Genomic DNA, 72089 nt, shown 5'->3' on the forward strand with positions numbered 1-72089 from the left:
GTCTTCCTCCCTTTGAAGCCCCAGGCCCCACCCCCTGTCCTCAGCTCCACATGGCCTTGCTGGACAGCCTTGGAGTCTCAGATTTTATGGGGCTCACACACATTCCAAATTAGTTTTTCTCCTGTTAATTTTTTTTTTGTTTGTTTTTGTTTAGTTTGTTTTTGTCAGTTTAGTGATGAGGCCAGCCAAAGAACCTAGAAGGGAAGAATGGAATGTTTTTCTATGCTATTCCAGGTGTGATAAGATCTATGCACAATCCCTTTGATGGTTGCTGGCACAGAACACTCCTCCAGACATGAAATGAATTCTAGCTTTCTCCAAGCCAGGTCAGCGTTAACAGTTACTACTGTGAAAATGGTGTTCCCCATCCTGTGTTAGGACAGTTGATTTTTATATCAGATGCACCCTTATTACCTGAAATTTGTTGCTTTCTGGTCTTTGACCCATTGATTCACTCATTAACTTGACACACATTTATTGATTACCTTTACTGAATGTGCTCAGATCTGAGGAGCCAGGCCATAGTAGTGAGCAAGAAAATCACCGTTCTTGCTCTGTAGCAATGCATTTTTATTGGGTGGGGATGGCTTTTAATAAATTTACATGATACATCATTCAACTCAAATTCAATTCAAATATCACTGCCACAGTGACATGGAGGATGGGGAAAGGACCTTTGACAAGGAGATCAGGAAGTTCTTCTAGGTCTTGAAGTGATATTGGAGAAAATGTATTCCAGCAGCAGTGAGAATTCCAATCAGAAGCCCTGAGGCCATAAACAGCACAGTGACTTTGAGTAATTGAAAGGAGGCTATTGTGACTTGTGTTTGAAAGCATGTGAAGCTGGCAGGCTCACAAACTCCTGTTGAGTTTTGTGACTGTAATTAGAGCAGAGGAAGACCTAGCCTAAAAGCAGTGGTGGGGTGAGGGTGGGGAGGGGCCTGAATGAGTTGAAGCTGAAGAGTAAAAAGATCTGATTTGCATTTTACACACACACCTCTGGCCTCTACCACAGGCTGACATGGGCCTATTGGTCCAGGCAGGCTCCCGCCCCTGGTGAAATTTCACACTGGTCCCATGCATGCTTGCTGTATTTCTGTGTTGGAAGAGGTTTTACCAGTCTCTGTTATGCTGTGATGAATTTGTGAGCCTAAACAGAAGCTCACAATTTTTAGTTCCATTCTATTTTGTCAATTTAAAGAGTTTATGGCATCTTGGGTTAGGGCTAAATTATTTTCCATGTTTTCATGGAAGCTAATGAAAAACTTCTGCATGTTTATTGTTTTGTCTTTCTGACTTATTAACTATTTCAGGTTATGGCCCATACAGTGAGGCAGATGTTTGGAAGTGCTAGCTCCTACTAGCCCGGATTTGTGTTTTGATGTCTTGAGTACTTCTGCCTCTTTCAAAAGAAGGACATACCGAGTCTAGCCCTCTGGTTCCAGGAAGAGGATGAGCAGAGCTGCGCCAGGAGAGACCACCAGGAGTAGAGACCCTATGTGACCAGCAGACAGATAAGTAGGCCCTTCAGAGATGAGCAGAGACACCAGCACCAACCTTCAAGTGCCTGAGAGTGAATGTTTATTATTTTCCTCTACTGGATTTTGTAACAGTTCATTTTTACAGCAATAGTTACCCGATACCTAGTGGGTGAGGACCCTGTATTCCAAATGATGAAGAATTACCCATCTATGCACCAGTAACACCCAAGAAAGATATTGCCTCCCACCTATGAAAGAGGGGTAAGGAAGAGGAAGTTTCCCTGATAATTAGTAGTTCAGACTGGAATTCCATAAGATATACAGTTTGCAGTTTGCATATATGATCTTTGCTTAGGAATTAGTTACTGAGATTTTTCCAAACAAAGGCACCTAATTCAAGTATCTAAAAGCTCAGGCCAAACTCCAAAGAGGAAAAAAAAAATCACACACATTTCACTGTTGTTTCCAGTTACTCACTTACTTGCCAATAATCATTTGGGCTTAAGAAGAGACATAGGTTTAGTGTTGTGCAACTGTAATGCCATAAAGAAATTGCTATGAGAGTGATCAGGGTGAAGTTCCTGGCAGCCAAGAGTTGCTATGGGTATTCTGTGCTCTCAGAAAAGTTAAGGACCCAGGAAGGGATTGTATTTTGCCCAACAGAAGGTCAGTGGTAGAGCCAGACTCATTGTAGAACTGGCCCCATCTTGCTTATTGTGTGTCTTTGGTCTTAAAGAGTCTTTTGAAGACAGTGTTAACTAAGACCTCTTAAGTGTTTTTAATATTAAGATATAATAAAAAGAATATGAGATCCTCACAATTGAAAAGAGAGGAGTGATATGCACATTATTATTCTTGCCACTTCAGAGGCATATCTTATAGGTTGCTTCTGCCTAACTGAGGGGAACCTGGTTTTTCAGCTCTGCGGGGTCGGCAATTTCATGTAGCATAGATTGATTTTGTTTCCTCAAGTGCCTTGTTATTCCATTCATACTAAACAGATTTATGCCAGAGGAGTAAATGGATTAAAAGACAATGGAGACATAGCTGCCAAGCCAACTGGAATTAATCACATCAATGGTCCATTCATTTTTGTCCAGTATGGAAATAATATGTGGGAAACCAAAGCAAGACAAAAAGATAGCTTGATTAATATAAAATAGAACTAATACAGTAAATGCTTACTAGTGCCATTCAGTGTTTTAATGCTCAATCTATATTTATCTAACCCAGTGATGGCGAACCTATGACACGCGTGTCAGCACTGACACGCGTAGCCATTTCTGATGACACGCGGCCGCTGAGGCGGCCACATGCCAAGGATGAAACATTTGCTGCTCCTGAGGATGAAACATTTGCGAAATAATGTTTTTTCCTCAAAGTGACACACTACCTGAGTTATGCTCAGTTTTTTGGAGAAGTTTGACACACCAAGCTCAAAAGGTTGCCCATCACTGATAACCAATCCCCATACCAAAGCTACGATAGAGAGATTGCTATTATCCCTAAAAATGAGGAAGTTAAGGTGCGGTCTGATTGAATACTTGTTTTTTGTCACAGAGCTAGCTGTGATGTGACGGTAACTGCTAGTTGCTTAGTCACTACCCATTCTGACATTAAGAAAACCGGGTTTCCTCTGGGGGTAACCATGTGCCTAGCTGCAACACTCTGTCCCCAGATTTCTTTGCAGCATGGTGGCCATGTGACACCTTTTGACCAATGAGAATTCAATCTATGTGCTGGGCAATTTTAAGAAAATTTTGATTTCCTTCTTAGCTTCCTTGCTTTGCTCTACTTCTTTTCCCACCTGAAATATAGAAGTAAAACTGCAGATGGAAAAGACATCTTAAGAAAACTAGGATAAAAGCCACATAGAATGACATAGATGGAGGACAGAGTGATCTGTGACATTAATGACAGGATAGGGCTGATGGAGTTGTCTTTTCCAATTTCTTCTTGACTGCCATGTAAAAAAAAGTAGGTAACACTCAGTTTAGTTATGTCTCTACAGACAGATAGTGTCGGCCCCCCTCACTTGACTGTGAGGAGTTCGAACTCTGCTTGTTTTATTATCTTTGTTCCCCCAGAGTCTAATACACAGCCAGGCAGATAGTAATTGCTCAGCAACATTTCCAATTTGTATTAAATGGAGACTGCCACAAAAAGAGAATACTCCCACTAATATGTGGTCACTGGGAAGGACACAGCTTCTGCAAATAGTTGGAGCTATTGCTAGGATCACATACTGTCACCTTGAAGGGCCACAGTCACTGAGAGAGCAACAAGGAATGCCTGTTAGCAATAGGAGGTGCCAAATGGAGGAGCTGCCCATGGGGGTTTAAGTGGGAGTACCATTTTTGTTTCAGGCTGGGCAGTGTTATTATTCAGGATTTTCCAGGTAACTTCACAATTTCAAAAGCAGTCACAATTTGTCATTTTGAGGGAGAGCGCAGATACTTAATCTTTCAAGATATTTCATACTGATGCAGAGTAAGGAGAACCACACTTGATTTTGTGACTAACTTGCTCTAGGCACTTTTCTTGCATCGTCTCATTTGATCCTCACAGGACGCATTGTATGCATCTCAGTTTATTGACTGGGAGCTTGAGGCTCCAGTGTCAAGGTCATACATACAGCCGGTAAAGAGTATCTCGAAGCTAAACTGAGGCTTTATGGGAAGCCCGCAGCCTGCACCAGTTGGCCTCAGCCCTCACAGTTTACCTCATGATAAACTGGAGGACCACACACCCCAGACATGGACGCATGACAACGTAAAGACCCACCTGCAAGATATCCATCAATGCTCTGCTTGATGTAGGGGCAAGGGACCCTGCACAGATGACTGTGTGTGCTCATCCCCTTGCACTTACCACAGGTGTGACCAGCTACTTTAGAGGTACCGCTGGATTAAAGGGAATCATGTTTTATTCAACAAAACATAGTCTTTTGTAATATAGAGACTCATTCAGAGTAGTTGTAATTTTTCCCCAGAGAAACTCTAGAATGATTTTCCAATATTTTTTCCATCTTTTAATTTGACTACAGGTATCATTTATTCTGATTTTGTTCCATAGTTTATAGATGTCTCCAACTTTACATTCATAATTGGAATATTTTTCTCAAGCTGTGCGTAGGTAGGCAGTTCTCCATCCTTTTCTGACCACATTTGGGACTTTTCTACTCACCTGAAGACTTAGACTGGCCCCAGACACTAGGTCAATCCTGACCTTAGGGAGAGAGAAAATGATGGACAGTATTGCTCAGAGGACTTCACCATAAAGTTCCTATGGCCATGAACTGTCAAAAATAGGGGACCCAAGTTCTTCATCTAGGAGACCCTCAGATTCTTCAGGTCTCTTCTAACTTTTGTTCTTCTGGTGATTGATTCTTGTCTAGTTTTGTTTATTTATATATTTGATTCATTATTGTGTGTGCACCTTGCAGGACTATGGATCTTTCCTGTCTATTTTCCATCCCCTGACAGGTGCCCAGGGCCCTGTTATGAGCTGACAGAGTACCCAGTCACACTGTTTGCTCACTGGCTTGTATCTCTCAGCCCACCTGCTCTGAGATTCTCCATTGCTCTGCTCTGTCTACCTGTCAAGTCCCCTCTTTCCTTGTATTAAACTTTTCAAGATAATTAAGCACCAAACCCAGAAATATGGCACAAATATTAAAGGTTGGGACATGAAACCAAAGCAGGGTTTAGTAGCAGCAGTGTCTCGAAGTCTTGCTCTAACAGGAATCTCTGCTTTTGTTTATTTCATACTCCCTGTTTCTACCTCACAAAAAGACAGAAGCATAAAGTAAATTGAAAACTCCATTAAGGGAACACAGCACCTGAGGGAAACCACAGCTTTGAAGAACAGAGGAGAGGCCATCGACGTCCATCTTGCTGACCCCTTTCGGATGATCGGTGCTGCACTTTATCTGAGGACTACCTTGAGGATACCGGAGAAACATTCACTTCGCACGCTGACCTGGGGAGTTGGGGGTAGGAAATCAGCGCTAAAACCTAACAACAGTTTTTCCCAAGGAGAGCATAAAGGTACACATAAAATGAGATATAATCCAACAGGGAGACCCGGGGAAGGAGCTTGGAAATAATTGAGGCTAAACTGAAAGGGGGGAAATAGTACCTCAAGAAGAAACATTATTGTTGATACAAATAAAAACCAATTAAAATTAAAAAATGAACAAATTACTAAATAGAATAGAATATGTTGGGGTTGTCAAATAGCAGGTTAAATATATGTTATTGGTGGGGGGATGGGTGAGGAGGGTACAGGCTCAGTTGAACTCTCCTAAAAAGGTCACTGCTAATTCAGCATTACATTCAATGCACAGAGAAGCACAGAATGCGAGAAAATGGAAAGTATTTCAAGATGATAAAAGTTTGGACATGGTTGCTAGAAAATCCCATTTTGTTTTTTTAATTTATATATATATATATTCCTCTTCTAATCTTTTTTTTAAATGAATATATATTGCTGGCTCAGTAGAAACCTAAGTTTCCTTAGAGATCACATTGAAATTCTATATATGAAAAACACATTTTTGTGAATAGCACACATCTCCTTTCACGATATTCATGCCAAAATTCATCACAACATGAAAAAAAATTGGCTGACTTCTGTGTATTTTACAACAGGCTGCATTTGCAAGCACATTTTCACGGCCTCATTCTTGGAAGAACGGCATTTCTCTTCAACAAATATGATCTGGCAGAAATGTTCTTAGAATCTTAATTTAAGAGGTGTAGAAAAGAGGCACAGGCAGTCCGGTTAAGTGACAATAAGAAAACAATTCTGGCTGGATAGGGAAATGAAATCTCAAATTCTTGGCTTCTTGCCCAGGTTCTGAAGGCTCATGCATTTTAGACAAAATTAAAGAAACATCATTTAAATAAGTGTTATACTAAAAACTATCCTTGGGCAGAGGATTAGGACTCTCTGGCTTCAACACTAACTAGGGGGTGTGCCCCTGGACAAGTTACCTGTCTTCCCTCCTCTGAGAGTTCAGCGGGGTTACCTCTGAACACCCCGTGGGTTGAAAATGGTTCCTTGCCTTTCATTCCCACTGGAACTGTCAACTGCAAGTCTCTATTGCTATTAATATTCTTATTTAATAGCTATTTCTTTGCAATTATTTTCCCTCTATCCTTATTCCAATTTAATTTCTCTCTATCCCAAATAGTGGTGTTATATTCAACTCTTCCAGTACTGTTATTATGGTATAAGTTCTTTATTAATTAAACATTTAATAATTTCCTAGTCCCAAGTGTTGAAATACAAAGGATATCAATGTTGCTTTTCAAAAACACTCCCCCACTGTTCTTATATTTCATCATTCCTACACATGAACAGTCTTAGTGACCAGTTCTCTTTACTCTTTGTTTCTTGAATATATAACCCATTTGTTAAAATTCTTGATGAGGCGTCTTCAATCTTCACCTCCTGTTGAGTTTTCCTTTTTAATTTGTCTATCCGAGTCTTCTTTGTCCTTTAGTACTTTGTTGGAAACTCTTCTAAGTGCCAATTTCCCATCACACAAATGCTTTTTCTGAGCTCTGTGAGCATTTTTTAATATATTTCATTCAAAGGTGTAATTATGTTTTACCTTGTGGCATATTATTATTTTATTGTTATCCAGATTCCTTTCCATTGAATAAAAGCTCTGCTTTTCAAAACTTTTGGGAAATAATGTATTACATTAAGCTAAACTTTCTGGCTAACTGGAGATTCCCCCCTTTTTGCCTTAACCTTTTCTTATTTTAACTATTGTGGACTGAAAATAGATAATATACAGGGTGTCCCAAAATATGTATACACACTTTGAATAATCATATAAAGACAATGCTTATTAAAATACATTTTATTTTCAAAATGTAATAGAATCAGCTGTTAAAGTATATATACATTTTTCTTATGTTTCCATGAATTCTAAAATAAAAAATGATTATTGATTAATTTTCTTGGTGGCTTCGTATAACAGCTATTGATAAAAGTTTTCTAGTATTATAAAGTTGCCTAAAATTATGATACTTACTGATAAATATTTGTCTGCCATGTAATTTTATTTGTTTCCATTGTAAATTTTTATTGGTAGTGTGCGTTTTTATAGCAATCTTTCTCATCACCACTAATTTGCTAAGAACTTGATAATCAGATATCCATACTTTTTGTTTGCCTAAGCACCATGACTATAGTGTATTCCTGTCACCAGAACTAGGACACATGGTAAGCAATGAATCTATATTTGTTGGGGTGGTGGGGAAGCAGACTGCAGAGAGAATAATGAGAATTGATTCTTAAAAATGAAATTCAAGGTGCATCATGGGTCTGATAAGTATGGAGTGTACATTGGAAAAACCATTTTGCTACTGAAAAAGAAAATGTACCATCCCCTTTGGCTTTGGTTGGCTAAACGTGTGACTTTCACTTATAACCCCTCTGAGTCAGAGGGTTATTCTAACACCATCTGCTCTGTCTGCTTAACTCATGGGGTGTTGTGATGAGCAGATAAAATAATTCACGTGAATGTCCTCTGGAAAAGAAAACATTATATAAATGTAAGATATTCAGGCAGGGAGACTGAATAGCTCATTGTATTATCATAGACTATGACATTTGATAACATAAATAGCACTTGTACTATCAAACATTGTCTATGAAAAGATCAGCAGTGCCATGCAAGATTTTTTCCCCCAAATTTGGAAACATTAGGTAACTTCACTGAACAAAATAGAAAAACTGACAAAATGCATATTTATTGTTCTGGTGATATATAATCCCGCTGTTGACAGAAAAGGACACACCGACTGGGAAGCTGACAGGACTCAGATATAAAGTATATGTTGCAATCACGTAAAACAGAAAGAGATTTATGCAAAAAAATCTCATTCTCCTGACACGACTGATAAGAAGGAAGGCAAACCTGAACAAATAGATAAGGACTCTGGTTTGGAATAACCCAGCTAAGTCACAGTGACAGTCGAAATGGGAAAAGCATCGCCCAAAAAGATGATTTCAGCTGAATGATGATGTATTTTGCAGAGATTTGGCATTAATAGGAGCAAATGCAACAGTCTGAGTCATTTTTTGAAGAAAACAGTATTAGTGTGAAAAGAGAATGCATGTCCTTTAAAATAAATCCAAATGCATGGAACAAAGCACGCCTGTGTCACTGACTACGTCTCAGCAACACTGAATACGTTCATGCTGAAAATGCAGGTTTCTGAGATGTCAATTTCAAGGTGCTGGATTAAAACTTAATGTGGTAGATTGAAAGTGCAAATGAGCTGGGCTCTGTTCCTGAGGTCACCTGGCTTCAGGTTGCCTTGTGTAATTGTCATGCAGATTCTTCTGCATGAGAAAACAATGAGAAAACTGAACTCTTATTACATGCATGATCTTGTAAGCAGTCAGAAGGTTAAGAAGTTAAGGGAGCCTGAGACCACTTTAATCTATAATGAGGATTAACATATTAGTTATGTGGATACATAACAGGCTAAGTGAGCTCCTGGAGCAGATGTAGGTTTTCAGCATCAGAGATAGGGGTGCTCTGGAAAGACTGCAGGGAGGTGAGGAGGGTGTTTGTGACAGCATGAACTCAAAATGATGGGTAGCTCTGGTCAATGTGGCTTAGTTGGTTGGGTGTTGTCCCATGCACAGAAAGGTTTCCAGTTCAATTTCCCATCTGGGCACATGCCTGGGTTGAGGACTTGATCCCTGGTTGCGGACAGGGGGGAGGCAGCCAATCAATCAATCAATGTTTTACTCTCACATGGTTGTTTCTCTTCCTCCCCATTCCCCTCTCTCTCTAAAATCAATAAAAACAAAACAAAAGGTAAATATCCCTGGAAACTTCAGGCAATGAGGGCAAAGAATGTGGGGAATAGTTTTCTACACATCTTGAAAGATGGGGTGACTTGGATAGTGTGTGTAGGTGAATGCATAGGGGAGCAGCTGTATTTTTTCACCTCACCAACATAACTAGGAGGAGTACTAGAATTTTCTGCTGTTTTTTTCTTGGTTGGTTGAGCCAATCTTTGCTAACTAGGCTCTCGGGAAAGAGTGTCGATAAAACCCAATGTGCAGAAAGAAAATACATAACAGACTTTCTCTACCTGTCCTAGTCATGGCAGCAGGTGTGCAATCGGTGCATAATCCAGCAGCAGCCTCTCTCTTTTGATGGCAACCAAGCAGACATTTGTGGAAACTGCAGCTGAAGCTGATGAAACAAACAAATAAACACTTTCTGAAGGCATGACAAAATAAAGCAAACTTAACTCAACAAGATTGAAATCTTTATTTGGGGTATTTAAAATCCATGCCACAGCCTAGGATGGATGCAGCAATAAGAGGACAGCATCCATTCATGAATTAAATAACAGAGAAGGAGTTTTTGTTTTGTTTTATTTTTATTATTTTTTACATGGAACTATTGGTTGGCCTCACCCAGGGGAGTTTTTCTCACATAAAACTTTCAGGGAGAAACATAGGAGTTACTTTCCAATGTATTATGACCTCCTCACTGTTAAACTTTTCCCCTACCATTCATAATTTTACTGAGAGAGAGAGGTTGAGAGACAGACAGACAGATTCAGAGAGATGCAGAGAGATTCAGAGAGAGGTACTCTCCATAAGAAACTCACCTGAGAGAAAATGTCATTGAAACAATGGCACAATTTGCATGCATTGTGAAGAAATATCTCAGCATAACACTAAGGATCTCAGAGAATGGCAGGCTGAAGGAGATTATGAGACTAGCAACAAACTCCTCTATAATCTCCAAGCCTAGAGTTCTTTTTATTGTAGAAGTCATTAATTTAGGGTGGGGGTGGGCATCAGCAAATGAATGCTTATAAATCTCTCCCAGAAACAAATATGTTTTATGTGTTTTGGGTATATATGAACTATGTCTATATCTCTATATTATTGTAGTTACACCTTTAGAGTAAACCCCGATTTTTCGGACCTCAATGTAATGCTCTTTGGATTTAACAGACAAAATTTGTGGTCCATATGTCATATTTGAAAATTAACACCTGTTGATTTTAAAATGCTTTTAACCGAGATTTGCTTATAATTAGATTAGCAGGTTATTTTGTTGTTGTTGTTGTTATTCACTGTTATTTTTCACAAATTTTAGTGAATAGGCCTTTAGAAAAAAAAATTGTAGTAATTTCACCCACATAAGTAAATATTACATATCTACAACTATAGTCTAAATTTAAATCCAAGAGTCAGCACTCATAAACAATGTTCAGCTAATGATTAGCAGTGCTCACAGATCATAGTGCACTGTGGGCTGTAATTGGCCTGGCATGGCTTTCTGCAGCTGTTTTAACACATGCTGGCCAATGTTGCATGTGCACTAAGCCACGCCCCAGCCATGTGCATTTGTTTACTTATGGTGCAGGCATTTACAGTTTATAATTACTGTAACACATATAGAAAACCTTTGTGAAATTAAACTTTTCATACAAGTTAATTTTAATTACAAAAACATGACTACGTAAGTAAAAATAGGTAAATTAAATTGGTAAAGCCGAAAGTCATCTATAATAACAAAAGCGTAATATACTAATTAGACCGGACCTCCTTTCCTGATGAAGCCGGGGCTGTGAGGGAAGCCAGGTCCTGTGTGCCAGAGGGAAGCCAGTGCTGTCAGCTGGGGGAAGGAAGGCCTACTCTTGCATGAATTTTGTGCATTGAGCCTCTAGTTATACAATAAAGTAGGTTTTCCAATTTTGCTATTACAAAGTACCATAGACAGGGTGGCTTATTAACAGCATAAATTTATTTCTCATGTTTCTGGAGGCTGCAGGTCCAAGATCCAAGGGGCTGGCAGATTCAGCATCTGGTGAGAGCCCCCTTCCTGGTTCTCTCTTCTCCAAACTTTGTTTGTATTACAAAACATATGTAATTGTACCATATGTATAGCATTTTCTTAGCTTGTCTATAATTTTGTTAGTTGATTAATAGAATATATGTAGTTTACATATAGATATGTCTATTAATGGACAGTATGATTCCATTTATCCTTTGGGTTTCTTTATTAAATCCCAAATGTAGACTCTTTGAGCTATGCTAAAGTGAATAAAGCAGGCAGCATCTGAAAATTGTCACAGATTTTCATACCTATAATGGGAATAGGAATACATATACAGCATGTTTTTGCTGGATTTTGTATTTTACTAGGTATGCTGCATTATTGCACAGGCCCAAAGAATCACTGTTTTGCCAGTTTGAACAGCTGAATGAAAAGTATCAACTCAGTCAATAGCCACAAGAGTCAAACCAATTGTGTGTTTTGTTTTTTTATTCAGAGTGGGTGTCATTCCAGAGAAATAGTTTTTAAGGCTAGATCATAAATTGTTTTTTTATTTGTTTACAAGAGATGCATTTATTTTTTAATATATTTTTTGTTGATTTCAGAGGAAGGGAGAGAGAGAGATATAGAAATATCAATGATGACAATCATTGATTGGCCCCCACTGGGTATCAAGCCCACAACCCAAGCTTGTATCCTTGACTTGAATCGAACCCAAGACCCTTCAGTCCGCAGGCCGACTCTCTACCCACTGAGACAGACCAGCTAGGGCCAGTTATTTATTTTTAATAAAGAAATGTATTGTTTTGTTGTTGAAAGTATTACAGATGTCCCCTTCTCCCCCAATCGGCCCCTTCCTCCCCACTCCTGCCCCTCCCCAGGCCTTCACCATACTATTGTCTGTGTCCAGGGGTTATGCATATATGCATATAAGTTCTTTGGTTAATCTCTTCCTGCCTCCCACCCCTACCTTCCCTCTGAGATTCCTCAGTCTGTTGCATGCTTCCAAGCCTCTGGATCTCTTTTATTAGTCAGTTTATTTTGTTCATTAGATTCCACATATAAGTGAGATCCTGTGATATATGTATTTCTCTTAAAACTAATCAACTAGTGATGTCCTATTCAGCCTTTACTAGACTATATAGTATAATATATAAGGTAATGTGTAGATTATGATCAAGCAAAATAACCCTAATAACCACTTCTGTTGTTTTCCTTAGGTTTGAGAATAAACCTTTAAAACTCGTTTATCTGTAGGATTCAGCTACTCTGGACAGAAATACATTCCTAACAGAACTTTTCCTTTACTGTGTCCCATTAAATTAGCAAAACACAAGAAAAATGCTAATTAACTTCAGACATGGAAAACAACATTATCTGTGTTTAAAAGGACAGTGCACTTGAACAAATGAAATAACTCCAAGTTTATTTTACTCTATTTATATTCTTTCCAGTCAATAAGCAAGATCATTTTGCAGAACATGTACTCCAGATAAAACCCAAATTCCTTGGGTATAATTAAAGATACATAGTAGGCTGACCCTCAGCATTCTGCGTGAATTCTCTGGGCAGCAAATCACCTCTGTGAAGCAAGGGGACAGTGAGCCAGACTGCAGTAAAGATTGTGGGGCTATGCCTGATGAAAACACAATGAAATAGGGGTGAAAGGAAAGTGTCAATACAATGGGAATCGAGAAATGATGAGTAGAATTAGTATAGTCATATACTCATAAGTCATCATTTTACCAAGGCTTGTGAAAGCCTGTTTTTGAGATGGCTTGTGAACCCTTTGTAAGAATCACTGATGGTGAACCAACTTATTAAAGTAAGAACCCATCTATTCTGGGTAAGTCAGACATTGACGTCTTCCTGGCTCTTATAAAGAATGTTGAATAGAGTTCTTTTCGCACCTCTATAGATTTAGACTATGAAAGCAAGCTGACTTAGACATTTAAAAGCCATTGGTGCATTCCTGGTGTGAAGGAAGAGCCAACTGTAGATTGAGGTTAAAGATTTAACACATTGGAACAAACCAAAGCTGAGCAAGAAGACAGAGACTAAAGATTGAAACAGATATTTACAAGTTATAACAAATAAACAAGTCAAAAAGCAAACAAGGTAGTAAACCGATCCTTAAATTCAGTCAAGGATGTATGAGTGTCTTGCTGACATGTGGATTCCATTAGGGTTCTATAATCCCATCACCAGAGATCATCATCCTCTATGTCCTCAAGTGACAATATTTTAAACCCAGTGTCTGACTCTGATCATAAAAGTGAACAAGTAAACTTAATACCTTCAGAATATGTATCCTGAGAGGGATATTTAACAAATATCTGAGAGTATGTTCAGCAATTATGTAATAAGTCCTAGTCAATACTTCTGATTATCTACAGGTGAAAATTTTACCCCACTTGTGAATAACTCACTGAGGAAATGTAAGAAATACTTCAGGAACATTATGACTTTACCACCTGGTCATATTATAACATTTTGGATTAGAAACATTTATTCCAGAAAAAGGAAATATTCATTTTTTTTTTAAAAAAACTAACTGTTGACTTTTCTACAAGTACCTTATTGACCTACAGTTGGAGTTAATGAAAATGTCTAACTAAGGTGCTTCCTAAAAGAGAATCAGCATGATTTATTCCAAAAAATTCTGGCAATTTGTTAATTGCTTTTGCGACTCAAAGATTGATTTCAAACCCAAGGATGTTGTACTAGTACTAAAATTGGCTATGGGTTATGGGAAGGGGACTCAATAAATGTGCTAAGATTTATTTCCATAATTATGTTGGTTGAATTTGACCCAAGATAGCTCATGAAATTGAGTGCCCTAATGGAGTGTAGAAGATTTTGTTCCCTTAAGGAAATTCTTTTGACCATTTCTAGGAATTAGTAAAACTGGGAATCTGGCCAAATTTGATTAGTTAGCCCAGTTATGATGTCAGTACATTGTAGCCAGTCAGTAAACCAATGAAAGACAGTGTGGCATGCTGGAAGGAACATGGGGACAGATGATCATTGCAAGTTACTCAACCTTTGTAAGCCTCAGTTTCCTACTGTGTGCAATGGAGGTAACACTGCTTGTACAGTGTGGTAGGCACAGGGCATGTAAAAACCCTCAATACATTGGGGACCCATTGGAGACCCATTGAAACAGCTGTGCTTTAGAGTCACTTGGGAGAGCTTTTTAAACACACCTTTGCCCAGGCTCTACCCCAGACCAATTATGACATAACTAGAAGCGTGGTGTACAAAATTTGTGCATGTGTGGGGTCCCTAGGCCTCGCTGGCAATCAGGGCCAATCAGGGCCAGGCCAATCCGGGCCCAAAGACTGATCAGGGCCCAAAGGCCCTGATGGGGTTGGGAGAGGAGGTGATGGTGGCCAGGCCGGGTGTGGAAGGAACAGATGCCAGATGCTGATGCTGCCCCCAGCGCCCCACCACTCTACAGTTCCCTGCCTCACCCCCCTCCTTCCCTCGGTGTTGCACCACCACCAGGGGCCTGCTGGCCATGGGAGGGATCAGGGGAGGGCCAGGGAAGGTTTCAATCCCCAGTTTGGAACGTACAGGAGGCAGCCAATCAATGATTCTCTATCATCATTGATGTTTCTATCTCTATTTCCCTCTCTGAAATCAATCAAATATAATGTATATTTTTAAAATGCAAGTTTTTTTAGAGGAAGAAAGGTAGGGCAAGGGAGCTATTGACAGGGGGGGGCATTTGAGATCTTGCTCTCGTTTCAGATAGGACAACATAAGATGATCCTCAGGGGGTGACAGGTGAGGAGTGGCAGTGGGTGGAGCAGGGCACTGCGGGCTGAGGAATGGGCTGTAATAACTGAGAATATCAGTGACAGTGACAGAGAGTGTGTTGGGGCCATCGCTGGGATCATTCATCCCCAAGAAGTTTTGATTCCAGATGGGAGAAGAAAGATGGAGATCAGCAGGCCTTTCTTAGCCTAGAAGGTGACGTGGGCAGCAGGAGCAGACTGCCCTGCTTCCCTACAAATGTAAACATGCAGTGTAACTGCCCATGGACGTCAGTCACATGGCCAAATCAGTGCCCAGCCAGCACTGGTAGCTGTGTCCTGCCACTCTCTGGCTGTGCTGTGGCGCTATTGGCTAGGGGGGAGAGGGGGGTGAATCCACACCCCCAAGCGCACATAGTATGTGAAGGGGTAGGCAGGAAGCCAGAAGCTGGAAGGCAGAGATGACGTGGCGCTATTGGCCAGGGAGGCTGAAGCCATGGCCCCAAGCGCACATAGTATAGGAAGGGGCGGGTAGGAAGCCAGAAGCTGGAAGTCAGAGCTGAGGCAGCCCAGCAGTGCTGCATCTGCCATGGATGGGGAGCAGCTGTTGGTGCGACTGGCTTTGGAATCAGAGGGGCTGACCTTCCTGCACGTCACCAGTGAGTCCCTGCGAGCCCACAGTGCACCAGCCAGGCCAGGCAGAGCCTGGGGAGGCCTTTCCCACCTGGAGCCATTCTTCCCAGGGTGGCAGCATCAGCCACTTTTTTTGTTTTTTCATGTGTGTTTTTTTCCCCCCCAATTATTTTTTTATTGGAAAGCAAGCTCTGGGCTTGTGGTTCCTGGGATCCCTGGGCCACAGCATGCGCCTCCAGGCTTCACTGAGCCCCCCTCCACCTCCCCCTGCATTGAGTGTCTGGCCCCTGGTAGTCAGTGTGCATCATAAGTGACTGATCTGCGGGTCATCCTGGTCATTACACCATTATGGTCGCTGGGCTTTTACTATATAGGATGCCTAGGAACCAGTGACTTTTCAGTACCTAGAACTTTCAAAAGTGTGCTGGGTAATTCTAACGAGCAGCCACCATCTACCTTAGGAAGGGATTTCACCTGTAACTTAAAGGAATCAAAGGGCTCATCACCCTAGTAGTTCTCCAATGCCAGTCTATACACTTTGGTATCAGAATCTCTTTGGAAGCACATTAAGTGTATACACTCTCTCAGCTCTCTTCAGTTACTAAATTAGAACCTTCATGGGGTTGCCTTTGAGCCTGTACTGTTTACAAGGTCCCCAAGTAATTCTGCTGAGTCATAGCTAAACACCACCCATGCAAAATGAGTTTCCCTGACTATTCTCATCTTACAAATGAGCAAAGGGAGATCCAGAGGGCAAAAATGATTTGTTCCAGGTCACCTAGCAATTAATAACAGAGTCATAACAACCCAATTCTCCAGGCCCTCAGTCCAGTTCTATTGCTAATACATTGTTATTTATACTGTTGTGTTGATTTAGATTAAAAAATAAGATTTGTAAAACCAACTCCTGAGTGCATTAATATGGTGCTTGCACGTGAGCACAATGGTTGGGGAAAAAAATTGAGTCCTCGATAGTCAACAAAGTTTAAATTGCTGAAAAAACAGCAAAACAAAACAAATAGTACTGCTTCAGAGTTGCAAATTAGCAAATTCTTCTGAATCAGCCTTCAACTTCACTGGGTTTCCAAGGAAAAATTTGAAAAGACCAAATCATATCACTTTTTCTTCCCCTTCTTTGCTGAACAATAATTCTCCGTAATATCTGGATTTGCCAGGTGCAGTGATAAGGTTACAATAAAGGCAGTTGAGATCTACTTTTAGTGATCAAAAAGACAAAGTCTTTTGTTTCTTTGAGATCAGCCCATCACACCCTGCAGCCAGCTCTGCTAGGAAGATTGACAGATTGCCTCATTCAGACAGGCTGTTCAAGAGATAGCCTAATAGCCAGTGTATATCAAATCATTTTCAGACAGCAAGAGAGAATGGAGTGTGATTGTTGGCACCTACTGCAATTTGCATTCATGTCACATCTGAAGGTGCATAGGAGTGAAGATCAGGACATTCAAGATCAGAAGTAATGGCTGGCTGAAGTGTTTGGGGAGGAGAGACCAGAAAATTTTATGTTTATATATCATTTTACCCTATATCCTCTGCTAGGTGAAGGATAATACATATAGTGTCACCAAAAATGTACACACATACTTTGAATAACTATAAAGGCAGTGTTTATTAAAATACATTTCATTTTCAAAATTGAGTTATCAGCTGTTAAAGTGTGTATACATTTTTTGGGACACCCTGTATTTAACTATCTTTAGGCTGCACCAGAGTTACTTGAACCAGTTTGTTCTCACAAAGAAATATGAGGAACACACTTCTAGTGTAAGAAGACAAACAAACAAAATCATCTCACCAGACAGAAGGAAAAATTAGAACTTCAGCCAAGTTTAATTCATTGCTTTGTCTAAATTACTGCTAGAGAGATGCCATTTGGAGATATAAAGCCTGGACTAGACAGCTCTAGATTTACAAAGATGAACTCAGGAACCTTTTTTAGTATACACCGGCTTTCTCACAAAAAGATTGCAGACTTGGACTATATAATTATTTCACCTCAAAATAATTGAGTATTTTTTGTTAATGACTGATTTATTTTTTACATCAATTATGAGATGCTCAATTTACTTCACTTAGAAATATCTCAATGCAATAGAGAGCTGTATTTAAATTTTATGATAGACTTATTGAAACATGAAAGCATAAAATGAGTCAATGTGTGACTTAAAGGCTTCATTCATAAAATAAATATAAAGAAACATATTTAGAAATATACATATATATGTATACATATATATTAATAGGCTGGGGGGAAAAGAAGATGACAAACTAAATATACAGTATATATACGTTATTCTTAAGTAATTAAGTTGGATTAATGAGGCAATTAATTAAAGAATAGAAAACTAAATTTAAAAACACACTTCTTTATTAAGCATGCCTAAAGGACTGCCATCTAAAAAGTGACAATATTTTTTCCTGGGAATTCTGTGTCACTATTACTAGATATGTTCCAGTGGTGGGAGAAGAGATAAATTCAATTCTATAAACATATAAGATCTGTATTACCCTTGTGCTGAATTTTTTTCCTTGAAGCAGTAACAGTTATGAATTTGTAATGAGTTGAGAAAAAGTTTTTTCTACTTTTGATGCCAATATATTTTAGAATTGGAATTCAGGTGCACAAAATAGAAGACAGAAGATTTCAATATTTTGATTCCCCCCCCCCAAAAAAAAAAGTTTATCAATTTGTTTTGCCCAAGAACTGCTAATCATAAAACCTGTAAAATTTCATGAGAAATGGGTGCTATATTTAGATCATATATCTGTTTTGACTGTTATTAAACTTTACTGTATTAACAAAAATAACAAAGATTCCTCTTCCGGGATGGGATGGGGCTGGCTAGTCCTACCTCGCCACCCACACATCACACCTTAGGTGAAGAAGAAGCTCACTTTAGGAAGATTGTTCCAACTCTGCTGCTCTTCTCACACCAAAGATCTGCATTCTTCCACTCTTTCCCTCTCTCCCTTAAAAGTCATTGCATACAAGGGATGTTTTAGATGGTAGGCATACCTATGTGAATTCAATAGGCTAGAAAACGGTGAGTTTAACAGAATTTCTGATTCTTCCCAGAGACTTTGAGGTTTGAGAGCAATGTTAAATCAAAGGGGCAATAAAGTTCTAAAGCACTTCAATTTTATTAGTGCATTGCATCAAAATTCTGTGTGAAAAATCAAAGTTTATCAGGCAAAAATGCCATTAATCTTAGTGAAGCAGCTCAGAGGAGGAAGATTATAACGTTTTCTTTAAATTAGCTTTTTTAATGACCATTATGAGCCTGTAAGTGCAGACTCTATATTATAATTGGTCAAAATCTGCTTAAAGAAACAAACAGACAAACAAAAACCAGATAAATTAGCTGAGACTTGAAAGTAATTCCATATGCATTTTGTTACTGAGGTCTGGTCAAAAATTTTTCCATTGCAGAAGGTAAAAGTCTGGAACTTTTGCAGTATCTCTCTAGATGTGAAATGCAGAAATCACCTTGGAAAAGCAATAGGGTAGTGAATATAATACCTACAAGGTACAAGGCCAATAAAACATTTTCATGTATAGCACGAGTACCCTATATAATAAAGAGGTAATATGCAAATTAACTGTCACACCATCACAAGATGGTTGCGCCCACAGTGTAGGCAGGCTTCCCATAACGAGCAATCAACAGGGACCTGAGGCTGTGTGGAGCCAGGCTGGAGCGGGGGACTGAGGCTGTGCCCCCTGCCCAGTGGAACTTGACTGGGGACCTCAGGCCATGCCTCCCACCTGGCGGGGATTGACAGGGGACCTCAAAGCATGACCCCTGCCCCAGTGCCGGGCTGGGGGACCTCAGGCCGTGCCCTGTGCCCTGGACTGGGGGACCTGAGGCCACACCCCTCACCCCGGCACTGGGCCAGGAGACCTCAGGCCGCGCCCCAACCCCAGTGCCAGGCCAGGGGACCTGAGGGTGCACCGGGAGACCTGAGGCTGTGTCCCCCACCTGGTGTGCACCAGGGTACCTGAGGCTGCACCCCCTGCCTGGCACCAGGCCAAGGGACCTGAGGCTGTGCCCCCTCGCCCAGTGGGGCTTAGCAGGGGTGGGGCCGTCCAGGTCTGGATCTCGCCCAATGGGGATGGGGCCAGCCGGGTCTGGGTCTTGCGCGATTTCGAGGTGCACGCAGGAACTTGACTCTGGGTCCTGTGGCGTGCCCCAGACTCTGACAGGAGGAAGATTTTCATATACATTTTACTAATTTTCTTTCATATCTGACACTTCTATTATAGAGAAGGACAAATAGCAATATTACAATATTTCCTCTAATTAATTCCCTTTTAATGTGCATGAATTTTGTGCACTGGGCCACTAGTTTTAAATATTTGTTTAACACACATTGTCTCACTCTTTATTTTGCATTGATTATTGTCTCACTTTACTTATAAAATGAAAACCATAATGTATGTTCTCAGATGTTCCTGTTAGGTGGTTCACATCCAATCCAATATCAAATGAACTCTTATCATCGCCTGTCCTTTCCCATATTGCCAATAAACAAAACAATATGCACCCAGACCTATATATTAGCATTTCAATGCATTAGATGCTGATATTCTTCTGAATTATCTCTTTCCAGAAATTAGACTAGAGGGTAATTCAACATTTATATACTAACTAGAAGCCCAGTGCATGAGATTCGTGCACTCGGGGGAGGGGAGTGTCCCTCAGTCTGGCCTGCACCCTCTCGCAGTCCTAGAGCCCTTGGGGGATGTCCCCTTAGCACTGCTGTGGAGGCAGGAGAGGCTCCCGCCACCGCTGCTGCACTCGCCAGCCATGAGCCCGGCTTCTGGCTGAGCGGCACTCCCCCTGTGGGAGTGCACTGACCACCAGGGGACAGCTCCTGCGTTGAGCATCAGTGCGTGTCATAGTGACTGGTCATTCTGCCGTTCGGTTGATTTGCATGTTAGCCTTTTATTATATAGGATCACAGACCCATGGTAAGGGAACCTGCATTGTTGAAGACACATGAGATTGAAATAAAAACAACCTTGCTTGGAATGCTAGTCCTGCCACTTACTGACTGGGACTTCTCACGCTCACTTTTTTTTGCCTTGAACTCTACTATTTTCAATGTTAATAGGAATTCTACCACTAATACACAAAAAAATGTTTAATGTGGCAGGACTATGTTCCAGACAGAAAACTAAACTCTGGGGGGCATCAATGTGCAGGAGAGTTAAACCCACCAGCTGCACACATTTACGATTAGAGGAAGACTCAGACAATCACAGAAGTTTTACAAGGGGAATTTATAAATATGGGAGTTTGGAGTAGGCCCAAGTGACATTGTTTTCTGAGGAAAGGAAATAGTTCCACAAGACTAAAAGTATATTAAAGCTGAGACTTGAAAGAATGAAAAAAGATAATTAGGAGATTAGAACTTTGAGTAGGAGATAATGTCTCCATCTGATGAATATAAGTGTGGCAAATTCGAGGTATAAGAAGGACTAAATATATCCAGTTTAGTTTGTGTACAGAATTTTTAAAAAGATGGGAATATATTGGAATGAAGAGAAATACGTTCCTTTTATAGTTCTTATGAGGATTAGGTATAATGTCTAAAAAATATCTACCATGTAATAAGACTCCATAAGTTAATTAAGATGGTCATTACACAATCTATTGCATGAAATTGGGATTTAAACTAGAATTTTAATATAATTTTGGAAAATCTATATAACTAAAGACCATTTAAACCCACTTTAATTTAGTACTGTGACTCTAAACCAATATAAATCTACTTAATATCCGTATTAACTAAAATAACAATGTAAACTCATTTCTAACTTGGACTCACATTCCTCTGGAAAAAAGGATTTTAAAAAAGGATGAATGAATTTAAAAGCTAATGTAATACTGCAGAATTCAAATAACTCATTTTACTAATATGTGACTAAAATAATTTAATTGTTTTCATGAATTTCTTGGAGCAAATGTCATTATAATTATCATTTATGTGAAAACGAGAGATTAGAGCTGTCAGTGGGTGCCATGTGAGGGAACAAGCAAATAAACAAATATGCAATTTCCAATGCAACTAAATTATATAATAGAGCTAATCTGAAATTTTTAAGTGCCCATTTTAAAAAAATCCAATATAAATGAACAAAACTACAAGCTTCTCCTGCAGACAATTGATTTGAGTTTCTAATCTGTCTCCATCTCTGTGGCATAGCACAGGGAGCACATCTGTAGATTGATTTGCTGAGTTTCACAAAGTACTAGCACTGACTGTCATTGGAAACAAATTTAACAATTCCCTTTTGCATTGTAACATCCCTTCTGTTTTTCTCTTTCCCAGCCCAACTATTAAAAAACACTCCACACGGTTCTTGTAACATTTTGAAGGTGTTTATAAAGCTATTAACAATCCTTTCAAATTTCTCCCTCTAAAGTGATTCACTTTTACGCTTCCTTTGGAAAACAATATTTCACATTCAATTTTATTGCCAACAAAACATCAACACTAGCTTAGGCTTTTATAATAATTAGAACCCAAATTACTTTGAATGTTATTAAATTGAAGAATTTTAGAAGAACTGGATTATTAAACCAGAATCTATTTTTAATTCCAAACCCAAAAGAACATCATTAAATCTAAGATGGCATTGAAGATAAAAATGACTGTCGATGGATGATTCAACATTTCATAAATTTTAGTTGTCTTATTTTTACATTAAAAGTAGTATAAGAAAAAGAAGTGAAATAATTGAATAGATTGTTTTCTTACTTGCATTGTAAAATATTAAAGTAAAAAAGATTGAAAAGATTAAAGACAGGCAAAATAATAGTATTTCAGAAAAACTGTATCATTTAAACATGAGGAAGTATGACTTTAAGAAATTAACCTACTTCTTGAAAAAATGGCGACGGAATAGAGTCGGGTTTGGAGTCTGTTCCTGGGGCGGAGAGTCGGAGCAGCAGAGGCTCGCAGAGGGAGTGTATGTGGGCAAGCCAAGGGACAGCTAAACTCCAGGAGAAGGCGGGGGAGTGCTGGGCAGTGTTCCTCTGACCGCGCAGCACCCACAGGGGCTGGGTCCCCTCCTGGAGCTGCGGGCTCGCCGGGCGCCTCGCCATCTTGCAAGGAAAGGAGGATTTTAGTGGAAACCTGACTTTCCGCGACAACTGCAAACACTGAACTGCTGGGAGCACCAGACCACCGGTCCCCTATCAGCGCAAACATTTGGATTCAAAGAAACTCTTCACTGCACCACGGAAAGGTCAGATTTTGTCTGAAATAAGCTGCGGTTTCTGATCCCCACGGTGGGTGAGGGAGGCGCTGGGTGAGGGAAGCGCGGCAGCCGCAGGACCGGCAGGAGCCGGGAGGTCTGTGCCTAGAAAAATCAGCGGCAGTTGGAACTGCCGTGATCCGTGAATGAGGAGGGGGGTCTTCTGAGCTGCTAACAGAAGTGACCTCTTGAAAGCAACTCATTTTAATCTGACGAGGAGGGTCAGACTAAGAATTTTCAAAGGAGTGCAGGCTCCTTAGTCTGGGGCACAGACCCACGGTCCGCACACCTGGGCTCTTTCCGACTCTGATTGCTAAGCCCAATACAGAGGTAAACCCAGGTGGAAACCCTGAAAGACTGCAGGGGGAAGGTGTTTTTTCGGAACCTGGGGCCAGAGCTGCGTGTGACCATCAGAGAGGCAGCTCTGAGGCGCACACCTCCACAAACCGGTAGTGAGTGCCATAGAAGGGGAAAAAAAAAAAGAAAAAAGAGCTAGAGAGGCCCGGAAGTCAATTCAGAAACACTGCCACCCAGGGGCTGAAACGCTAATTGTCTCTGGTGTAATCAAAAATAAATACGAGAAATTAAGACAGGGCTGGCTTAAAAAGCAGGACTGGCTTCCAACACTGAGGAGCCCTGGAATGAAGCTGAACTGAAATACCGCCCAGACTGGGAAAAAGGCGTACCAAACAGAATAATAGAGGAAGTGAATGACAGCCGCTACTGCACATTTTAGTCTTCCTATTTTTTAATTTTCAATTCTTTTTTCAATTTTTAAAATTTTTTATTCTCATATTTTTTTATTTTCATTTTTTGCATCTTTTACTTAAGAAACTAATATTTTTTTCTTTTTCCTCACTTGATTTTCACCTTTTTAATTATTACATTTTTATTTTCAATCAGCACTATTATTACTATTATTTTACTTTTTTTTTTTTTTTTTTAATGTCATTTGATTTTCTCTTTCTTTTATTTTTGGATTAGTGTCCTACATTCGATTTGCATCTTTCCCTTACAATCGCTTTACCCTATCTCAAAGCTAACATTATGCCATCACTCTCCTCCTAACCTTTCCCCTTTTGGTCCCCAGTTTATCTTAACCCTTTCTGGCTTTAGATTTTCCCTACTTTTTCAGTTTACTCCCTGCTAAAACTTCACCCTACTTATATATCTAATTCCCAACCCCCTGCTCCAAATCCATACAAACCTCTCTCTACGCTACCTTTAAAAAATTATTTTTCTCTCGGGCCTTTTGTTGTTGTTTGCTTGAATGTTGATTAGATTGAATTTTTATGCTTTTTTATGAGATTGTTTTGATTATTCTTTTTGTTGGTTTGGTTGGTTCTTTTGTTTGCTTTGTTTTTGTTTGTTTTTTACTTTTGTTTTCCCTTGCCTCACTTGATATTAGCTGCTGTTGCAGTTTGTATTAATCTCCAGGCTCGTGTTGCTGGAATTTGCTGGGAATAGTGGTTGTTCTAGTGGAGTTTACTCCCCATATATATAGTTTGTTCCCCTTTTCTCTCTTAGTATCATTCTTGTCTCTCTTACTTTTTTTTTCTTTTCTTTTTCTTTTCTGTTATTTCTTTTCTTTCTTTCTGCTCTTTTCCCAAGTTCAGATTCACACTCTTTGTTGTTGTTTTTTTTCTTCGTTGTTGTTCTTTCTTTTTACTCTCCCTCTTCCACTCCTATTCCCTAATTTGTCTTTCTCTGGTGGTTACCTTTATTGGAGGTTATTAATATCGTGAATACAATTCTGTTCAGTGCCTTGTCTGTTGTGCCTGGTTGTGTTGTATTTTATACCTTTAAATCAACGCCAGAGAGAGAAATCTATATAACCAGACATCCGGAGAAGAGAGACCATGGGGAGACAAAGAAACAGCCCCCACAGGAAAGAGAAGCAGGCATCACCAGAAAAGGAAGTAAACGATTTAGAGGCAAACAACCTATCAGAGAAAGAATTCAGAGAAATGGTCATAAAGTGGCTGAAAAGGATGGAAGACAAATTCGACAATATGAGTAAGAACCAAGAAGAAATGAAGAAGAACCAAGAAGAAATGAAAAATGACATCGCTGCTGTAAAGAACTCAATAGAAAGCATCAAGAGTAGACTAGATGAAGCAGAGGACCGCATAAGTGAGCTAGAAGACAAGATGGAAAAAAATACCCAATTACAACAGCTTCTAGAAACAAAAATTAGAAAGATTGAGGAGAGCGTAAGGGAACTTCGGGACAATACAAAACAAAACAACATCAGGATAATAGGGGTGCCAGAAGGAAAGGAAACTGAGCAAGGAATAGAAAACCTGTTTGAAGAAATAATAACAGAAAACTTCCCTGATATAGGGAAGAAAAAACCCACACAAATCCAAGAAGCTCACAGAGTTCCAAGCAAAATGAACCCCAAAAGACCGACACCAAGGCACATTATAGTTAAGTTGGCAAACACCAACGACAAAGTAAGAATCTTACAAGCAGCCAGAGAGAGACAGACAGTTACATACAAAGGAACCCCCATCAGACTAGCAACTGATTTCTCAACAGAAACTCATCAGGCCAGAAGGGAATGGAATGAAATATACCAAGTCATGCAAAGGAAGGGTCTAAATCCAAGAATACTGTACCCAGCAAGGCTATCAATCAAAATTGAAGGTGAAATCAGGAGCTTCAGAGACAAAAAAGGACTAAGGGAGTTTATCACCACCAAACCAGCAATGAAAGAAATGCTAAAGGGTCTGCTGTAAAAAAAAAAAAAAAAAAAGAAAGAAAGAAATAGGAAGCAAAGAAGGTACACAGGGGTATAGAATAAAAATGGCGTCAAATAAGTACCTATCAATAATAACTTTAAATGTAAATGGACTGAATGCCCCAATCAAAAGACACAGGGTAACAGACTGGATAAGAAAACAAAACCCAGATATCTGCTGTCTACAGGAAACCCACCTCAAAAAAAAGGATGCATACAGACTGAGAGTAAAGGGATGGAAAAAGGTTTTCCAGGCAAATGGAAATGAAAAAAAAGCTGGGGTTGCAATACTTATATCTGACAAATTAGATCTCAAAGTGAAGGACATAACAAGAGATAATGAAGGCCACTTCATAATACTAAAGGGAGAAATCCAACAAGAAGAAATAACTCTGGTAAACATATATGCACCCAATACAGGAGCACCAAGATACATTAAAAAACTCCTGGAAGATATCAAAGGAGAGATTGACAGTAATACAATCATAGTAGGAGACTTCAATACCCCACTATCACCATTGGACAAATCCTCTAAACAAAAAATCAGCAAAGAAACATCAATCCTAAATGACTCACTAGAACAGATGGAATTAATCGACATCTTCAGAACATTTCACCCCAAAGCCACAGAATATACATTCTTCTCAAGTGCACATGGGTCATTTTCAAAGATAGACCATATGTTAGGACATAGGCAAAGTCTCTCCAAATTCAAGAAGATAGAAATCATATCAAGTATCTTCTCAGATCACAATGGCATAAAACTGGAAATCAACTACAATAAAAACAACCCAAAGAAATCAAACACTTGGAGACTAAACAGCATGTTATTAAACCATGACTGGGTTACCAAAGACATCAAGGAAGAAATAAAAAACATCATGGCAACAAACGACAATGAAAACACAACAATCCAAAATCTATGGGACACAATGAAAGCAGTCCTGAGAGGGAAGTTCATAGCTCTACAAGCCTACTTCAAAAAACAAGAAACAATGGTAATAAATTACCTAACACAACAACTCAAAGAGTTAGAGAGAGAACAACAAGATAAGCCCAGTGTAAGCAGAAGGAAAGAAATAATAAAGATCAGAGCGGAGATGAACGACATAGAGACCAAAGAAACAATACAAAAGATCAACAAAACCAAGAGCTGGTTCTTTGAAAGGATAAACAAGATTGATGGACCTCTAGCCAGGCTCACCAAGAAGCAAAGAGAGAGGACCCAAATAAACAAAATCAGAAATGAAAGAGGTGAAATAACAACAGACCCCGACGAAATACAAAGGATTGTTACAAAATACTACGAACAACTCTATTCCAACAAACTGGACAACCTAGAGGAAATCGACATATTCCTAGAAAAATACAACCTTCCAAAACTCAATCAGGAAGATTCTAAACAGCTCAACATGCCAGTAACTATGGAAGAAATTGAAGCAGTCATCAAAAAGCTTCCGGCAAACAAAAGCCCGGGGCCAGATGGCTTCACAGGAGAGTTTTATCAAACTTTCAAGGAAGAACTAAAACCTATCCTCCTCAGACTATTCCAAAAAATTCAAGAGGAAGGAACACTTCCAGGCTCCTTCTATGAAGCCAGCATCACCCTAATACCAAAACCAGATAAAGACAACTCAATGAAAGAGAATTACAGGCCAATATCCCTCATGAACATTGATGCCAAAATCCTCAACAAAATTCTAGCAAATCGGCTCCAGCAGTACATCAGAAAGATCATACACCATGACCAAGTAGGATTTATTCCAGGAATGCAAGGATGGTACAATATCCGCAAATCAATAAACGTGATACATCACATAAACAAATTGAGAGATAAAAATCACATAGTCATATCAATAGATGCAGAAAAAGCATTTGACAAAATCCAACACCCTTTCTTGATAAAAACTCTCAACAAGGTGGGAATAGAAGGCTCATACCTCAACATAATAAAAGCTATTTATGATAAACCCACAGCAAACATCATACTCAATGGGCAAAAACTAAAACCATTTCCCCTAAGAACAGGAACAAGACAGGGATGCCCACTCTCACCACTCCTGTTTGACATAGTACTGGAAGTATTAGCTATCGCAATTAGGCAAGAAGAAGAAATAAGAGGCATCCAAATTGGAAAAGAAGAAGTGAAGCTGTCCTTATTTGCAGATGACATGATATTGTACATAAAAAACCCAAAAGATTCCATCAAAAAACTAATAGACTTAATAAATGAATTCGGCAATGTAGCGGGATACAAAATTAACGCCAAGAAATCTATGGCTTTTCTATACACCAATAATGAACTTACAGAAAGAGAGACTAAAAAAGCAATCCCATTTACCATCGCACCAAAAAAATTAAGATACCTAGGAATAAACTTAACTAAGGAGGTAAAAGACCTATACGCAGAAAACTACAGGACACTGAAAAAAGAGATAGAGGAAGACGTAAACAGATGGAAGAACATACCATGTTCCTGGATTGGTAGAATCAACATCATTAAAATGTCCATACTACCCAAAGCAATCTACAGATTCAATGCACTCCCCATCAAAATACCAACAGCATATTTCACAGACCTAGAAAGAACTCTCCAAAAATTCATCTGGAATAAAAAAAGACCCCGACTAGCCTCAGCAATCCTCAGAAAGAAGAATAAAGTAGGTGAGATCTCAATACCAGATTTCAAGCTGTATTACAAAGCCACTGTTCTCAAAACAGCCTGGTAATGGCACAAGAACAGACATATTGATCAATGGAACAGAATAGAGAACCCAGATATCGACCCAAACCACTATGCTCAATTAATATTTGACAAAGGAGGCATGAACATACAATGGAGTCAAGACAGTCTCTTCAATAAATGGTGTTGGGAAAACTGGACAGATACATGCAAAAAAATGAAACTAGATCACCAACTTACACCATACACAAAAATAAACTCAAAATGGATACAGGACTTAAACATAAGACGGGAAACCATAAAAATACTAGAGGAATCCACAGGCAACAAAATCTCAGACATATGCCACAAGAACTTCTTCACTGACACTGCCCCTAGGGCAATGGAAGCTAAAGAGAAAATTAACAAATGGGACTACATCAAAATAAAAAGCTTTTTTACAGCAAAAGAAACCATCAACAAAACAACAAGAAAGCCCACTGCATGGGAAAACATATTTGCAAATGCTATCACTGATAAAGGTTTAATCTCCAACATCTACAGGCAGCTTATGCAACTCAATAAGAGGAAGATAAATGATCCAATAAAAAAATGGGCAACAGACCTAAACAGAATATTTTCAAAAGAAGACAGAAGGAAGGCCAAGAGACACATGAAAACATGTTCAAAGTCACTTATTATCCGAGAGATGCAAATCAAAACAACAATGAGGTACCATCTCACACCTGTCAGAATGGCTATCATCAACAAATCAACAAACGACAAGTGTTGGCGAGGATGCGGAGAAAAAGGAACCCTCGTGCACTGCTGGTGGGAATGCAGACTGGTGCAGCCACTGTGGAGAACAGTATGGAGTTTCCTCAAGAAACTGAAAATGGAACTCCCATTTGACCCAGTAATCCCACTCCTGGGAATATAGCCAAAGAAACTAGAAACACCAATCAGAAAGGATATATGCACCACTATGTTCATAGCAGCACAATTTACAATAGCTAAGATTTGGAAACAGCCTAGGTGCCCATCAGCAGATGACTGGATCGGAAAACTGTGGTACATCTACACAATGGAATACTATGCTGCCATAAAAAAGAAGGAATTCTCATCATTTGCAGCAACCTGGATGGAATTGGAGAACATTATGCTAAGTGAAATAAGCCAGTCAATGAAAGAAAAATACCACATGATCTCACTCATTTAGGGATAGTAAAGAACATTATAAAGTGGTGAACAAAAAGATAGATACAGAGACAGTAAAGCATCAAACAGACTTTCAAAGTACAGGGGGAAAGTTTGGGAAAGGTGGGGGAGTTATGAAATCAAACGAAGGACTTGTATGCATGCATATAAGCATAATGGACGCAAAACTCTGGGGGGGAGGGCATGTGTGGGTGTGGGGTGGGGGGGGGTAATAGTAAGATATGTACACATATAATACCTCAATAAAAATATTTAAAAAAAAAAAAAAAAAAGAAATTAACCTACTGGGGGGAGGAACCAAGATAGCGGCATAGGTAAACACCTGAACTTGCTGCCACGCACAACCACATCAAAACTACAACTAAAAGACAAAACAGATATCATCCAGAACCACGGGAAGGCTGGCTGAGTGGAAGTTATACAAATAGAAGGAAAGAGAAAAGCACACTGAGACTGGGAGGAGGTGGGGAGGTGCAGAAGTGAAGTGCAGAGGTATGGAGGCGTGCGCGCGGAAAGGGCTGGCAACTGAGTACGCTGTTATCTTTTTCAATCTGGAGGGAGATATAAACTCACGACTGCTCTGAACTCCAGATCCGGGTGAGACTCTGGGGACCCAGACTCATATGGGGAGAAACTGGACTGTCTGGCATCAGGCCAGAACATGAGGGCGGCTTTCTATCAGAGGTACTTGTAGCAATCATTGTTCCTGCATGGTGCCACGGGACACAGAGATCCAGGGACTTCTTCGGGGCAGGGCTGATGGTCAGCCATTGCTGTTTGCTCCACCCTGGTGATTCCCTGAGACCCCACTCCACCCAATTTACAACTCCACCCAAGCTGTGAGCAGAGGCTTTTGCATATGAATGGCCTGGCCTTTTGCAATCTAAAACCTAACAACTGCAGCTGGGCCAGAGAGCCCCAGAGCCTCCAAAAGAAGGCCCAAGGCTGGACAGCAGTTTGCATTGCTTCACAGCTGGGCCTCAACTGGGCACCTCCAAACCCCAAACAAAGAGGAGGAATCTGCAGGTCTCTCTGTAGCTCCTGTTGGGTGGCCTCAGGCAGTGGCTGTCTTTGCACCTCCTTGGAGATCCAAGAGCCAGTGTACCCAATGGTCAGAGTGAGACCATCAGATTACAACTCTTCACATCCATAAGAGACACACTCAGAGGGCAGACTCAGTGAGTGCCAAAGCCCCACTGAAGCAAATCTTGCCCCATACGGGTGTCTCCAGCACAGAAGTTATCCCATTGTAGACACAACTGATCCTCACAGCCAATTGACCTGGAGGTCAATTCCTCCCAGTGATACCAACAGAATCAAGGTTAAACTACAACAAGACTGTGCACACAGCCCACAAAGGGGTGCACCTCAGGTAATTAGGGAGGCTGAGCCACTGGGCCCTATAGGACACCTAGCACACAAAACCACCCTATCAACACAGGGAAACAGCCAAAATGCGGAGACAAAGAAACAGGTCAGCAAACTACTGGATATAGAGTTCAAAACCACGGTTATAAGGTTACTCAAGAATCTTCTAGAAACCTCCGAGAAATTTAGTGAGACCCTCAAGGATATGAAGGACCAACTAGAAATTAAGCATACACTGATTGAAATAAAGAATAATATACAGAGATCCAACAGCAGACTAGAGGATCCCAAGAATCAAGTCAAAGATTTGAAATGTGAAGAAACAAAAACACCCACCCAGAAAAGCAAAAAGAAAAAAGAATCCAAAAATATGAAGATAGTGTAAGGAACCTCTGGGACAACTTCAAGCGTACCAACATCCAAATTATGAGGGTGCCAGAAGAAGAGAGAGAGCAAGATATTGAAAACCTATTTAAAGAAATAATGACAGAAAACTTCACCACCTGGTGAAAGAAATAGACTTACAAGTCCAGGAAGCACAGAGAACCCCAGACAAAAGGAATCCAAAGAGGACTACACCAAGACACATCATAATTAAAATGCCAAGAGCAAAAGAAAAAGAGAGAATCTTAAAAGCAGCAAGAGAAAAACAGTTAGTTACCTACAAGGGAATATCCATACGATCGTCAGCTGATTTTTCAACAGAAACTATGCAGCCCAGAAGGGAGTGGCAAGAAATATTCAAAGTGATGAATAGCAAGAACCTACAACCAAGATTACTCTACCCAGCAAAGCTATCATTTAGAATTGAAGGTCAGATAAAGAGCTTCACAGATAAGAAAAAGCTAAAGGAGTTCATCACCACCAAACCAGTATTATATAAAATGCTAAAGAGTATTCTTTAAGAAGAGGGAGAAGAAGAAAAAGGTAAAGATAAAAATTATGAACAACAAAGCGACAACAAATACATATCTATCAACAAGTGAATCTAAAAATCGAGTGAATAAAAAATCTGACTAACAGAATAAACTGGTGAATATAATAGAATCAGGGGCATAGAAAGGGAGTAGACTGACAATTCTCAGGGGGAACGGAGTGTGGGGGTGCGGGAAGAGACTGGACAAAAATCGTACACCTATGGATGAGGACAGTGGGTAAGGGCAAGGGGGGGTGGGTACCGGGTGGAGGGGAGATATGGGGAGAAAAAAGAGGAACAACTGTAATAATCTGAACAATAAAGATTTATTTTAAAAGAAGAAATTAACCTACTTCCAAAATTAACCTACTTCCTATTTCTATAAGACCAATAATGATTAAAATCTTAACTAAACCTGCTCAAAATATTGCCATCAGTAAACAGAGTGATCAATTTGATATCTAAGATGTTTTTAACCCCCAAAGTAAACCTAAGTCTATATACATATCTATAGACTCATATATTCAATAATTTTGAAATCAGATAATGAATAATTTGAGTCAACAGAAATGCTTTGGGGTTCAGAGTATATAAATTTTTTCTTTCCCATCTTTTGTGTGTGAGACCTTTAAAAAACATATTTCTTTGGAAATAATTTAAAACTTACTGAAAATTTACAAATAATAAATATAGCTAAGCACTGGAATTTGTGTGACTCAGAGGGAATAAGTAGATAGGAACTTCAAAGTAAGGAAAGGTAGACAAAAAAGTAGTGAGGAGGAGGAGAGAATGAGAATCCAGAGAGAATCATGCGGGCTATTTCTAAAAGTGTGAGGCCCATGTTTTGTTTCATTTTGTTGTTTTTGGTGTTTTTGTTTTGTTTGTTTTGTTTTTAGTAGAAAACTACCAAGTTAATGGAAATTTAACTTTTTAAATTTTTTATACTATACTTCACTTTTGAGATTTGGTTGCCTCTTCAGTAAAGATTTTTATCTTGCTTTGATTATACTTCGAATGAAGACAGTTGATCCCTCATTGGCTCTCCTATGAAGGCTCCAGCTGCAGGAGCACTGAGCCAATTTGTTAATTTCAAACCTACTCCTTCTACCTGAGACAGAAAGTTCCCACAACCTCCTACTCACACTTTCCTATGGACAACTGGCCTTGGCATCTCGTGGATTTTGCTGGAATGAAGTTATGCGACTCTTCCCTAGACAAAGGTCATATGGATCAACAAAGCTGACATACACAATTAGCAAAGCAACAGTAGATAATAGTCCCTCGAAGGGAATAATACTCAATTCTTTTCTAGTTCCTACATCTAATATGGCACCGCGTTGTGCTCCTGTGTTCAGTAATTCCCACTAGACAATGGATTTCCTGAGGACAGAGACTAGGCCCTATATGGGTTTGTGCCCTTTCGGTAGCAAGAGCTTTCCCTATAGCGCGTAGAACCTGGGGAAAGTTTATACTGTACGCTTTCTGCCTTCACCACTCCTGATATTTTGGTAAAGATTATAGTGAACTAAAACAGGTGTCACAGATGGATTTGAAGACAAACAAAGCAAGATAAAAACAACTGGGAAGGAGGAGATTGTGGAAAGGCCAATTGTTAAGTGCATGGCCCCTTGCCATTGTCATTTGAGAGGATGATATTTGTGGTGTAGAGCAGTCAAACTAAAAAGAAGCAAAATCCAGATGTAACTCTTTTCCTTTCTCAAATGCTTGCAACTCAACATCCCACAAAACTCAGAGGATAGAGCAATAGACCTGATTTATCATCTCCCAGTGTCTTTAATACCTGCTGCCTTGTAGTGAATTATTGTGGTGTGAAGCGCGTGCATGTGTGTGTGTGTGTGTGTGTTGTGTGTGTGTGTGTGTTTAGCACTTTGAGTTGTTTATTTCTATTTAACATAATTTCTCTTAAGACAAAAAATTAGACATAAAGAATTGACATAAATGTTCAGAATTGTGGATTTATGAAATAATTCTGAAATCTCCAAAGAGCAATTCAATATACTCATTTGTGCTAAAAGACAGGTAATTTTTCATTTGACATATTAGTTGGGATGCTGCATACTTGTACTCAGGGGGTACATTTATCATAAAAGATAGTGTGAATGGAAATCCCTGGGTTAGTACAACATGGTAGCCCTAGGGTTTTCAATAGAGCCAATAAATAGCACTTCTTTTTCCTGTCTGAATTATGAACTAATTGCTAAATAAGAAGCAAACAAACTAAATAGTCAATAGATAGCTAATGAAAATTATCACTCTTGTAACTTCTGAAAGCTAAGATATAGAATGTAACTCAGGGCAGAGTTGTTACTAAGAATATTTAACAATTCTAAGCCAAACGCTTGGGTCACCCAAATGGTAGTATCCAAGCATAGTAGCTGTACGGTCAAACTGGGCATGCCTGTTGAACATCCTCTCTATGTCAGAATGGCATTGCTCAGTCATACCCACCAGAAAAGTAAAGTAAGACAAGCCCCCTACTGTGGTCAATGTGGCTCAGTTTTTAGAGGGTTGGCCCATGCACCAAAGGGTCATGGATTCGATTCCCAGTCAAGGGCATATACCTGGGTTGCAGGTTTGATCCCCAGCCCCATCTGGGGTGCATGTGGGAGGCAACCGGTCAATGTGTCTCTCACATCTCCCTCTCTCTCTCCCTCCCTCCCTCTTCTTCCTTATTTCCTTCCTACCCTCTCACTACCTGTAAAAATCAATGGAAAAAGAATATCCTCAGGTGAGGATAAAAAGAAAAAAAAAAAAAAAAAAGACAAGCCCCCTGAAGAAAGTTTACAAAACAGACACATCTTACCCAGTTACATATTGGTCCTTGTGGAATCAGATGGAGAAACAGATCAAATAATTCCTTCCTCTATATCCAGCCCCTCCCAGGCTGCTCAGGACTCTGAAGAAATTAACTCCACCCAGCCAAGAAGGAGGACCACCGATTTTGATCAAACAATCATGATCAAGCCTTATCTATGAGAGGAATAAAGGCTGAGACATGAGCTTAGAAAGGCTTAAGAAACATCCTGTCTCTAGAAAGGAATGTCAGGAGAGGGTAGGAAAGTATTCCTTCCTAAAAATATCCAAATTCTCATCTTTAATGCTAGGACATATCTACAGCCTGGATGAAATAAACATGAAAGCTAGGGGAAAACTAATTCAAAGGAATGGAACATTGACCATAACTATACTTGGCATGTTCTATTGCTTGAACATTGATTTGAAATGAACACAAATATTCTTTTAAAAAGATTGAATTATAGCAATTTTATCAATTACTAGAGTCCCTAAAATGTTGCATAGATATCCTAATATATAAAAGGCCAGTGTTGTAACAACTGATCACCACCAAAGGCTGACCAACCTGGAAGTCCTTCAGTCAGTGCTGGGTTGCTGTGGCGACCCAGCACAGACTGCCCCACTGCAGCCTGGTGACCTAGCACTGACTGCCCAGGGGGCTAAGACCCAGAGAGAGAGACAGGGTCTGATCCACAGCCTCAGTGGCAACTGTTGATCAATACTTGCCTCTCTCTTTCTCTCCCTCTTTCTTTCTGAGCTTCACCAGCAGCCAGGTTTTTCCTTCTCTCCTGACCTCTGCCAGGGCTGCTGTTTAGCCCCACCTCTCTGATCAGGCCCAGAGATAGGCCTGGAGATACTGACTAGCATAGGAACTGACCAATCAGAACCAAATGTGGGTGCTGTGAAGAACCAATGGCTGTCTAGGAGGCAGAGCTTTTGACATGGATTGGCATAGAAACTGACCAATCAGAACCAAATCTGGGTGCTGTGAAGAACCAATGGCAGCCTAGGAGGTGGAGCTTTTGACATGGATTGGCATAGGAACTGACCAATCAGAACCAAATGTGGGTGCTGTGAAGAACCAATGGCAGCCTAGGAGGTGGAGCTTTTGACATGGATTGGCATAGGAACCGACCAATCAGAACCAAATGTGGGTGCTGTGAAGAACCAATGGCAGCCTAGGAGACAGAGCTTTTGACGCTGACTGGAATGGACACCGACCAATCAGAACCAAATGTGGGTGCTGTGGGGAGCCAATGGCTGCCTAGGAGGCAGAGCTTTTGATGCTGGCATAGAAACCAACCAATCAGAACCAAATTGGCCAGCAGAGGAGGGCAGTTGGGGGTGACCAGGCCTGCAGTGGAGAACAGTTGGGGGCGATCAGGCCAGCAGGGGAGGGCAGTTAGGGGCGACATGGCTGGCAGGGGAGGGCAGTTAGGGGAGACCAGGCTGGCAAGGGAGGGCAGTTAGTGGTGACCGGGCCAGCAAGGGAGGGCAGTTAAGGGCAATTGGGCCCACAGGGGAGCAGTTAGGCATCAATCAGGCTGGCAGAGGAGTGGTTAAGGGGTGATCAGGCTGGCAGGGAGAAGTGGTTAGGGGAAATCAGGCAGGCAGGCGAGCGGTTGGGAGCCAGCAATCCTGGATTGTGAGAGGGATGTCTGACTGCCCGTTTAGTCCCAATCCCACCGGCCTGATCCCTTGCAAGCCTGGTCCCTCCTTACTGCCCTCCCCTGGTGGCATTGTATTGAGTAATTTACATATATTTATCCTTTAATACTTGTAATTATTGTATAAGGTAGATATGGCTGTTGTTCCTTCTTATAGAGCATGAAGTACATTTTCATAGGTCCCTCAGTAATTTTAGGTGGAAAAGTTGTTACCCAGAGCATAGATAGCAATTCTTAAACCACTATACCTGTATTCTGAAATTAAACAATTACATAAAGGGATTAAGGATGATGAAAGCCAGACCTCTGTGCTGGAATGGGAGATAACAAATAATCTGGGGAGGAGGTTGGAATGATCCCATGGTTACGGATTAGAGTTGAATGAATAAGTATGAGCTCATGCTTAGCTTAATACACATTTAGATGGCTACATATAGACACATTTCAAGATAATAGTATACATATAGGTCAGTCTACAGACATATATCATCCAGTTTTTGGTTTGTCATACTATTTTCCCAGAGTAGGAATTAGGACTCTTTGACGATATGACTGACTCTACGACTGGTCAGGGAACATATGAGAAAACGTTGTAGTCCCAAAGAGTGAGAAACTTCTCCAAAGAAATAAAACCTTGTAATAATATCAACAGGGCACAAGACACAATGAAAGATTACCAATACTTAAAGCTGGAACCATTTGAACACACAATAAATAAACTATAATTGGATTTTAACTGAAAATGTATAATAAATATCCCAACATCAAGACTGATCCTACAAAGGAAGGTTTCAACTGTGGGATGACGGGGGTCCTACTTCCCTTGAGCATAACTAGAAAGAACACAAAAACAGAACAGAACTCCCTCGCTCTCTCCTGTCCATGTTCCCTCTCACCCTGTTGATTTTAGTGTCTCAAATCAGCTTCTTTACAAAGCAGAGCTTCAGCCTGCCAGGTGTTTTCACTTCTAATGATTGTTTTCCTTGTGAAGTAAAAGCCAAGATCGCCTACTGAGAGAGAGGTGATTTAGGAAATATAAATGAATTAACAGGACTAAAATTAAGAAGAACTGCTCTGGAGAAAATAATGGAGATGAGACTTTTGAACACTATTGAAGGTTGAGCGAGAGTAGAGGCAGTTATTTATAATGAGACTCATTTTCAGTATCATGTTTGTAATTATGTTTCTAAACTATTCAAAAGTAATCTCTAAAGTCTTTATTTAAAAAGTAAGATATGCCCTTTTGCTCCATTCTGACATGCTTCCAACTATAAAAGGCGCCATCATTTTAGCAACTGCTTTTCACCCATTCATTCACTAAATGTTCTGTGATCTCATGGAGCTTATGTTCTAGTGAAGTGGGGGAGTTGCTAATCCTACCTAATAAAAAGGTAATATGCAAATAACCATCACTCTGCTACTCCCACCATTGGGCGGTGGGAGGCTGGGGAGAGGGACTCGGGATGGCATATCCGGCCATTGAGAGGTGCAGGGGGCGGGACTTCCATCCCGCCCCCCCCCCCCCCCCTCGCGCCTCTCAATGGCCGGATTGGCAGCCGCTGAGGAGGGCTACCTCGGACACCCCGGACACCCGGCTCCCCTGCCATCGGAGGCGGGGAGCTGGTTGTCTGCGTCGGCTCCAGGCCAAAAGCCTCTGCCGGAGACTTTTGGCCTGGTGCACGCGTGTGCACCCGGATCCCCTGCCGTGCTCTCCTTTGTCAGCACCTCAAGCCCCAGCAGCAGCGGCAGCGGCTGGGGATGAGCTGGTGATCCCAACAGCCAGGCAGCTCAGTGGCAGCGGGGGAGGCAGCATTGGGCCTGGGGACTGGCGACGAGGCAGAAGATGGCCCTGATCACAGGAGGCTAGGCCTAAGGACCCTACCCGCATGATTTAATTGTGTGCTGGGCCTCTAGTAAAGTAAATAAGTAATTATGATATATTTCAGGGGATGATCGCTTCTATTGGCAAATATGACGCAGGAAGGAATACAGGCAGTGAGGAGGCTGTGTTTTCCCATTGTACATAGGTTGATAAATTAGATATTAAAATAGTAGCTTGGGGGCAAAACCTATAGAAGGTGAGACAGCAGGAATGCCCATTATCAGGGAGACAAATACCTGGGCATAAATGAGCAAAGAATCCTGTGTAGCTGAAGTGGAGTGCTCAAAGGAAGGGAACAGATGAGTCAGAGCGATTATAAGGGTTCAAATATGTAGGGCTTTAGGAGCCATCACAAAGACCCAACTTTTAGTCTTAATGAGTTGGAAAACCATGGGAGGGTTTTGAGCAGACAGACAACATAGTCTGACATGATTTTTAAAAGATCACTCCAGCTTCTGAATTAAAAATAGGCTGCAGGAAAGTAAAGAAGAAAGCAGGGATATTATCTAGAGCACTATTTAAAAAAAATAGACAAAAAATATTTGTAGCGCCCTGGCCAGTTTGGCTCAGTGGATGGACCGTCGGCCTGTGGACTGAAGGGTCCCAGGTTTGATTCTGATCAAGGACATGTACTTTGGTTGTGGGCACATCCCCAGTAGGGAGTGTGCAGGAGGCAGCTGATCAATGTTTCTCTCTCATCGATGTTTCTAACTCTCTATCCCTTTCCCTTCCTCTCTGTTAAAAATCAATAAAATATATTAAAAAAATAAATATTTGTAGCTTGGTCCAGGGTGGTAGCAGCAGAGGGGATTGTTAGAGTTGGTTGATAGAAGAATGTAATTACCTTTTGTTTTGGACTAAGCATCTGGTATAGAGATGCTATTATCTCGGGAGACATTGGATTGGGGTGATTAATTCAATTAAAACATTTTTTTGAGATGCTTATTATCAAGTGGAGACATTGAGTTCACTCTTGCATATTTGAGCCTAAAGTGAAAGAATGAAACCCAGGCACTAGATATAAATTTGGAAAATGTTGGAATATAAATTAAAGCAATGAGATGGAGAAAGATAACCAATAGAGTAAGTGTATATGGAAAGTAAGTAGACCTGGGGCATTCCAAAGGTAAGGATAAAGGAGTAACAGGTAAAGAAGACTTAGATAGATCAGTGGAGATATAGGGGCAAAATCACAAGCGTGGGGTATTTTTGAACATAAGAAAGAGTTTCTGAGAAGACTGAGAGCTCATGGCTTCAAACACTACCTATAGGTCAAATAACATGAGGAATCAATGGTTTAGCAAGGTGAAAGTCACAACATCTTTTTTGAGAAATTTTGGTTGAATGGCCAGATAAAATTTTGGTTTAAGTGGATTAAAGAGAAAGTGGGATGAGAGGAATTGAAGACAGTGAGTCTAAGTCAGCCTTCTTAGAAGTTTTGCAGCATTGGGAAAGTTTCTGAAGAGAGATGTGGGGATCCAAGGAGTTTTTTTTTTTATCGAGTAGAGATGTTATAACACATTTGCTGGTGAAGGTAATAATTCAGTTGACTGAAAATCTGATGATGCATGAAATAATGAGCCAAATTTCTGGAATTACATACTTGGAAACGTGGGAGGGAATGGTATGTAGTGCACAAGCTTAATTGTAGACAGTGGCAGAAAAGACACCTAGAAGCATAGGATTAACAGCGGAATTCGTGGCTGGAGAGCCTGCAGGTGGGAATTGTGCTGTGAGGAGCCTAGATATGTTCTCTTCTGATTGTTCTGTTTTCTCAGTGAAGCAGGAAACAGTCACAGGAGAATAAGCTTAGGGGAGGAGGTGTTAGGTATTTGAATAGAGAAGCAAAGCATCAGATCATCATCCAGGAGACTGGAGAATCAGTACTCTAGGAAAGGATAAAATAATGATGGAAACGTTATTAGCTTTTGGAAAAAAAAAAAAACAACAACTCTCCCATGCTAAGAATGTGTCAAACATGAAACTTTAGAATCACACAAAAAAAGGATGTAGACTCAAGTGAGTATGGCAATGCTTACTCTCAAATATTCTGTGCTCTGCATCCTTCTAGATTTACAGCCTCTGCACTCTATGCTTTAATCAGAAGCTGATGGCAGCCTGTAAATTAAGCTCTCAAAAGTTTCAGTTTTGAGTCTGGTGTGTATTGGAGGACCCTGACACATTCTTCTAGTGTGGTAGTATTGTTTTATTGATTAGTTCATATTTGTGATTTAAACATGCATTCACAAGCTTACAAAATCTCTGAGTTCCAAAGGGGTGAGTTGCTGTTGATTCCAGTTAGTGACAGCAGAGGTCTTAGATACCACATGTGAACAGGGACGTTCTAGTGAAGGTCCCAGGGAAGCTCAGTGAGCGTGGGACCATTTGGCAAATGGACAATGACCAGATTAACCGGAAGTGATGCAGGTTAATATTTGTGTTGCAAGCAAATTATTATAACTCCAAGAAAAATATATAAAAAAAGAAGAGTTAGACTTGATTCTTTTTGCATTCTTCCTTCTACTGCTAACATCTTAGAAGAATATTTTAGTGTCTACACATAACTGTGCTATTTATAAGTGATTGCAAACTGTTCTAAAAGGAATATGTTCTTGAAGTCACTTTAAAGTATCTTTTCAACAAGTTATGCAAATTTATTATAGAATTTGTCTTCCTAGACATTTTAGTATTATTTTAGCAATTTCATATATTGTCTGCTTGAATAGGGACACATTTCTATGTCTCAACTGTGTTTTCTGGTTGTGCAATGCAGTCATCAAAATTTACTTTTCACTTGTGTTAATAGTGTTGGGAATTAAATAAATTGCTCAACTTTTAACATTTAATTTTTAAATACATAATAATAAAATGTAAAAATAAAAAGCATATGGAATATATACGTCTTAGTCCATTGGGGTTGCTAAGAGAACAAATGCTGCAGACCAGATGGCTTCAATAGCAAGCATATATATCTCACCGTTCTGGAGATAAGGAAGTCCAAGATCAAGAGGCTGGCAAATCTGATATCTGGTGAGGTCCTGCTTCCTGGTTCTCATAGATGACCAAATTTCCCTTCACTTGTGAAAACGTCCTCTTAATTTGTTCCCGGGAACTAAATGACCTTGTTTATAAGAAACCGCTCCCAGATCATCTGTCAGCTCCAAACTTTATCAGCTTGTTGCAGGACTCTTGCTGGGAATAATTTGCCTTTCTGTCTTCCAGTGTTAATATTTGAGAGACAGAGTCCTTTCAGATTCTTTAAACTTTCAGTTAATCCTTTTTATTTTCTCTTCTGGGGAAGCTTGCAAAACCCTTTCATTGCTCACAGTCTTCTAAAACTGTACCACATGACATGGTTCACTGGGCTGAATCCTCAGAGGCTCTGCTAGTGGAGACATGCAGGACACCAGGCCCCGATTCCAACAGCCATGCAGTCATAGGCTTGCACATTCCAGTGGGAGAAGGAACATTTCATCACTGCTCATTGCGGACATGCATCCACCAAAGCTAGCCAGCATTTTTGAAAGTCATAACAACACAGCAATTATAAGTTGTAGTGGAGCAGTCAGAAAATCTCAGTATTTGTGTAGAACAGACCAGAGTGCTAAGGGAAATCAGAGACAGGAAGTTGTTCTGTTAAGGTTTGGAAGGCAGCCATGGACAGCCAACTCCAGAAGGATTACTTCCCAGACATACAGGGAAGTCCCAGGGTCCTTCTTTCCTGTAAGTGTCCTCAACTTGATTCATTCTGGGGGCCTGATTTACACAATTCTCCACAGGAGGTTGGAGAACATGAGAGAGAATAACCTGAGTGCATGTATTCAGAGCATTTCTTTCTTGCATAAGAATAACCAGAAAGCTTAATTAATAATAGTAAGTTATTGTTATTAGCAGAATGAGGTCTGAGACAAGAATGGTGGGTAGCTTTCATAGGTAATAAAATGTAGAAAAGTATACATTGTCTGTACTGTCGAAACAAGTCAAGATGAAGTGAGTACAGTGAGTCACCTGTCCATGTGAGAACTAGGTTGCCTTCAGGAAGTTTTCTCTGTAAGGCATGTCCTTCAGCTAGTGGGTTAGTGAGGATTCTTGTTGGCCAGTATCACAAGCCAGATCTCACTAAAGTGAGGGAAGAAATGGAATTTGTTGTCAGGATTGTGCCTGGCTCAAAAAATTGGGGAGAGTAGGAGACCTAAGCCTGGAGGGAACAGAGTGAGAAACCAAGTCCGATGTCATGGCTCTAAGCGAGTCTATTGATGCCGCTGGGACCAAATGACACACCAGGGCTGGCCCCGTGCACTTTGGCAGCTTGAGGAGCTTGGATAAAAAATGAATAATGGGAAGTTTAAATTGTGCTTTTCGTTATATAAGCAAGGAATTATTAGGGAAGGGAAGCAAAAAGAGGAGAGGGAAAGAGGGAGTGGTAGATTTTAAAATCCTCTACCTCTTGCAATTAGCTCGTTTGTCATCACACACCAACTTTATTGAGCCAGATCTGAGGTAGAGGCTGTTTGTGACCACAGGCCTGTGAGTAGGGTACTATCTTGGTCTTCAGTACACTTACACGCTAGTGTGAGATAATGGTCTATGAACATATGTACAGCTATGTGGCAAGTGCTATAACTGAGGCTTAAAAGTATCATATAAGGACTTAGAAAATATTCCTAAGGCTTTTGAGAATTTATGAAAGAGGTGTATGTGTGACGTATACATTTAGCATTTGCTCATGCAGTTGAAATTGGCAGTAAGTAAAGTGAGTATTCAACTCAAGGGGGAAAAAGAACGTATGAATGAAAAAGTCCCATGAATGACAAATAATATGAATACAACATGATTTTTTGTTTAGTCTTTTATTTCTTAAAAAATAACCAGCTTAAAATAATTAATGTATTTTTAGGGCATATTTTGGGGTGGCAAACTCTATTTTCCCTCACAACTTACAAAAGAAAAAGCATATCTCTCACATCATCATGTTAGTAGAGCATAAAAACCTCTGGGAATCAACAAACTTACAGTTTAATGATTGGTTAGGAGAGCCTTATTTAATAAAGACACTGCATCTGTTCAAGACCATCTTATGAATATTCCTATGAAAGGCAAGACACAGCTTTGAAAATTGAGCATTTTAGCCCACTGAAATAATCTGAGTTTAGTTTTACAGAATGGGGTGAAATGAGTGAAAAAGTTTATTTAGTTCCAACCTCTTTCATTGTCAAGGGTTGACATGGTTACTGGTGGCAAGTCCCAAGAGAACAACAAAGGATGGCCATGGCACAGGAAGGTGGCAATGCCTCAGTTTCCCTAAACTCACAGACAGGCTCTGCTTTCTATTTCAGAATGAGAATGTTGGATCGCAAAATGATGTTGAGAAATATCAGTCTGCCAAAAAGTTCCTTTCTTGCAGCTCAGTAATGAGAAATAGCTTGGAGAGTATGTTCATTCAACTCATGATTAATTCCATGTCGCAACTGCACATATTTTATGGCTTAGAGAAAAGATGAAACATTCCGCCTTATTTCCAATAGCCAGTGTTGCAGTTTTGAAAATTTAATATGTGTTAGTCATGTCATTGTTTTATACTTTCTAGAAGATTTATTCAGATGTGAGAAGAAACAAGTTCCACTAATTTTTTTTAAGTTATTGGGCAGTGATTAGTTTATTGTATAGTGACGAGTACATGTAGGGCAATTTGAAAAGGTGGCTTGCAGCTGGCCAGCCATGTGTATAGAAAGGAACAAAAAATGGATATACAGGTAAATAATCAAGAAACCTCTGCTACCTGGTCTTTGCCCAAATTTACCTTTTGGCTGAGTCCTTCCCTGTTCACCTTTATTTAAAGGTAACCTTCTCCTCTGCTCTCTATTTGTTTGTCTGCCTTCTCCTACAAGAATATGAGCTTTGTGAAGGCAGCAACTTTGAGGGCCCCAAAACAGTGGCTAAAGTGAACACAAATAGGTCATCAGAACAGATGAATCATTTTTAAATAAACAGGAAAAATACCAAAGTACTGTCTCAAAACAAGAGTTTAGCAGCCCCAATTTTTTTTTCTATTCGTAACATAATTTTTATCTAAATGGAAAATATTCTACAGTTTCAAAAAAATGGCAATCTAATAAAGTTACAAGAGTATGAATTACAAACATAACAAAAATAACAAAAATTATACTACAGGCTACTTAAGTAATGAGTAACGAAGACATAATAAGCACACTCCTAAAAGACTCAGAGAAAACTAATTATGAAACAGGAAGGAAGGCACCTTGGATCATTTACACATCTCCAGTAATGTGGGATGTGAGTCACCTCGGAGCGTAGGATGGCATCGGACTGATGAGTGATACGTGAACCATGGTAACTTTTAAAAAATATGGGGACTAAATGGATTTTCTGCCAGCATCACTCTGTATTTATAATTTTCTTGAATCCTGGATAATTGGTTCCTAGCATCTCCTCAGAGATAACAGAATCTGTTTCAATCTTACTTACCTTTGATCTTGCCTGAATATGTAGACAGTTCATCTTCTGAAAAGGTGAGTGGCTTATGAATTCATGCCAGAGGAATGTGATTAACTATGAACCAGCTCAAAGGCAGGTTTTCAGATAAAATTTTAACATATAATTCAGAGCACTTACCCATGTTGGAACTATGCCATTCATCTATGAGCATTTTCTGTTGTAGTTAGAATTAATTCGGCTATTAGCCTTCTCTTTAGTAATATAGGTAGTTTGGGTCTGAAACTTTAACATGCTTGCCTTACAGGGATAACCTTCGCCTTTTAACAGTGTCACTTATCAAGTTCAAAGAGTACCTATCAATAAATTAATTTTATGATCAAAATGACATGAATAAATTGCAAAGCTTGAGTGAGAAAATTTAAAATAGTATCTAGGTGGGGTTTTTTTTTTCACATAGGAATGATTTTTTACAACCCTAGTCTTAAATGATGTGGAACCTTCCCTAAGCCTTTCAGTTGTTTCTAAAGAATTAATGGTTTTCCAGCCATCCCATTATATTCTCAGTTTAGCAATGCTAATGGAATTATAAATACTGTGAGGTAGTAAAATAATGAATAAAACATTAACCGTCAAAGAATACTTATTGTAGCCAATTTGACGGTGACTCACAATTCTCATCTATTGGAGCTGGGCAATATTACTAGGAAGTATTTTAGAATATTCCAAAAGTCAGATGTTTAAGCTAAAAAGGAGAAAAATGTAGTCATAGAATCACCCTCCTCATCCTCCTCATTATTTCTCAAACTTTTGAAAATCATCATTGCTAAATCTGAGACACCCTGGGTTTGTGTGCATTCACAGATAGAAATCCACATGCAAAGGTGACTATACAAAAGTCTATTTTTCCTTGATGATTCTGAAATTTGGCTATGCATGCACACCATTTAGAGTTTTGTTTGCTGGTTGTATTATTATTGATTTCAGGCTCCATCTCCATATATTGGGAGTCAGGAAACTTAAAAGGAGCTGGGAAATAAATATCTATTAAAAACTGGTGAGCCCTAGCCAGGCTCAGCGGAGAGAGCTTCAGACTGTGAACCATAGGGTCCCAGGTTCGATTCCAGTCAAGGGCATGTACCTCGGTTTCAGGCTCCTCCCTGGCCTGGCCATGGTTGGGGCACATACAGGAGGCAACCAATCAATGTGTCTCTCTCACATTGATGTTTCTCTCTGTCTTTCCCTCTCTCTCCCTAAAAATCAATGGGAAAATATCCTCGGGTAAGGGTTAACAAAACAAAACAAAACAAACACACACACACACACACACACACACACACACACACACTCACAAACAAACAAACAAAAAACTTGTGAGAAGATTCTGACACAGTTTTGGGAACCACTAAGGTGACTAAGCAAACACAGCCTCTGCAACTCTCATCTGAGTTACTTCTGGGTGTGAATTACAGCATGATCATTTGCACGTGTGGATTTGAGACAAACAGCAAGGAATGAGAGTATGTGGGTTCACCTCAAAACGTTAAGGTCACTAACTATGCAAGAACTGCTTTCATTGACCAATAAGATACTAGATTCTTTGCTCATTTGGTTCAATGGTGTCTGATGACTGCCTCCGAAATGATCCAAATTACCCTGGATGCTGCAAATCTGCAGATTTTACTCTTTTCCTGATTGCTCGTCTTCTAAATTATATAGGGGGAAGCCAAGAGGGGTGAACATATGCCTTCTTTAGAATTTCAAATTACTGTTTAATATTTTCTCAATGGCTGCTGTAGCCATAATTCCAGATAATTGTTTTGCGTTTAAATTGATACTAAATGAGCTTTTTCATTTGTGCCAAATTTGTATCATAATGTACAATAGTGATGTTATGAAGACTGCATGTTTTCTCAGCAACTACAATGAAAATAGTTTCTCGTCTGTAGTCATTGTCTTCACTGCCCGTTGCCCCCCAAATTTCAATTTGGAAGTATGTATAACCTAAGAAAATAGAACAGCACAAATACCTGTACCTTGACAAAGGCAGGGCTCAGGTTGCATCCAGGCCAGCCAAACTTGCCAGGGTTCTCTTTACTCCAAGCAAAACGCACGGAGAAACCCACTCCCACTTTTACCTGCTCTTCCCGGAATACCTGGCTGTGCTTTCGGGCAGTTAGGATCTCCTCAATTGGGGATACTTGCTTTGACTATTGTTTTCTTGGTTCTCCAGTTCATGAATCCGTTTCTCAGTTCCCCATCTTTCCTTACATGGTGTGATTGGTGTGGTCTCGCTACTGCTAGTGGTTTGGCACTACCCACCTCTGCTCTCCAAGCACACACACCTCCCATTTGGAGTTTGTGAACAATGTCCTTTCGTGGAATTGATTGGCTGTGGGTTAGGTCCTATACTGTTGTTCTGGTTGCTTTATATACGTTTGTGGAAGGACTGGTTTGGAAAAATTCAAAAGGATGCTGCTGCTCCCACTGCCATCTTACCGGGTTTATGACCGGGGGCATTTCTCTCTGATGGTTACATGCTTGGTTCACATCTCAGGCGATCAAAGAATAAGATCAAATATTTGTTTCATCTTTCTTTAACTCTTAGCTGAGGTTCAGTTTTAAGATAAAAGCTGAATCTTACATATATGAGATCACACACCAGAAAAAGAATACACAGAGACAGTCAAACACCATAAAATACATTTTCTTCCTTATATCTAGACAATTTTAGTTCTAAGCTATTTCCGAAGCTTAAAAATTCAGGGCCACCTCATGGAAAATTAGCTTTGAATTTCATCAAATGGTATTTTTTTAAAATAATAGATTTTTTTTAAATAGCTCCCACTAATTTAACTAGTTGACAATAATGGAATATAGTACTATAGAGAAAACCTGTGCTTCAAAGGTGCTAATGCATTATCTTGAGTGTCTTGCATTTATTAGAAGATTTAAATGGTGGAAGGGGACCCTGAGTCAGCAGGCATATGTTACAGTCAATTGAAGCAATGCTTACATTTCAGATCTGTCTCCAGGAAATGCAGAAAATTACTTAAAGTTAGCTGAGAAGAATAAATGAATCCTTGATGAAAGGGGCATTTCTAAGGAAAGTGAAATCCCAGAACAAATTACAGTGCAGGGAGCATGGCGGGGTGTTTCTCATTTCTCATTTCACTTACTCTTTCTTCCACATTTTTTTTTTTTACCAAAGTAAAAGGATTTAGGGGGAAAAACGATAAAAACAACCTCAAAGAAAAATCTTAAAAATTACAACCCAAAGTGTAGATATCAAGAGGGTTCTATGGAAAATATTTTCCAAGCTGGCCCTAATTATGTCTTGGCTGATACCTGACCGCTCTTTCTTTCTTTTCTGTTTCAGACTGGAGTTCCCCTAATCACTCAGAATTATATCTAGATCTGTCTGCCTATGTGTAGGCCTTCCTTTCCCTTCCCAATTCAACAACACGCTATTGTCAGATTCACCCTTTCCATGTTGTCACCTTTCTAAGTTATAAATATTGAATTATTACTACATTCAAAAAATTTAACAATAGCCTGGTGATTTGAACATCCTGCAAAAAAGAGCTTTTAATCTTCAGAGAAAGAGAGAAAAAAAGTCATCTGGAAAGTATAACTGTGTGTCTCCGTGCCATATAGAGGGAGCAAATGAGACTGGTGAGCTAGTGAGAGCTTGTGAATAGAAGAATAAGAGAATAAAAAGATGTAAAAATATCATGGCTTTTTTTTTAATGATGGAAACTATTTCAGTGTCCATAAAATGTGGTGTATATAATGTGAATAAAATATTTCATTTTGCACCATGCATGTTTACCCAAAGAAAAACAAAATGCCCTTTACTTCAAGATATCTTTGTATCCAAAGTTCAAAACCTGCTGGGTGCAAACATTTTTCTTATTATTTTTGAAACTCAAGAAGTTGGGGGGCAGGGAAACACACAAAAAAACCCGATGCATTTTTCAAATAGCACTTCCAGGTTGTTTTCTTTCACCGGGGCTTTCCATCTCTTTCAACATAGACATGGAATAACATCTATATTTGGAAATGAGAAAAGAGGGGGGGAAAAAAACCAAGGCATTAATGTGGTTAAACTTTAACATCCTAAGCAAAAGCATAAATCTAGGGATAGTTCTAGAATTTTTGGGACTGAAGCTCATAAAAATCAGGGATCTCTTTACGAAAAGTAATACAACATATGGAGATAAAATTAGATACAAAATGAGTATATGTTTAAAATAGAGAAGACATTAAGAAAAAATGTATAAAAGCAGACAACCCAATTCTGAGTATATACATGTATAATTAGATATACCTTTATATAATCTTTTTCTTTTATTTTTTACTGCATATATTGGATTACCTCTTCTTATGAATCCCTTTGAAAGTATAATTTTCTATTAAAATAACCCAGTTTTTACTTTTAGCATAATGGATTAAACATGTTTTTTTAAAAATTGTTGTTGCTGAAATTAATTAAACTCGTGATCTCTTTGTAGATCTTTAATATTTTTCCCCTGGACACAATTTATTATAATTCCTAAACAGATTTTAATGTTTTTCTAGATAAATATCATGTATATCAATGACCCTTTTAAATATCTTTTATGAAGTTGCTAACTGATGACTCTCACACACTGCAGCCTCCACACCCCAATACCTCTTCATCACTCCTCATCCTCCCTATCAAGTCACCTGAGATCCCCGCACCCTGAAGACCACAGGAAGATCACAGAGAGGATCGTGGTAGGACTAGCAAGAGCTCTGCTACCTTAGGGTACAATGAAAAGCTTTCAAGAGTCCAGAACCAGGGCTTCTGTTGGTCACTGATATTGTTAAGAGTAGGTAGCTATATAGACATGAGCTGGGATGGATGGCTAAGATCAAAGGGAAGATGTGGGAGATTTGACAAACAAGAATTAACTAAAAGTTAGCAGACCCCAGAGTGAGGAAGGGGGAGACTAGAAAACTCCTCCAGGATGTGGTCTGACAGGCAGCTTAACATCTGGGTGGGGCCGCCTTAAAAACTAAGGAGTTTTTTTTGATGTTGTTGCTGTTTTCGTTTATTTGTTTTGTTTTTTGTTTTTTTGTTTTGTTTTGTTTTTTGCACAACCCAACTCCAGGGTATAAACTTTCCAATGCCCAAACCAGTGGGGCACTTGGTTCAGCTTTGGCCAACTAAGCTGCCCACGGGTACTATACCCGAGTGTATTTCCTTTTCTTTCAAATAGATTCTTGCATGCTTTGCTGCTATTTGGTACTGTCTCTTGTTTGAATTCCTTCCAATAAGAAAGACAAGAACCAGGGCACAGAGACACCTCTAACAACATGACCATGGAGAAGGAGTATACTTAAATCTATCCTCTGTCCCCAAAGAAGGTAGAAGTGGAGAGGCTGTAATCATTCTAGAAAGGGACTCCCAAAAGCAGAAGTTTTGCCCCTCCCCGCCTTGACTCCCACCCAGAGCATCTTAAGGAAGGGCAGTCACACTCAAAGCAGTTTATTGATCTCAGCTGAGTAGGGTCTTGCTGTCAGTGTTAACCGCTTCCCTAGATCCTATTCCAAGCTCGAGACTGCCCATCCTGGTGATAACCTGCACAGCAGCTGCTTTACTCTGTACAAACTTCAATAATTTAACAGAATTGAATTAAACTATCAGGTGTTTGTATGGAGATCTATACTATTTAGTAGTCTAAACAACTAATATATAGGTCTAAAAATCCACCAGCTCAAAGAAAATAGAAGGTTATTTCCTGCTGCAATTCTAGTCCAGGCTGGGTGCTGCTGGTTGAGGGAGGGTCTTCTCCACCTGATCATTCAGGGACCCAGGCCATGGTGTCCCTGCCATTTTCAACTGATTATTTCTAAGGCTTCTAGAGTCATTACAGTTCCAGCCTGCACAAAGCAGGTGAAGAGCATGGCCAAGGGTGTCTGAGGAGTTGCATGGGTTGTGTTGGAGAGTAATGGTGTTCCCACTCTTGAAAACATAGTTATACGGATGTCATTGTTTAATCGAAAGAAAACCTGGATGATGTGGTCTAGCCATGCATTCAAGAAGCAGAGAAAATGCTTTGGGTAGACAGCAGTCTCCAAAGATATTTCTGAGAAGTTATTTTTAGCCTCTATAATCATTTTTTCGTGTGTACTTGAAAGAGTAAACCTATTTAAATTATAACAAAGAAGATGCCAAATTACAATCAGTACAGTTTACCTTCAGTATATACTTTTGAGATGCCTCTCTTTAGAGATTTCCTGAATGAATACTGCATTTTTAATATCTATCTTTTTTGCTTATTTTACTCAGCCACAAAATAATGTAATCATGTTTCTTGAGTTTATGTTTTTTTCTTCTTAATTCAATTAGCCTTTTGAAGACATGAGCATTTTTTTCCTCTATGTCCCTAATGGCAAAGATTGAGGCAAACAATAATAATATCTAAGTGTAACTGAATTATTCAGAGCTGCTTATTTTTATTTTTCAAAAGAGAAAATCAGATCAGTGATTTAAGAGCTATCTATAATCCTTCCATGTGGTTATGAACTTAAGTGGCATAGACGTCTCTAATCATCATAGGGTGGGCTTGCATGATGAAAACACTAATTTTTGCTGATATGTTGTTAATCAAGGATTAAATCACAATGCAGCACAACTAATGTTGTCATTAAAAGAAACAGAAATAACTGCACCATAGAAAGGAGCCTAAGCCATTCAGCTGAACAATTTATCTTGTAGCTTTGTAATGGGTCCTGTGATCATGACTAGGGCAGCATAGCACACAGATAATGATAATATTTTGCAGGATCCTGGTGTCCGTGGCAAGGCCCTTTGTGTCCACTCTAAGTCTGGCCTAACTGCCAGGCAGTTTGAATAGCCAACATTTAAGAAGGCTAAATGGGAACTTGTAGTCTAGAGAACAGCTCTAAATCTCTCACAGTTGTAATGCTAAAGAGATACCATCACAAGGATGCTTGGTTTATATTTCATAATTTAAGAAAAGAGCACCTTATACTAAAGTACATTGTCTTGTTTTTGTTGAATGGGTGATCAAGATGAAGAAACATACTCAACGTTCTCTACCCATTGGTATATAGTACACAATAAAATGAAATAGTAAAATAAAATTCTAATATAAACTTGTTAGTTTATGTTAACTGTCATAGGATAACATGACAACCTTTGATAAATCATCTTCCTGACGTGGCATGAGTCACCTGATAGAGATGCAGGCATGATTATAAAAATTAGAAAAAGTTCTTTAAGTGAAATTGTTGTTAGCTCAGCAGAAATGGAGAGGAAGTTTGTCACTATAAACAGTATTGTTGATGTTAAGGCACTTTTTTCCCTTACTGAGAATATGAATCATTTAATGATGACACCTGTTGTTGGTTCAGTAGGTGGTTGATGGGCCGGCAGTGATACCAGCCTACAGAGGCAAGCCCCTGGTGGCTCTTGAGTCGACCATGGTTCAGGCACCACCCACGGTGTTAGTGGCTCAAGCTCTCCAAGACCAGACATGTGAAGAGAGTAAATTTTGGTATGTGTGTGGCTTGTGGGAGGCTTAGAGAGCAGGCCTCGCTGATCTTCTAATACAACAAAGTGCCTACTGCAGCATCCCTCTTGATGGTTAATGAGGAGGACGCCATTAAAAAATTGGGTGCAGTTCTTTATGTCAAATGAAGACTCAGACAGGTACATCTCATTTGAAATTCAAAATACTTCTTCCTAAAGTATTAAAACTACTGATCTTTGTTTATGCATCTAGTCTTTAACGACATTAAAATATCTAATTCATTATAATGTGTTTGTAGCAAAGTCTTTTCCAAATTAATAATCATAAGATGCAGCTAAATTTATTTAGCTAAATGTTTAATTTTCTTGCCTAATTGTGTTAACTAGAACCCGAAGGTAATATTGAAAATCTCTAGTGAGTTTTATTCTTGAGTTTCATGAAACTGGATTAACAATTTATCATGTGCTATCATTTGTTGAATTTTAGCTTTTAAGTGGTCGTCATACTGTCCCATTATTTGTCTCCTTCTGATGCTACTCATTTTTAAGTTAGGAGTATCTTGTGTGTGTTTTTTCACTTCTTTTGATGCAAATACATGAAGTAAGCATTAGTACAACATATATAGATAATGCTTTTCCCTGGGTTTAGAAGTCACATGGATAGTACATGCAAAGAATACTAACAAAAAAAAAAAAAGCATATAGATGAGCAAGAATTTGTATACAATTTAAACCAAAGTTGTTTGGATTTTATCTCAGGATGATAAATCTCAAACAATTTAAGTTCCATAAAGCTTTCTGACTTTGCGGATGGTTTATGAGTTGAAGTACAAAAGTACTGAGCTAGAGAGCTATTTAAAACATTAAAAACCACAATATGACTTAAAGTAAATAAAGTATATAATATCATCCCACAAAATAACTGTTAAGTTTTTAGTAATTTTAAGCATCGTTCTAGCTTCCATAACTAACAGAAGATTATTCATGATATTAAAATATTGGAGAATTTTGTTAAGATTTAAAAATTTTTATTCTAGATTTGCTTCCAATATCTGAGAACATATTTTTGTATCAAACCATCTTTAAAAAATTCAATATGTGCTGTCTTATTGTTTGTGACAAAATATTCTTCAACATTATATGTATATAATTTTAAAGAAAACTTTCATTACAAATACAACATTTTTTAAAACTTTTAAGCTCTTATTTTAATACTTAAATATCATAAAAGAATTTTCTCAGTGAAATAGATGTGTAGGAGATTTTCACCACTAAATACAGTAAAACCTTGATATAATGGACTAATTCAGCAAGAGGGTGTCATTAAAGCCAAAAGTCTGTTATATAATAAAGTAGGTTTTCAAACGCATATGTTAAAAAATTGACAAACTAGTTTACCTGTTTTTACTTATGTAGACACATTTGTGTAATTAAAATTATGTATGAAAATTTTAATTTCACAGAAAAGTTTTCTATATGTATTATAGTAATTTTGAATTGCTACTGAATAGGTCTAGTAAATATGTTCATTCACCAATCACTGAGAGTAAACAAATGCACATGGCTGGGGCATGGCTTAGCCCAGGTAGGAACATCTGCCAGCATGTGTTAAAACAGCTGCAGCCCGGCTGGTGTGGTTCAGTGGTTGAGTGTCAACCCATGAACCAAGAGGTCACTGTTTCAAGTCCCGGTCAGGGCACATGCCCAGGTTGTGGGCTCTGTCCTTAGTAGGGAACTTGCAGGAGGCAGTCAATCAATGTTTCTATCTCTCTATTCCTCTCCCTTCCTCTCTCTCTGAGATCAATAAAACATTAAAAAAATACAGCTGCAGAAAGTCACACCACATGACAACAGAACCAATTACCACTGGAAATGTGGTGTGATCATGTGCTAATCATTTCCAAACATTGCTTATGAGTGCTGAACCTCTTGGATTTAAATATGTACACTATAGTTGTAGATACATAATATTTATTTGTGTGGGTGAAATTACTACAGTGTTTTTTCCAACATATGGCCTATTTGCTAAAATTTGTTAAAAATAACTGAGTTAATAACAAAAAAATAACCTGTTAATTTAATTATAAGCAAATCTTCATTGAAAGCATTTTAAAATTAACAGGGTGTTATTTTTCACATATCACAGATGGGCCAGAAATTCTGTCTGTTAAGTCTGAAGTCTGTTAAATTGAGGTCTACAGAATTGAGGGTTTGCTGCAGTTATGATTTGACACTCGGTGTTCTGTCCTGTTTTAAGAATACTTTCTTAAGTTTTTATCACTATTTAAAAACTGAGGCATCCAAACATGACTGCATTTAAGTCATTCTTCTACACAGCAGACATATATTAAAATGTGAGCAATTTCTATGAAAAAAAAAAATGCTACACTCTTACAAACCATTTCAGTGACTCAATTGGATTGATTCTCAGAGAATTCAATTTTGTGAGGGATGTTGAATAGTTTTTGAATGAGTTATACATATTTATAAATGAATTGCTAGTGAGAACATTAAAACAAAATGAATGCATTGCCATTATCTAAATGCCATTTTCTCTATTAATTACAAATAGTCGGGGTACTGTAAATATTTATGTTTAACTTAATTCCCTGGATGAGCAAAATATGTGAGAATTGTTCTGAGATGTTTGAAACACTGTGACATCTTTATTTTTCCTTAAGTGTGAAGTGTACAATAAAATAGGTAATTTTAAGGAAAATAAATAAAGCAATTAAGCATTTAAGTGATCTTTTCCTAATTCACCTGTTTGGAAGTTGGAAGTCAAAATTGCAAAGCCATGTTAGTAGGTATTTAAGTTGGCAATCACCTAAAGAAAACAATTGTTTACCTTAAATCTTAACCCTTGGGGCCTGGTAGGTATAGTCAATGACTCCCAAGTCTTTCTCCTTGTTATTTGATCTTTGCACCTAAAAGTATTAAATCTGATTATTCTGCTTTAGAAATGCAATAGATGTAAACTTGGCTCAAAACAATGACCAAAACAAGTGAAAACAAGTGGAACAATTAAAATGTTGCACTAAATTAACTGAATAATATAAAGATAATGCATATCATTGCTACTTGCATTTGTTGTTCTAATTGTACTACATTTATGGGGCTCTGCCCTGGGGTATTTTAACAACAGTTGTAAACTGCTGTCATTTATCAGGCACCTTATTACAATTCAAAATGGAATTGGAAGTGAATGGAGTTGAAGTTGACAATAAACTCACAGTCCGATTGGATTTGCTTAATGAATTTGATGCAATAAAATTTTAATCATTATCAAGCATTTATAGAATATACTGCCCAAAAAGTTTTTAATTTTATAATTAAGACATAACAATTCAGGGGATAGGTTCATATGAGGCAAGTGACAATGAAACATAGCATTATTCCTAACAGAAATAGTAATGTATTTCCTTTCCCTGGCTGCTTTTGCTCTTTTGCTTTTCTTCCCCATTGGATAGCTGACTTTGTTTTACTGCCCCTGAGTTGTAATTTGCAGGGTAAGAAGAAATTTTGCCTAACTCTAAATATCCTATTCTCTGGCCACAATGTCTGAATATTTTGCTAATATATTACATCCAAATTAAATCTTCGAGTCAAATGTATGGCATCTGTTCCAACACATCCCCATTAACATTTGCTGACATCCCTGGGCCTGGGTTTCCTTATCTATGAAATAGCAGTACTTATTTACTTGGTTATTGTGAGAATTAAGGTAGATGGTAAGCACAAAATTAAACCTTTGCACTCACTTTCTTTTTTCTCGATTCCTTTATTCTAATGCTAACCGTGTCGAGTCACACTCGACATCCAAGTGCAAAAGATTAATGTTACCTTTTTTTATTATGTACTAGGGGCCCAGTGCACGAAATTAGTGCACTGGCGGGGGGATCCCCTCAGCCCAGCCTACCCTCTCTCACAGACTGGGAGCCCTCAGGGGATGTCCTACTGACAGTCTTTGGGAGGCGACTGGGCTGATCAAGGGAAGGCGCCAGACCCATCACCTCGCTGCTGCAGCCACTGCCAGCCACTGCAGCCACCAAGGTGTTTTCATCAACACAGACTCCAGTCCCTTCACCATGAAAAAATGACAACTTTCTTTAGGCATTTTCAAGATGTCTCTTTCATAGGATATGACATTTCTTTCTTTCTTTCTTTTTCTTTAATCCTCACCTGAGGATATGTTTCCATTGGTTTTTAGAGAGTGTGGAAGGAGAGAGAGAGGGAGAGACAGAGAGAAACATCAATGTGAGCAGGACACTTTGATTGGTTGCCTCCTGCATGAGCCCTGACCTGGGCCCCGGCCAGGGAGGAGCCTGTAACCTAGGTACATGCCCTTGATCAGAATTGAACCCAGACCCTGCGGTCGGCAGGCCAAGGCTCTATCCACTGAGCCAAACCGGCTAGGGCAGGATATGACATTTCTTAGCCCCTCCAGCAGCGGACCTTCATTTTTTTCTCCAGGAGTGTGGTGGAAAAACCCTAGATCACCTTCTTGGATTCTTATTATCCAAGTTACCAAGAACACTGCAAGTGGCGGTGTACAGGGAGCTTAGCCAATGAGCGGTCAGAAAAGGTGTTTACGCTCAAACTGGTTTGGCTCAGTGGATAGAGCATTGGCCTGCAGACTGAAGGATCCCAGGTTTGATTCCTGTTAAGGGCATGCACCTTGGTTGGGGGCACATCCCCAGTGGGGAGTGTGCAGGAGGCAGCTTATCAATGTTTCTCTCTCATTGATGTTTATGACACTCTATCCCTCTCCCCTCTTCTCTGTAAAAATTCAATAAAATATATTTAAAAAAAAAAAAAGAAAAGGTATTTCCTCTGCAGCCCATGGGCAAAGGATCCCCTGCATTGTGTCCACTGGGCTAGGGGCATGTCCCCTGCCGCTGGGAGCATGCCCTCAAGCCCAGTGGCATGCATTCTCTGTGTTTGCCGGGCTGAGGGCCGTGGACCCAGGCCACTTGGCACAGGCGCATGCGCAAGTAGCCACGGGGCAGGAACTGCCACCACATCACCATGGCAATGCGGCGGAAGTTCCCATCCCGGCCGCTAGTCCTGGGACCTGGGCCGCTTGGCACCGATGCCCCTAGGCCACTCCTGGCCAGGGGTGTTCTGGGACCCTGGCTGCTCAGGGCCTACGCATGGGCCTACAGGCTCGGAGCAGTCTGGGTCCCGAGGATGTTCCCGGGACTCAGGCAGATCATCGCCTGCATATGCAAATTAACCTGCCATCTTTGTTGCGTTAATTTGCATACTCACTCCTGATTGGCTGGTGGGCATTGCGGAGGTATGGTCAATTTGCATCTTTCTATTTTATCAGTGTAGATTTGCAATGTTCACCAAGTTATTCACTTAATCTTTAAATTAAATCAGAATAGGTATTTTCAGGATGATTAGCAAGGAACTAGTTAATTTACTGAGTTAGAATTCATGTTAGATAGCTAGTGACCTAGCAGGATTCAGAGAGAAATTGTGAATTAAAAATATCTTTAGAGTAGGTAACCCTTGGTGTGTCTATCCATGTAGAGAACCTCAAAATCATTCCCGGTTAACTTGGTTGAAAGTGGCCGTTGTAGGCAGCAAATGAGCAGAGAGTTTCTGAAAGTAAAACAAAAATGTCTGAAAAGAAAGAAATATTAATTCTTTCATTCATTCAACCAATCACTCACTCATTTATTCTTTAGCAATGCCCTCCATCTCCTTCCTAAAACACAGAGACTTAACAGACTTTAATAATGTGGGAAACATGCCTTGTTTGTCTCAGGGCAGAAAGGCTAACGGCAAACTTTTGGCCTAAATTTTTAGTTACATTTCTTAAATACTTCTCTGAACTCTCCATACTCTAGAAAATAAAATAGACTGCACTAGAAGACTGTATATATAACATCATCATTTTTTTAATTGACAAAATTACTATATGAACCATTGTCTTTAAAATTGTTTCAAGCAATGCTTAGTCACCTATATACAGTAAATGCAATTGATTTTCTTCATAGAGATTTCCATGCCTCTTGCCAGATAAAACTCTAATGGATAAAACACTGAAGGATTTTCCATTTCTCAGACTGGAAGATTCTATCTTCAATTCTGTCTGCATTAATATATATACAGTATATATATATATATATATATATATATATATATATATATATGTGTGTGTGTGTGTCTGTGTATATATATATATATATATATATGTGTGTGTGTGTGTGTGTGTATATATATATATATATATATATATATATATATATATACTTTTAAAATACTTTTGTAATACCTTTGTAAACAAATATTCTGAGGTTGGTGACTTGACGTTTTCCCTTAAATATATATTCATTTAGTTTTACAAACTTTTCAGTTATTCATGCTCATTATATCTTCCTAGTGAGTTTTAGCATAAGCTTATTGAGTTGTAAAACCTTCTTGGTTGGTTTATTTGGCTAGTTTATTTGGACAGAACTGACCTTTTCACAATAGGAAGTCTTCCCATCCGGAAACACGCATGTCTTCCATTTGTTTACATGGTTTCTCATGCCCTTCCATGACATTTTAGATAGAATTCCAATGGGTGTTAGCCCTTGGGAGGTATACTGCAAACTACTTAAGAGTGACATGTGTGCTCTAGTAACTATTTCCTTTGATGTTCTTTCTCTCAGTTGTTGATATTTGCACCTCCTTTTATGACGTTTGTTTTTCCTCAAAACTTGGTGGATTTGGGGAGTTTACTCATCTTTTTTATTTTACTCACTGTGAAAATTGTGGTGTTCTACTAAATGAAGTGCTCATAATTTGGTTACATGGCATCAGATACTTCTTCTGATACTAAAAATGGTTATTTGGACATAGATTTAAACTTTCCTAAATTATTTCTTGATGGATCGCTTCACTTTTCTTCCAACTCTTTTCCATTCATCTCAATTTTGAATCACATATAATATAGAAATCACTTTTCATTACTTTGGTGCTTCCATAAATACTGTATGCAATTTATTATTTTCTCAGAAATAAGTATATTTTTAGAAAGAAGCACTTTATCTTTAATGCTATTTTTGCCGTTTGTATTTTGCAGATTCTGTTGTGCTTCATAGTTTTTCTTTTATTTATTTTGAACTGCTGCACATACATTTCATCCTACACTTTCTCATAGATATTGTGGGTGGCTTTAATTTAGATTATATTACTTTTAAGAGATGAAATAAGACTCTTATTCTTTGGAGCTGAGATTTGAGGACTGCATTAAGTGAATTTTTATTGTACTTTGGACAATTAATCTGGATTCGTGAAATATTCTGAAAAGCAATTTTCTCTCCATTGAAACTTCTTAAGCAGAGGCAAATGTTTCCACATTTGATTGTTTGAATGTCTTTCTTTCTTAAAGGTCTAGGCAAATATTCTGTGATTCCCATTTCAGCTTATTTCTTACAGACTCAGAGAAATGACTAGTTCTCATGAGATTTGCCCCTCACAGTGAATGTAGTTCTGGGCAAGGACAAATGTGGGGCAGCGCTTGGAAGCCGTGTAGATGAGAATTTCTCTGCCAACAAGTTCCCTCTCTGGTGGAGTTAGCACACCCCAACCGAGCACATCTGTTGCTGGTTTACAAAGTTAAGATGATCTCAAATGAGTTTTGTTTACCCTGAAGCCTTGTCTCCATCTGTCATACCTAAAAATAAGTTAGAATGCTCATCTTTTCAGGAGAGATGTCCTTGACTGGGACAAAGCCAGCTGACTTAAATGTTGAGCCCTACTATTCATTGTTTTCATATTTATTGTGTGTATGCTTAGTTTTCCACCCTTGGTAAGTAGCTTATGACGGTTTCTGGTCTATATAAAAGTCTTTACTAGTAAATGGCTTTAGCTCTTCTTATCTAAGATTTTCCTTTCTTCCACCCAGGCTCTCCAAATAGCAGTCACTTTAGTTATTCCACAAGAGTCGCTTTATTTCTTTCCACACTTAGGTATGCAGACATTATTTCTTAACTCTCTCAATCTGATTCCATCTATAATATATTTAGGGAAAAAATGTGTGTGTGTAGTTACATATAGAACAAGAGTAGAAACAGGGAGATTTAAGTCAATTGTCAGTAAGGTAAGAGTGAGATATTGAGTACCTTTACATATTATGCACACAATAAAATAAATGAAAAATAGTTTGTAAAAACATAGATATATTGATACCTAGGTAGATAAATAGTAGATAGATGATAGAGTATTGACAACAAATGGGTATGAAGGATCTTTGCAGGGTAATAGAAATACACTGAAATTTATTTTGGTGATATTTGCACAGCTCTGTAAATTGACAAAAAAAGAAAACTTAGTGTATAGCTAAAATGGATGACTTTTATGGAATGCAAATTTTCCTCAATAAATCTGTTTATTTTAAAAAATCACTTGATCTCGGCCATGGTGGGTCACAGTTCAATTCCTGGTCAGGGCACATGCTGGGTTGTGGGCTCAATTATGTTTCTCTCTCTCTCTTTCCCTCTCCCTTCCTCTCTAAAATCAATATATATATATATAAATATATATATATAAATATATATATATTTTAAATATAAATTTAAAAATAATTTAAAAATTTATAAATTTCTTAATTACGCAGACATTTATTGAGTACATACTTCATACCAGGCACTGTACTAACAGCTTTAGACTTGAATATGGATAAAAGTGGTTACTGAGCTAAAAAGCTTTCAGTCCAATAGGAGACTACCAATGAGCCTGTCAAAGGTATTCTTCACCTCTCTTAGCAATTTGTTTTTAATCTAGCACTTCCTTTTATCTCTTTTCATCTCACTGGTGAAATTATCCATATGTTCTTACACGTTTTCCATCTTTTCCACTAGTGCCTTTAACATATTAGTCACAGTTATTTTAAATTCCCTGGCTGACAACTCCTGCATCTGGGTCACATCTGAGTCACATCTGAGTCAAGTCTTATTGATTATTTTGTCTATGGACAGATTTTCTTTTTTATCTTCCTCCTTGTCTTCGTGTCTTCCTGAAAATTGTTGGTTGAAACACAGATAGTGTGTGTATTTATTCCTGGAAGTGAAATGAACGTGTCCTTTGTTCTGGTCTGCCTCTGAAGGAAGTGGGGATGGGGATTTGAGACTATCTAATCAGGAGTTGAACTGGATTTAAAGTTTGTTATGATGGTTTCCTATAATGAACCACAGGATTCCAATTTTTCTAATATTACCTTGTTCTTAGGGTGGAGTCTATTTTTCAGAGGGTTTTTCTTACTGCCTCCTTCACTCTTAGGCCACCTTTTTGTGCCTGTGGCTCAGAGAGGGTTTTCTCCAAGCCCTTGCCCCTCTCTTAGTAGTAAAATGTTGTTGCTTGTTTCTTAGTGCTTTCCAGTTTGATGGAGTGGGACAAAGAGGCTCTTTGTTGTCATGGTTCAGCCTCAGGCTTAGCAGGGTCCTGAGTCTTGGATGAGGGACTTTTCAAATAAACCTGACCCTCTCATAGTGGTTGGGTATCTCTAATGGTATATGCTCAATATGGTGTCCTTTCCCCACCCAGAGGTAGAGATTATTCTTCCTATTATCTTCTTTGGTCCTGAAGGCAATAATATGTGTTTTTATTCCTCCTGAAAATTAAGACGTTTTGCCCCTATGCAAGAAAAATGCAGATGATGTGTATAATTTTTTCTCACTACAATGTCTACTCTTTTCTAGACTTTCACCATTTAGGGAAGCTTTCTCCAATTTTTTTGTTGTGAACATTCGGTGAGGATCCAGAGAGAAGAGTCTTTGAATAGGACAAACCCCTTTTACCTGAAGCTTTCTAAGGTTATATATGCTCATGGTCATCCACACTCAGCTATTTGCAATTTTTTTTTTCAGTAATTGAATTCTTCATAATGGCTTAAATAGCAGTCCCCTTTTCTCTTCTGCTCATCCCCATGTGAATACGTGTTGAAGTCTCCATCTCTCCTTAGAGGTACTTATCAGTAATATCAGGCTTAGTTGCCCTGGTTTCTCAGCAATCTGATGACACCAACAAAGACAAATTAAAGGATAGTCAGCAATACAGATGACTGAGCTGAAGTTGGAGTCTCTGAAATTGTATTCCTACTATTCTCAGTAGCTTTCAGTAACCTGAGTGTAAAAAGAAAGAAATTAAATGATAGCATTACCCAGTAATCAATGGAATGGTTTTTCTGGGTGCGTGTTTTGGAATAATAGTACTACAAAGGGAAAAAATATTGTGCTAAGATAAAATTAGATAAGACTATCATAGTATACCACCTAAAAACAAAATTTAGAGAAGGCAGACATTACTTAGAGATTGGAAAGGAAACAGAAATGTCAAGAGATAACCTATGGACATAGACATAGAGGGGTAAAGGCCTGGGAGGTCGGATATGGGGTGGAGGGGGTCAATGGGGAAAAAAACACACACACACAAACAAAGGGAACATCTGTAATACTTTCAACAATAAATATAAATTTTAAAAATAGAGATAAGTCAAAAGACAAGGTTAGAAGGAAAATGAATGTGTAGAGAAGACCCCAAAATATTCAATAGATAGAAATTGTGAATCAGAGATTGTGGAATAAAGGAGTGTCAATTGAAATATTTTAGATAAGTATGTTTTGTTTGACTTTCTGATTTGGAGTGCTGTTTTGGGAATAAATGATTAGATAAAATTGAGTGTAGAGAAATGTTTTAGGGATTAAGATGTTCCAAGGATTTGTAGGGTGGATTAGAAAATGGGTGGACTTCCTAGACAATGGTACCAACAAAACTCAGAGTACAGAATGACAAAGACAGGCACCAAACTTGTGAAAGAATAATCATGGAGTGAATGTGGTAGTAACAATGCCAAGAGTTGGGTGACAAGAGTCCTAAGGTTAGGAGGGTGTTGCAGAATGGGGAGTGCTAAATCAACAGAATGTTATCATTCCTTTCCTGGGTCTTCTGTATTTCATGCTTGAGATATTGAATAATTCTGTCAAGGTGGTAAAGAAGTGAAGTTAAAGGGAAGATTAGGTTTAGATAGGTTTTCTGCAACCTACGAAAATTGGCCTTTCCCTATGGATTGGTTACACAACCAAAGCTGTCTGAACTTTCCTGTAACACAGGCAGACAGGGAAAAAATAAATGTAAATAAATAATAATAACAAACAATGTCAGCAAACTGAAGTCTGTTTTTGAAGAATGATGAGGATAAAAAGAATGAAAAGGCAAAGCATATTAGGAACTTAATAAATTAACTGGAGATGGGTAATATGTGGGAAAATAATTTCAAGAGATAACAAATCTCTTGAATGAATGCATTTTTCCCATGTAGGCCAATGAAATAGAACAAAATCTATAAATTTGAAATAGTAAGGATATATACTTTAATTAAATATAAAAACAATTTTCTAAAATGAATTGCACAATTAAAAGGAATGTCTTAGAATTTCATCACAGTGTATTTATTAATTAGAATTAGATAAGCTCTTATTACTGTTAACCTGAGGAAAGAGAAGCAGGTTTAAATTTGCTGATGTAAGTAAGCAAGTATTGAAGTCTTTATGACTACATTACTAATTAATAGTCTATCTCTAATGCTAGTGAATAACCTTATATTTTAATATACCTAATTATGTTGTGCAAGTGTGTTAAGGGTAGAGTCTTATTCCCTGGGACAAATCATCTATGAATAAAATAATTTTACCTGTCATTTTAATATACTGGAAGCACAATGGAATTTTCTGCTGTACTTTCTTACGATGCAAATTTAAAATGCATTGGAGCATCCATCAAAAATAGGACAGACAATAATTGCTCTCAATTCCAACTCATTAAGTCATCACTTCTGACTAATCAGATTTTTAAAAAAATATTTTGCTGATGAGCACTGAATACTATTTTATATTGATCATGGTGGAATATTTATGTAATTACAATTTAACCCAACATGTCAGTCATAATTTTCTGTAGCATAATCTAGTCTTCTCTTGAATAATGCAACACTTTGAAAACGTAACCAATTGATTCAACTAAATACTCTGATTCAGCATGTTATTCACCCTTGAATCTTTTTTGGCCCAGAAGCAACAGACTCAAGTCCTGTACAATCCAGTATATTCTTACAGTGATTTTTCTATATTATAAATTCAGTATTTCCTATTTAGAACAAAAGTGGTAAATAAAGTTTAGTTTGAACAAATTCCCAAATTAGACTAGGTAAACATTTATTAATGATTTATGTAAGCATGAATATTAAGTCTAAATGTTCTAGAGCTTCTAATTGACATATTAAATCTCTCTTACAACCTGGGCATAGTGCAGATAAAGGAGAGAAATCAGGCACATTTGGATTTAACACATACATGCTCATTAATTTTATTATCGAACGTTTATTGATATTTGAGGTGAGTCTGCCAAAATAAATAACACACTCAATTTTGGCAAAATAAGGGTGAAATGATATATAGTGTCTGCATCCTACTTGTATATTTTTCATGTCAATACACGAATGGATTTAAATGGTTACTTATACTAAAAGAGGAGTATCTAAAGCTAATACAATCACAACTGTAGTTGGACAGATAAATCAGTAAAACTAGGTCTGAACAATGAATGAATACAGTTCTTTAAGATTTTGTGGGAAGAGTTTATAGATTGCTTTTTCATTTAAAAATTTTGCATATGAAATTTATTAGGATGGTTCACAGAATCCAAGAGCTGAAAACCTGAATAAGGTAAAGGTGAAAGGGAAGGGAAGACCTTTCATTTTATTGATCAGTGTTAATGCACCTCCCCTATTAGACAGGCATCTTGTGTTAACAGGACTCATTTTACAACTTGCAGGTATGTGTAGATCAGCTTCAGACAGTGATCCAGAGTTGAATCAGCTGTGTGACACCTCACACTGGATGAAAGAAGACCAGTGGCATGATTCAAGAAACTTGGCTGGTACTCCAATAGAAAAGGAGATCAATTGATTGATTTTCATTCATGTAAATTATATATATAAAGAGAGAAATATGGAAATATAAGAAATGCATTCCTAATTTTATACACATTCTTAATTATTTTTAAAGTGAATACCAGCAATCCATCACACAGGTGTCACAACCAAAATTCAACTGAGTAAATGTAAAGATATAATTTGTAGGGAGCAGCTCTAGGGTTAAGCCTTGAACTAACCTGTGGCGGGCCACAAACAAGTCCCAGCTTGGAGGGCAGAGCCCTCTTAGCATAATTAAGCTTAACCTTATAGCCCTCCCTAGTTTCTTCCTAGGTAGTGAATGGGCTGTGGGAGGTGCAGCAAGAGCTGCCAAAACAAGGTGACACTCACAAGAACATTGTAAACATGTTGACCACTACCCTTGTTTTGATCTGACTATAAAATAAAGCCTTGGCTTGCAGGCTGGATCTTTCTGTGTCCTCATCCAGGCACAGGAGATCCCCCGAGACCCAGCTGTATTCTCTTGTCTGTCTCTTCTTTAATCCTTCACCACCCCTCCTAGGGCTCACCAAACCCTTGACTGTGCTGGCGCAGCACATGTGGCACCCAACGTGAGGCCTGAGTACAGGGTCACTACAATTGCAAGGTGAAAGGACGCTCCAGTGAAGCACATGCAGAAAGCAAAAAGGAAGGTAAGGAGTTCAGTTTAGTAATAGCTAGGTGTAAAACATGGGAAATTAAGACTGTCCAAATCTGAGGACGATAAAGAAAAATCAGCCAGAGTTTTTTATGTTCAAGTTTTCTCTCTCATTGCTGTTTTGCATTGGCATTGTTTTGTTATTGTTTTAATAGTCAGAGCTTTGTTCTTGATGTTTAAGTTTTACTGTAGTAGCTTAAAAACAAAAAAGGGGGAGATGTAGGGAGAAGCTCTAGGGTTAAGCCTCAGACTGACCTGTGGCAAGGCCACAAACAATTCCCAGCTTAGAGGGCAGAGCCCTCTTAGCATAATTAAGCTTAACCTTATAGCCCTCCCTAGTTCCTTCCTAGGTAGTGAATGGGCTGTGGGAGGTGCAGCAAGTGCTGTCAAAACAAGGTGAAACTCACAAGAACATTGTAAACATTTTGATTACTACCCTTGTTTTGATCTGACTATAAAATAAAGCCTGGGCTTGCAGGCTGGATCTTTCTGTGTCCTCATCCAGGCATGGGAGATCCCCCGAGCCCCAGCTGTATTCTCTTGTCTGTCTCTTTTTTAACCCTTCACCGACCCTCCTCAGGCTCACTGAGCCCTTGGCTGTGCTGGTGCAGCACAATAATTGATGTTATTAAGTGTTTCATCAATCAGGCAGCATCCCATGTAGTAACTAGAAGAGCACTCTGAGGGACTGTACAGAATGGAAGGTTTTCATAGAAGGATGGCTGAGGCAAGGAAGCTATTAGCAAAAAGAAAAGAAAGGATTTTCTTTAGGACAGGACTTCATAGTCACCTTTTTGGTGGGAAGTGGGCAGCAGGAACTTTATCATGCACAGAGCCTCTTTTTCCTCTGGCAATGGAATGGGCCCTTGTAACAGATTACCTTCCTGGTGCTTGACCAGAAAATTCCAGGCCCTGGCTAGGTGGTTAGAGCATTTTCTGGATACACCAAGGTTGTGGGTTCAATCTCGGGTCAGGGCACATACAAGAATCAACCAATGAATGCATAAATGAACAGAACAACAAATCTATGTTTCTCTATCTCTCTGTCTCTTTCTCTGTCTCTCCCTCTCTCAAATCCCACCCCCCCCCCCTTACTCTCTCTTTCTCAAATCAATAAATAAAAATATTTGGAAAAATAAAATTCCAAACTGGTTGATTCAATCCCATTTCTGAGGAAGATGAGAACTGCAATTAGGTCAGGTATTAAATCCAGGTTTGGTGGCCTGGGCTTCAGCACAGGTGATACCACGTTGGGCCTGTGGGTTTTCTCTTCAACACAGGTGAGACTTTTGATTGTGGCTCAACTCTTCTATATAACAGAAGTATTAAAAGGAACCCCAAATCAAGGCCATGGTTCACATAGACCTCCAGACTAAACACTCACAGCCACATAATGGAAACTTAAACTGTCCTCACTTCCCTGAAATGCTGATTCTGACCTTAAAAGAAAACTTAAGTTTTCTCCATGTCACTAGGACCTTACAGCTTCCTAGCCAATCAGCTACCAGTAAGATTAAAATGGACTACCCTAAAAGGAATGCTTCTAGTAACCATTCACAAAGCAGTGTCTCTCCTCCTTATGCCTTATAAACTGGGCAGTAACTGCTGACAGCAGAGCTTCTTAACCACTCCTGGTTTTGAAATCTCCCTGTTTGGAAACAGTTTGTTTCTACCACAGTAAAATATTCATATAAAGTAAAACTTTCTGAATTTTCTTTTGACACAGGCAACCCTCTCCTAAACTGTTTCAATGTTAGCTTGATATTCCTTTTTTAATTTGTTTCACCCATTATGTATGTAACACTAAATATATACCAACTATCTATGGAACCCTAATATATACATGAATGCAGTTTTCCTGTGTGTATTTCTCTTTCTCATAATTGTGTTTGTTAGGTTCATCAATATTATAGTATAATATAACTGTAATTTCTCTATAACTATTTTTCACAGAAACTTCCATTTTCGCTTCCACCAGAGATATTTTTGTTGTATATGTTCTGACCAGCACTTGATGTTACCAGATTTTTTTCATTTTCAAACATTTTTTCTTGTTTTTGAAGAAAAGCTAAAAGAGAAACCCAAGTTTGTCTGAGTTAACTATTATCCTCATGGCAAAAGCAATTTCAGAATCATTCTTTTTATTATATGTTTATTTCATTTCTTAGCTTGATAGTGTCTTAGTATTTTGAAAATTCTTCAATGATTTTAAGGCCCTGATATTTCAAAACACCCTTCTCATATTTTTAGAGTTCATCCAGATTCCCTGCCTTGACATGGCTAGAAAAACAAGTCTGGGCATTTATTTTTCACAAACAATGCCTTTTCACCATTGGAGGTGACATAATTGCCAATTCACATATGTAATTGTATATTCATCCTGAATCTTCTATTTCACATATATGGCCTGTGTCTTTTAAATACTCTTACATTATTTTTTATAACAACTTTATTGGGATATAATTCACAAAGTATAAAATGCACCCATTTGAAGTGTGTAATTCAATGGTTTAAATCTACTCAAAGAATTGAGTGACCATTACCACTATTTTATTTGAGAATATATTTTTTAAATATTTTTATTGACTTTTAGAGAAGAAGGGAGAGAGAAAGAGAAACATGGGTGTGAGAGCGAACATTGATAGGCTGCCTCCAGCACGCCCCATACCAGAGATCGAGTCTGCAATCTGGGCATGTGCCCTAAACAGGTATCGATCGAACCAGTAACCGTTTGGTGCACGGGATGATGCCCAACCAACTGAGCCACACCAGGCAGGGCATTTGAGAATATTTTTATCAAATCTGCCCCCCCCCCCCAAATTTTTAAACCTCCATACCCATTCACAGTCACTCCACATTCCCCTAGGCCCTCAGCCCCTGGCTACCACAAATTTATTTTCTATCTCTACAGATTTGCCTAAACTGGATATTTAATATAAATGAAACCATACAATATGTGGTCTTTTGTGACTGTTTCTTTTTTTTTTTTTCCACTTAACAAAATTCTTTCCAGAGTATCCATGTTGCAGTGAGCATGGCTGTGACACCTGGTGTTGTCCATTGATCACTGATGGGCACTGGATTTCCCCCGCTCTTTGGCTATTTTAAATAATGGTGTTATGAACATTCCTGTAAAAATTTTTTTGTCAAGCTTACATTAGTTTTTAACTTCTGATTTCACAGAAATCTATTGACATTCACAATTTGTTATTAGCTATTTTCCATTTTATAGGCCCTTATTGTACCAAATATACCCGTTTACATCTTTACATTTTTAAACACATTGTTTTCTTGGCAATTGATGTGGTTGTAGTCATTGTTAGTAAGGTTCTATTATGCTGAGTTGCGCTCTCACTGACTTGCCAGACTTTAACCAGCAGAGTCTAGGCTGTCATGACCCCATTCCCAGCCACCTGGCTGTCTGCCTCTGTTTGTCTCTGTCTCTCTCTCATCTCTCTGTCTCTCTGCATGTCTGCCTCTGTTTCTCTATCTCTGTCTGTCTCTCTTTCTCCTTCCTCCACTCCCACTGTATACTCTAACCCTTAGTCCACTGCCTTGTGATACTGTTATTTGCAGCAAAAGCTAGGTGCCCTTTGTCATTTGAGTGCATGGTAGCACATCTAACCCACTGATTAACTCTCCAGTGTGAGAGAAGAGATTTATCATCTCAGAGGAAACCCCATCATTTCGGAGGATCGCCCTGGGGGAGGGGTTTTCATGCTGTACTCAGTGTCTCTCTCAGTGACAGCTGCTGTGCTGCTATAGATCATACACTGTCCTGCTGCCTCTTGGTGGAAGCTCTGTCACAGTTAACTCTTTTTTTGCACACTCTTCTACAGAATCACCCTGATCCCTCCTTTTCAGCGCTAACTTAACAGTTTCATATTTAATTAGCTTATTTCTAGTGTAAGTAGACAACCTGTTTCTGAATCATTGTAAAAATATTCTGTTGCTGCCCAGCCTGTGTGGCTCGCTGGCTAAGTGTCGACCTATGAACCAGGAGGTCACAGAGCACATGCCCATGTTTCAGGCTTGATCCCCAGTGGGGGGCGTGCAAGGAGACAGCTGACGAATGTTTCTTATTGATGTTTCTATCTCTCTATCCCTCTCCCTTCCTCTCTCTAAAATCAATAAAGACATATTAAAAAATATATTCTGCTGGGGAAAACACAAAATCAACTAAAACAAGAGAAAAACCTAAGAAACATGGACCCATCTCTGTTCAACCTTTTTTTCCCCCCCCCCCAAACTGCTGTCTGAAAAGGTTTATGAATTAAATAGGCTGAAGTAACTTGTTTGGAAAAATTCTGATAGTTACTTTAATATTAAAGCAAATGGTCTTTTAAAAAGCAATTGAGATCATAAAATATGTAGTTATATATAAAAAATGAAATTTAAAAAGTGCAGAAAACAGACACAAGAAAATTCATCATTCTGAGCCTGGCCTCTCTCCTTCTCGGTTCTCACCACTCTGGCCTTTGCCGTACCCCTACCACTACCCCCCTTTTTAAATTTTCTTCATTCTTTCCTGCCTGTCTGAGCTTCTATATAGATGTAGAGGCCCGGTGAACGAAAATTTGTGCACTCGGCAGGGGGGGGGTGGTCCCTCAGTCCAGCCTGTACCCTCTCACAATCTGGGACCCCTTGCGTGGGGTCCATAGGCCTGGCCTGAGATCAGGGCCTATTGGGCTTTCCTTTCCCGGGCTGCAGGCAGCTGGCCCCACCCCCACCGCTGCCACTGCTTGCCATCTGTGCAGCACTGCGCGCCCCCCTTCCCTGCCACTGGTGGCCTCCCTCTGCAGGTGACAGGCTGCGGTTCAATGGCTTGGCTGGCCTGGGCCTCCCTCTTTCTTTGCTGCGGGGAGGGGCCTGCCCTGCGAGGGGCCATCTGCCTACCTGATCGCCCCTAACTGCTTGCCTGCCTACCTGATCACCCCTAACCACTTGCCTGCCTACCTGATCACCCCTAATGCTAGTCTGCCTACCTGATCACCCCTAACCACTCTGCCTGCCTGCCTGATTGCCCCTTACCACTGGCTTGGGGGCAGGGCCAGCACTAACTTCCAGTTGGTCAGCCTCCTGTCATGACTGATCCTTACAACCCAGGGTTTTTATAGGATAACTAGGGGCCCGGTGCATGAATTTCATGCACTGGGGGAGAGGGTACCTCAGCCCAGCCTGCCCTCTCTCACAGACTGGGAGCCCTCAGGGGATGTCCTACTGACAGCTTAGATCGGCTCCCCACGGCCGCAGTCTGGCCTCCTTCTGCGGGAGGCGACCGGGCTGATCAGGGGAAGGCGCCAGCCCTATCACCCCGCTGCTGCAGCTACTGCCAGCCACCGCAGCCGCCAAGGTGTTTTCATCAACACAGAGTCCAGTCCCTTCACCATGAAAAAATGATAACTTTCTTTAGGCATTTTTAAGATGTCTCTTTCATAGGATATGACATTTCTTTCTTTCTTTTTTTTTTATCCTCACCTGGGGATATTTTTCCATTGATTTTTAGGAAGTGTGGAAGAGAGAGAGAGAGACAGAGAGAGACAGAGAAAAACATCAATGTGAGCGGGACACTTTGATTGGTTGCCTCCTGCATGAGCCCTGACCTGGGCCCCGGCCAGGGAGGAACCTGTAACCTAAGTACATGCCCTTGATCAGAATCCAACCCAGACCCTGTGGTCGGCAGGCCAAGGCTCTATGCACTGAGCCAAACTGGCTAGGGCAGGATATGACATTTCTTAGCCCCTCCAGCAGCGGACCTTCGTTTTTTTCTCCAGGAGTGTGGTGGAAAAACCCTAGATCACCTTCTTGGATTCTTATTACCCAAGTTACCAAGAACACTGCAAGTAGAGGTATACAGGGAGCTTAGCCAATGAGTGGTCAGAAAAGGTGTTTATGCTCAAACTGGTTTGGCTCAGTGGATAGAGTGTCGGCCTGCAGACTGAAGGATCCCAGGTTTGATTCCTGTTAAGGGCATGCACCTTGGTTGGAGGCACATCCCCAGTGGGGAATGTGCAGGAGGCAGCTGATTGATGTTTCTCTCTGTCTATCCCTCTTCTCTGTAAAAAAAAAAATCAATAAAATATATTTTAAAAAAAGAAAAAGAAAAGGTGTTTCCTCTGCAGCTCATGCGCAAAGGATCCCCTGCATTGTGTCCACTGGACTAGGGGCGTGTCCCCAGCCTCCAGGAGCACACCCCCAAGCCCAGCAGCTGCGCGTTCACTGTG

The sequence above is a fragment of the Eptesicus fuscus genome, chromosome 12, assembly GCF_027574615.1.
Source record: "Eptesicus fuscus isolate TK198812 chromosome 12, DD_ASM_mEF_20220401, whole genome shotgun sequence".
Lineage (NCBI taxonomy): Eukaryota > Metazoa > Chordata > Mammalia > Chiroptera > Vespertilionidae > Eptesicus > Eptesicus fuscus.